Source organism: Rattus norvegicus, chromosome 1 (genome assembly GCF_021556685.1).
Source record: "Rattus norvegicus strain SHRSP/BbbUtx chromosome 1, alternate assembly SHRSP_T2T, whole genome shotgun sequence".
Taxonomy (NCBI): domain Eukaryota; kingdom Metazoa; phylum Chordata; class Mammalia; order Rodentia; family Muridae; genus Rattus; species Rattus norvegicus.
The window spans coordinates 56,350,540-56,422,628 of record NC_141534.1 but is presented as its reverse complement, the minus strand read 5'-3'; the positions used below and the strand labels follow the sequence as shown (position 1 = coordinate 56,422,628).

Below are 72,089 nucleotides of genomic sequence, written 5' to 3'. Positions count from 1 at the left end.
TCCACAGTTAACTGAGCTCTCCTGGATACACAGGTTTGACTAACCTTCTCTGAACTTCTCCCAACCATGTACAGATGGACCTCCCTCTGCACATGAGGCCTGTTCCTCTCAGGCCTGCTGTTCTCCTTCCCAGATTAGAATTGGACACCTTTCAAACCTACATTCTTAAGTCATCTATCAACATTGGGTACATGATAGGCACAAGTTGACATTGAGTGCAAAATGACACTTTCCTACTGGACAATGAATAGGGTCCAGGGGTTCCAAACATGAAAACTGTCCAGGTAAGGTCAGGTAAACCTCATACTGTCTCTATGTAGAGATAAAAATTGACACACCTTCCCAAAGCAGACTTGCTCAGCTGTCTCAGTCCACACAGCAGTCCTTTCTTCAGCTTCCTTACTTCCAGTGACTGATGAGAGTACATGAGAAGATGCTTGATTTCTACAAAGACCTGGGCCCCATGAACCACAGTAGCAGCAGCTTCTGATCAAAAGTTATACCAGGAACTGAAAATACCTAATGTTCATGCGGTGATTTAAATATGCTCAGCCCAGGGAGTGGGGCTATTTAAAGATGTGCCCTCATTGGATAGGTGTAGCCTTGATGGAAGAAGTGTGTCACTGTAGATGTGACCCTTATGTTTCTTGTCCTAGCTGCATGAAAATCAGTTTTCTAGTAGCAACCTTCAGATGATGATGTAGAACTCCCAGATCCTCCTGCAACATGTCTGCCTAGATGCTACCATGCCCCTACCTTGATGATAATGAACCAAACTGCTGAACTTGAAGGCAAACCCAAATAAATGTTCTTCTTATAAGAGTTGCTTTGGTCATGGTGTCTGTTAATAGCAGGAAAACTCTAAGTAAGTCATTTTCTACCACAGATTACTAAGTTAGTTGAGTGATGTCTTCACCTGAGGAGACATGGCCTCTTATTAAGGTGCTAATCTCCAAGCAATTTCAGGCTCTCTTCTGGTATAGGCATTGGCTATAATATTAATCTTCCCAGTGTCTTTTTCTTTCCAAACTCTACATTTTGTATTTCTTTTTGCCCCATTTGTTCTTTTTCATTGAAGACTTATAACCACAGTAAGACCGAGGCCATACTGGGCCCTCTTCAAATTTTCATCAAAGAAATTTGTTTATTACTTTTAAATTTAGCCTCAGATAAGTTTTTAGGATGTGGGCAGAAAGGAAGCCACATTTTTGTAAAAGCTTTGTAGGAATTATCCTAGACCAGTTACAAACATTTTTTCCTCCTGAATCCCCTTCTCCTGGGCTTCCACAGTCTGAATACCTCTTGGCACTCCTGACTCCCAAGTGCCTGCCAGTATAGCCCATTAAACTCTTCTTAGAGCACTGGAATTCTTACATATTTCCCAAAACAAGAAACAACCTGGCATCGTGAGGTGTCACACAGCAAGAGTCCACTCCATTATGTCACCTTCTGCATTTGTTACCTTTGTATTTCTGTGACAGAAATGCCATGAGCACAGCAAACTATAAAACAAGTAGGACATTAGTGATTCTATTTCAGAGAACATGTGTTAGCAGAGGTTAAGTTCCATGACTACAGGGCATGGCAGAAGGAGGAGGAGGCTGAGGTATGACATCTAGAATCACAAGTACAAAGCAGAGAGTGCACAGGGAGTGGTGCACAGCACTGAAACCTCGAAGCCCAGCCCCGCTGACATTCTTTCTCCAGCAAGGGCACACCTCCTGGATCTTCCCAAACAGAGTCACCAAGTGGGAAAGGAGTACTCAAATGCCCGAGACAGTGGAGGATAGCTCATGCAAAATGTTATGGTGATTCAGGAATTCGAATCAGTAACAGAGAGAACCTTCACTCTGGGTCACTGTGTGCTGATGCAGAGCCAGCAAGCTGCTCTCCCTCCTCTTGCACATAAGATGTGGATTAAGTAAAAATGTAAACAAGCATCTCCATGGAAAATCAACAGCCCTGTTAATCTGGTCACACTTACAGTATAGGTCTAGAGGTATTGGACACTGAAATCGCAGAAGGAGCCAACACAAACTAAAACCCTTTAGTCTATAGGAATAAAAATACCACAGAAGGCAAAAGGGGCAAGGACATGAAGCAAACACTCACTCACTCAGCAGATAAAATTACAGCTAATCCTAACCCACAGACCTACTTCTTAAACAGCGTACATTCTGCTGGTACCTATTCAACATGATCCTAAATACTGCAGTCAGAACAAATGGTTTCTTACTTTGTTGAGTATGACTTAAAAACACTAAAGTCGTCTGAAGGAAGCGAATGGAATCTTCTCAGGGCCTAGGGAGGTCGGCTAAGGGAGTACAGAATAACAAAACAACACCACCCAATTTCCCCACCAGGAAGCAGAAACTGGTCTGCTGTCAGTTGCCAATTGGTGCAGGTTTAACAGAAGCCTCCACACTGGAAGGACTGAGGAAGTTGAGGTTAAAATACAATTACACTGAAAGGTCACTTTAGGAATGAGAAGGGTAGCAACTGGACAGTGCTCTCTCTGTCTCTCTCTCTCTTTCTCTCTCTCTCTCTCTCTCTCTCTCTCTCTCTCTCTCTCTCTCTCTGTGTGTGTGTGTGTGTGTGTGTGTTCCATGCATGTGTTTGTGTGTGAGTGTGGTTGGGTTGTTGTTGTTTGGTTAATTTGAGACAGAGTGTCACCACAAACTGAAGCTGTCCTAAAACTCACCCTGTAGACAAGGGAAGTTTGGACAGTATAGAGACCTTCTCTCTCCTGAAAGGTGGGATTAATGATGTGTAGCACAAGCTATGAGTGAATGTAAATTTCAAATTCTGAAGGTTTTATAAATCTCTTTTTGCTTGCCTTAACAATGCTGGTGCTTACAGCAATACATGGTACACTGAGGACAGAAAAGAATATACTGTGTGAGTTTGTGAGATGGATAGAAGTGAAAGGAACTAGCTGATTGAGTTTAGTTCCAGAGGCACTGTCAATATTCAAAAACAAATATAGTCAATTTTTATCATTTGTAAAAATCATTAAGGGCATCCAGTAAGAGATTAAACTATTTTTGGTGTTGTGATGCTACACAATCATAAGACTGGTTCCTGTGGAACAGGCTGGTGGAGCAGACAGTAATCAACAGGACATCAGAAAACCTTCAGAGCAAGAACTAGAGAAATCGCTCAGGGTTTGAGAGCACTGGTTGCCTTTGCAGAGGACTTTCACTTGTTTTCCAACAACTCTAAGTCAGCTCACAGTCATCTGCAACTCAACATCTAGAATATCTTACCCTCTTCCGGTTTTGTGGGCACATACTGCAGAGACAAGACAAGTCAGCCTCAGCAAGGCCTGGCCGGCTAATCACACACCCCATGGCTCTGAGCCCATCAGCACCAGACCTGAGGACTACCAGGGGTGCAAGCTTTACACTCTGGACTCTTTAACCTTTGGTCAGGAAGGTACCATGGAAAGTAGCTGGGAAGCAGAGTTTACAGAGAAAGCCATAGAAACAGTTCAGCCTTAAAAAACATAATCTGATCCCTTCAAAGCCAGGTGTATGTGTCTGTGTGTGTGTGTGTGTGTGTGTGTGTGTGTGTGTGTGTGTGTGTGTGTGTGTAGGTGATTATAAGACATAGGTGGTTTGGAAAATCAAGGAGAGGAAGGATTTATTGAGAAGCTGAGATGGTGGGGAATGAAGGGTGGATGTTGGAAGGAAGCTAGAGCATGGTGGGATTTTAATAGCCAAAGAAGTGAAATTCGTATTTAATTCCCTTAGACAACTGGTCCAGGTGCAGTGTTCCTGGTGGTGGCTCAGTGTTCCAGCTGTGGATTCAGGGAACTCAGAACATCATGATGAAAATAATCTCTCAGACTACAGAGTCAAATTCCTGCTGGTGCTCCAGTCTCATCAGAGAAGAAATTAAGTCCCTCCTCCTATGGATCCTCTCATTTTTGTCATTCTCGCCTGCAGGAGATTCAGTCCTTCCTCTGAGGGGGCTACTCATACCTGCAGGTGATTTAGACCCTCTTGAAGGGAATTCTGTCTCCAGATTGGGATGCGGACCCTCCTGTTAGGGAATTAACTCTCTAAATCTTCTCACAGAGTATGTGTGACTACCTGGAGACAGCATTATCTGCACTTCTAAACTCTGATTGGTAAAGAGAATCCACGATATGAGTTTGAAAACCTCTGAGTTATATACTGAGTAATGAAAACCTATGAGTTATAAACTGTTAATTTCTAAATGTATTCTGTTGAGTATGAAAATCTCTGTAATGTTTTGATGAAATTTACTTACTTCCTAGATTTCAAACAATAATAGAAGCTATAGTTAAATTTTAGTATATGCTTGCTCAAAGTAATTTGAAAATATTTTTGATTTTTATTAAAGATGGTGTATGACATAGAAATTTTCCCAACTATTGTTTTGTTTACTGCTAAGATATAGAAATGCTTTATTTCTGCTGACAGAGCTCATATTCATTGGTCTGGTATGACTCACTGTTCAATGCTAAACTTTAGCAGATTCCTTAGGGTCTCTGCCATTTATAATAGGATTCCATCTACAAGTTGACTGCCTTGTTCTTCCTTTCTCATGGGATGCCTTTTGTGCAATTTCTCCCCATAAATGACAAAGTCATATCATGAGAACAATGCTGGATAGCAGTGCCAAAAAGACCTGGGACACATTTACAAAGTCTGGTCCAATTAGAATGGGGCTCTGTGAGAAATTTCTGTCAGGTTTGCCCTGACCCTACGATTCTCTCTTGAGTGCCTTAGCTTGGACAAGATACACCCCACTTCATATGGTGAAGGATGAAGTCCCTGACACTCAGCAGGTGACACTTAAAGACAGTGCCTTCAAGGTGATTGATTCAAGGAAGCCTGAAAGGTGGGCTCTGTTGTAATGTCTTTGGGGTCCTATGAAGGGAACCCTAGAGCCACAGACACTTAAAGGGTGCAGGGAGAAAGCACAGAACACCAAGAGGAATCAGCTACCTACAAACTGAGGAGAACTGGAACCAACTCTTGGACCTAAGACTTCCAATCTCAAGCCCACAGAAACCTCTGCTCAGTTCTGCAGGCAGCCCAAAAATATTACAGTGTGCGTTCTTGGTGTGTCCTGGAGCCTGAAATTCACTGCTGTAAGCTCAGGTCGATCTTGGGGTAGATGGGACTAAGTATTAAGTCCTAAGATTTGTCTCTCGAGGTGAGATAAAGTGGTCCTGAGTTGGGTGCTAAGGTACAGTCCCAGGGTGAAGCTTCTGGATAGCTGGGTTGGGTCTTGAAACAGACAGAGCTGTGCGGTCCCCAGGGAACTTAACACTTGTTGCTGGAACAAAGGTTTCTTCTTTCAATGTCCACTTAGGCAAATTTGCAAAGATCAAAAATGCTGATTGTGGCTCTCACCACTTTCCCTTGGGGCATGCCCACAGAGTGCCTTGTTTTCTACTGGGAAGTCAAGCCTTCTCTTATAAGGAGCTGCTCATGCAGTCATCTCACCTCTCTGGTCAGGAAGAAAACCTGCTACAAACTCACCTTTAAGAGGCAGAACAGATCGTCTTCTCTCAGGTTAAGGTCACAGCATAGTCTTTAGATATTGGCTAGGACGGTGGGGCTTGAGCTCCCATTCCCTCAGCCTCTGTCATGTTTCCAGTATACCACAAGCCCTGGCTGGTCACATATCACTTTCCACAGAGACCTCTGTCTTCTAATCCCTCAGTCTCCCCTGTTGAACAGGAGCTTTCTGTCCCTGCAGCCCAGACATGAACTCTAATTTTAGGGTGGGGCTGAGTTTAGATCATGTAATGTTCAGACTCTCTGCTTGGCAGCCATTATCAGGCATAGTGTTTATATTTTTGTTCACTTTATCGGTCTATTTTTTCTACTGTGTGCTCTAAGAAGGGAACGCGTAGGGTTACATAATTTTTGGTGTTAGTAGCTGTACTCCCAAATCCTGCTCAGTATGTAGTCTGTGGATGTTCAGCATAGCTGAGGGAGGTGCCAAGTCAGGAGACCTTGATGTGCTGATGCAGCAAATGAGAGGTCAGAGAGGACCCAAGTGGCAGTTGGAGAAAGGAGCCATAAAGACAGTGGGGAGTAAACAGGTCAACTTCCCTAAGATTCCTGAAAAGAAGCAGACCTAATTGGTCTCCATCCCAAGGGAACTCAAGATAAGACTCACAAAAGAGCGCTAACAAGCCAATCCCAATTCTCTTATTTTTCCCACATTCCTGAGAGCAGATATGGGCGGTTTCAAACTCCCTGGGCTCCCTTCATACTCACAGGTATTTGATGCTGAAACTGCCACAACCTCTGTTCCGAAAATCCCCACAGTAACGAATGAAGGGCGTGGCTAAATCCGAGAGAGGGGGGCGGGTATTGTTCATTGGCCACTCATGCACATGCGCACTATGCCTACCCACAGAAATTTTCCAGTCTAGCTTACTGGTTCATTGAACACAGGATTTTGCTCCTGTCCTCTCAAGAAATACAAGGTCGCCACAGTACTTGAGAAATACAAATCAATTTACTGTGGCATTGTGTACCCATCTCACCTGGAGGCATCTCTTTCCCAGCCCACTCGCGATCCTGCCTCAGACTTCCCAGAGAGCAGGCCCTTCCCCTTCCGCTCTACCATCTTGCGAGCCTACCTTACAGATAATGTTTTGTTGGGTCCTTCAGTCAACCACACAGGTTCTATGTTCATTTCTCACACCGTTAATTAAATTAAAATTAAATAACTGTTAGGCTGAGAAAGAGATGCAGACTCAACTGCGACAAGTGTTCTTATAGCACTTAAGTCACAGGAGGCACAGCAACACGCTTCTTCCTTTCCTGACAGTGTATCTACATCTCCTTATTAAATGTTCAATGTCTGAGATAGCTGTGTTTGCCTGCCACCCACGAGCTCCCATTCTTCTCAGACGCCTTTGCTCCTACCAGCAAGAAAGCTCTGTAATGCTTTGAGAGCTCTAGATCCTTTGGAGCCTCTGAAATATTAGTTAACTTTAGAACAGAACTGTCATCTTTAATTTCCACCAGTGATTAGTCTAATGATGATTTGTATTTTTAAAATTAAATCCCTAGGATCAAATCCAAAATCTTTCTTTAGAATTTTTGAAATTAAATTATGAATTAGATATTCAATCTCAAATATTTACAATAGATAGGGAGGCTCACATTTTTGAAGAATGATGTGTTGTGCACCTTACATTAAAAACCTCCTTCTAGCCACCTCATGCAAATTAAAGCACATACAGGCAACATTTCACCTGCACTGAGAGACTTTCTCCTGCAGACAGGGTCCACTATAACACAGTAGTTGTCTGAAATTCTCGGATATCAATCTCCGGTAGGCAAATGGAGTTTGGAGAAAGAAGGGAAAGATAATTTCTAGGCCTACTGTCCTTGGAATGACAATGGAGAAGAGAGGGTAGAGGAAACACCCTGTCATCTTTACAGCCCTTCATTCTGCCCTCTGAGTCCAAGAACCCCACAGCTAACAAGAACAGGAAACTTCACCTTAGTCAGATCACTAAGAACTAGGCAGGATTTTTCTTGGTAAAGTAAAACAAAGTTTCTTGGATTTGGAACATCTCTCAATTGCAACCATTTCAGAAAAAGAAATTAAACATCACTTAGAAGTACATTTGTTCCTTCTTCTTCAGGCCCACTCCCACAAATCCACTGCCTAGGTCAGACCTGCTTGAGTACAGGTGACCTCTCTCTTCTCACTTACTGTTCAGTTCATTCTCAAGCTCTGTTAACTTAGGAGAGGCTTTCATTTTGTCAGACACATCAGGACCTTGTGAAAAGTGGGGCAGATGCTCTTTAAATATCAGGTTTTCAGGGGCTCCAGAACTGCCAGGTAAGTCTGCATCTTGGCTGGACAAGAAGAAAACACAAACGATCATGCATAAAAATACAACTAACTTGCCTAACTAAATTTTCATCAGAATTTTCATGTTTCAGTGAAACTTATTCTTTGTTGCATATTATTTCAGTAATTTTCTGTATTGCTGCTGAGACAAGCTACACCTACGCTGTGGTCTGAGCAGAACTTTAAAACCCAATCTGTGCTCATCAACTAAATGTAAGTTCAAGGAAAAGGGCAGGGTTTGTGACATAGGCCTATAACCAGTCTCCCAAAAAGTTATGAGTAGAACTTAAAATATAACAAAAGTCTAATAAACCAAGAAACAATTCCATGTAGAAAAGGGACAATATATTCTCTTGACAGTAACTTTCAAAAATAAATATGCACACTACAGATGGCCCAGTGGTCAACTGAAGATTACATAAATGCTAGAAAGACAAGGCAAACAGCTTAGCCATTGAGAGACCCTCTCTCAATGAGTAACAGACAGTAATCTGAGGATAATTTCTGTCAACCTCAGGGCAAGCCTCCACATGCACCTACGTACACAGATATATATGGTAATGCAACAAACCCACACTAAAAATGGAGAAAGAAAATAACAAAGACAGTGTGCTCAATTTCAGTAAGCAGGCAATTTGCGCCACCTAAGCAAGCATAACTACGGGGGTAGTTTAAAAGTACAGCGTTTCCACAAACTTTCCCCAATCTAATATGGAGAGTCAGACCAGCCCTGATTAATGTAATTCAGTGTTACAAAGGCAGAGGACATCTAACCTGAATGGATGTTTAACTATATACATATATACTTATGTAGATATATAACCTTATACAACAAACAGACAATATCAAACAAAATGGAGAGAAATTTGAAGCAATCCTACTAAAATCAGGGACAAGGCAAGCCTTCTCATTCTCCCAGTATCTATTCAGTATTTTATGGGAGGTTCTAGCCAGAACAATTAGATAACAAAAATAGATCAAAGGAATACAAATTGGGAAGGAGGAAGTTAAGATATCACTATTGGTGGATGATATGATAGTATCAACCGGTGACCACAAAATATTCTACCATAGAACTCCTTCAGCTGATAAACAATGTAAGCAAAGTGGCTAGTTAGAAAAATTCACTCTATCAAATCAGCAATCTTCCCCTACTCAAAGGAAAAATGGGCTGAAAAAAATTAGGGAAACAGCACCCTTAAAATTAGTCGCATATAATATAAAATACCTCAGGGTGACTCTAACAAAGCAAGTGAAAGATCTGAACAATAAGAACAAGACTCTGATAAAAGAAATTGCGGAAGACCTCAGAAGATGGAAAGATCTCCCATGTTCTTGGATCAGCAGGATAAACATAGTAAATTGGCCATCTTACCTAAACCAATCTATAGAGTCAAAGCAATCCCCATGAAAATTCCAACTCAATTCTTCATAGAGTTAGAGCAATTCTCAAATTCATCTAGAATGACAAAAAACACAGGATAAAGAAAAATATTCTCAACAATAAAAGAAACTCTGGGAGAATCAGTATTCCTGACCTCAACCTGTACTACAGAGAAATAATTAAAAAAAAACACAGTTATTGATACAGGGACAGGCAGGTAGATCAAGGTAATACAATGTACAACCCAGAAAATAACCCCATACACCTATGTGCACTTAACCTGTGACAAAGTAACCAAATCTATCCAGTGTAAAATAGACAGCAGTTTCAACAAAAGGTTCAGGTTCAAATGTCAGTGAGCATGTAGAAGAATTCACATGATCCCTTATGTTTATAGAAGTCTTATTTATAATACCCAGAACTTGTAACCAATCCAGATGTCCTAAAATGGAAGAATGGATATAGAAATCGTGATACATTTGCACAATGGAGTACTACCTAGCTATTATAAACAGTGACTTCATGACTTCATCAAATTTGGAAGGAAATGGATAGAACTAGAATATATTAACCCGACTGAGTAAACAAGACGCAAAAGGACACACATGCTATGTACTCACTTATAAGTTGATATCAGCCCAAAAGCTCAAAATGCCCACAATAACCCTCAAAAACCATGTGGAGCTTAAGAACAAGGAAGACCAAAGTGTGGATGCTTCAGTCCCACATAGTAGGGGGAACAAAATAATAACAGGTGGTAGAGCAAGGCAGGGACCAGGGAGCGAGAGAGGAGGGGAAGAGAAATATGCAAGGGTTGGGGAGGACAGGATCAGATTTTAGAAGGGAAATGGGCAAATTAGATTTTCAGGAAATTGATTAAAACCTGGGTGTAGCCACTACAAAGTCCCAGGTGTTAGGGCAGTGAGAGTCTCCCAGGATGCAAAAAGGATGAATTTATCTGAAGTATGCAACAAAGGGGACATACAACCTGTAGAGACCACCTCAACTAGATAGACACGGCCCCAAGTTGACGGATTGGGACACACGACCATCTCAAAAAATTTTACTTAGATATGTTCCTGTCCAAAGTAAACACAAAATAAAAACTGGAACAGACACTGAAGGAAAGGCCATACAGAAACTACCCCACCTAGGATTCCATCCCATCAGCAGATACCAATTCTATACACTATTCCTAATGCCAAGATGTGTTTACTGACAGTAGCTTGGTATTGCTGATCCCTGTTATATCAGCACCTGACCAATACAGCTGCAGATACTCACAGCCAACCATCAACCTGAGCCTGGGGACCCCAAAGGAAGAGCTAGGTGAAAAACTGAAGTAGCTGAGGGAATTGAACCCCATAGGAAGAACATTATCAGCTAACTGGACCACCCAGAGCTCTGATAGACAAAACAGAAACTAAAGAGTATACATGGAAGAAACCATGATTCCAGATACATGGCCTTTGCTGACATCAGTGGGAGAGGAGGACCCTGGTCCTGTGGAGGTTTGATGTGCCAGCATAGGGGGATGTTAGAGTGGTCAGGTGGGAGTAGGGGAGAGAATGGAGGAGCTCCCTCATAGACGCCAAGCTGAGGGGCATGGGGAGGATGGAATGGGTGGTTGTGGAGGGGCAACAAGGAAAGGGGATATAATTTGAAATTAAATGAATAAATTGATTAATTTAAAAAAATCTCATGATCATCTCAGTAGACTCTGAAAAGGCCTTTGACCAAATGTGACAGTCCCTCATGTTAAAAGTCATGGAGAGAGAGGGTTACAGAAGAATACATGAACACAATTAAGGTAACATGTCGTGCCCACCTCGGCCGGCAAGGAAGCACAACACGGTTGGATTCTTCTCAACAGCCTTTACTGCAGGACACCTTCATTGTTGACACGGGGACTCAAGCATCAAAGGTGCTCGCCTTATATACACAACAGTATGCTAATATTCTTTCAGGGATTGGGGGTACGAGTCACCCCACTGTCATCCCAGCCAGGGCAGTTGTCTTCAAAGATATTCCTAGCATGGACCACATCTTCACCTCACCAGACATTAAGCACAATAAACACCAGGGGGGCAGAGAACCCTCAGGGGCTGGAACTGGCATGTTCATACACTCTGGCTTGACCTTGGCCAACACAGGTTCAGAGAACAGCCTCTATGTAGAAAGATCTCCTTCCTCGTCTCAGAGTTTACAACATGTAGACTTAAACTAAGGTGGTGGCACACATGTGAGCAGAGGCACCAGCCTAGGCTTGTTCAATATCAAAGCCTACCTGCCACCCCTGTATCACAGTCACAGCAGCCCATCTCATGAGAATTCTAGGGGTGGTGATATTCTGGGTGAATAGTCTGTGTTCTGCTGCCAGTTTCTTTGCTTCCACATGTCCAACTGTGAGAAGGGATTGAGAAAGGGAAGGTGATGAAGCCCTGCTAATATCTACTTGGTGCCACCAAAGACAATGGAGTCTGACTGGCAAGATCTTTGAGTTAGATTTTATAAAACACAACCTCAGGACAGTTAGTAGGTACTCTCAGGAAAGTGTAGAATGGTAGGTACAATGGGACAGTATCCCTGAGGCTGGTGCAGTGGGCCAGGAACCCTGAGGCAGGTAAAACTGGGTAGGGAGACTGGAACAGGTATAACAGTGCAGGGACCCTGGTGCAGGTGCAGTGGAGCAGAGACCCTGGGGGAGGTGCAATGGGGAAGTTGTCCTGGGGAGGGGACCTTGTATTAGTGATCCTGTGGCATGTATAACTGGCATGGACCCTGGGGCAGGTGCACTGTGACGTGCTCCCAAGCTAGAATGTTCAGACAGGTGTGTGTTTGCTTCACGCAGCTGCTGTCTGAAGTAGAGAACACTGGCAACAGCCCCAGAGGGGATTTTGGGAGCTCCTTTCAAGAACGCCATAGCTCCTAACTGAGAAACTATACATTGCACAGATGGGCCTTTATTGAGATGAGCAGATTCTAAGGGGGCTGCCTTGAATAAACAGCCAAAGAAAGCAGAAATGAATAAGAAGCAATTGCACCAGCCATGTCCAAGGTGTTTTTGCTCAGATAATAGCCCCTGATGAAATCGGTTAAGTCAAATCGTCTGTCTGTCTGACTGTCTGTCTGTCATCTATCTATCTCTATCTATCTATCTATCTATCTATCTATCTATCTATCTATCTATCTATCATCTATCTATCTATCTATCTATCTATCTATCTATCTATCTATCTATCTATCTATCTATCTATCTATCTATCTATCTAATCTCCCTGAGGGAAGTCAGCTTTTATTTGTAGGAAGAAGGTCACATCCGCACCCTCTTGTGGTGAAAACGAAGATCGCATGTCGTGAGATGGGTTATTTCTTCCTTTGTATCTTTGTATCTTTCTTTGTTTCTCACTCTCTCTCTCTCTCTCTCTCTCTCTCTCTCTCTCTCTCTCTCTCTCCTTCCTTCTTTCCTTCTTTTTTTCTTTCTGTACTTCTTTATTGCTTGATGTCCCTATCAGTATTGGCTGTACCACAGACCCAGTCACAGTGTGACCCAGAAGAAGCCTACCAGGAAAGTTTGTCCTATCTCTAAGATACACTGTATAATACCATAATCTGGACTGCCGGTCAGACAAGACCTGTGTTTAGGAGACTTGTGGACAGAATGAATGTCTGTGAGTCTGGATGTAGACTCTGTGGAAGGCTCAAGTCTCCTGACTGTCCTGAAGCTTCCCACTGTGATTTATTTCCCTCCTACAGAGACAGCCACCTCAGCAACTGCATTTCCTGGTTATCCCCTAATCCTCTTACACTGTGTAGAGTGTTCAATCTCAGGGAGGGCCTGGGAATCTGAGAGACACCACTGAGACCCCTGGGCCTGGCTGACTCAACTTGAGGTTGATGTGGGCTTCCTCATTTTGCTCACCCACTGAGGACCTCAAAAGTCAGCAGTAAAGTTGCTGAGAGGCCAGGAACCTCCATATTGTCCCAAGAGCAATTGTCCTCTTTTACAGGTTCATCCACAGAGCACGTAATTCTGATTGGTGCAACAGTCTGGAAGAGTGAAAGACGTCATCTCCCAAGGGCAAGTGCTGTGCTAGTGGACACTGAGGAGCTGCAGGGATCAGACCCCTCCGCATCCTTCTCCAGCCTCTTTTGTTCTTCCTTGATATGTTTCCTGCAGATCTGAAAGATCCATGCAATTCATGACATGGGTTTGAACTTAATCTCAGGACATTTTATTCATTGCCATAAAACTAAGACCAGGTAATTCATTTGTTTGTTTGTTTGTTATATATAAGTACACCGTAGCTGTCTTCAGAAACACCAGAGAGGGCATCAGATGTCATTAGAGATTTTGTGAGCCACCATGTGGTTGCTGGGATTTGAACTCAGTACCTCTGGAAGTACATTCAGTGCTCTTAACCACTGAGCAATCTTTCTAATTTCCAAGCTAACTTTATTAATTCCAATAATGGTTTCTTTATTCAGGTTACATCCTGATCCCAGCCACTTCCCGTCTTCCTTTCTCAGTCCCACCTTACAAATCCTTTCCACCGTAATGCTCTCCCTTCTCTTTGGTACTCCCTTGGGTACCACCCCATCCTGGGGCATCTAGTCCCAGCAGGATCAGGCACCTCCTGTCCCACAGATTTACAATCAGGTAGTCCAGAATGCATAGGGTTCTAGTGGCAGCAACAGAGACTGAGACAGCCCTAAATCTACTTGTCAAATGACCCACATGGAGACCAGCTCCAGATAGCTACAGCAGGCTCTGGGGTTGGTTGCCCAGGCTCTAGCATTCTCCATGGTCCAAGGCTAATTGACTCTGCGGGTCTTCTTGTAGGGTCTTTGACCCCTCTGGTTTGCTTATCCCCCACTCTTCCTCAAGACTTACTGAGCTCCACCTGACATTTGGCTGTGGGTTTCAGCTGCTGGATGAAGCCTCTCCAGAGACAGGTGTGCTACTTTTCTCTCTGCAAGTAAATCAGAGTAACATAAATACTGTCAGAGGTTGTGTCTGTCACATGAGATGGATCTCATTTTGGGGCAGTCACTGTTTGGTTCTTCCCTCAATCTCTGCTCTGTCTTTATCCCTGCACATTTATTGGCAAGACAGATTTTGAGTTGAACATTTCGCGAGTGTATTGATGTTGCCTTCCTTTTCTAGAAATTCTTTCTTGCTACAGGAGGTGGCCATTTCACTCTCTTGCTCTGGTTGTAATCTAAGGTAGAGTCACCCTCATAGACTCCCCCTATCCTCTACTTTACCAGGCATCTGGCAAGTCACCATAGATCCCTGCCCCTTCCTGCCAAGACAGTTTGCATTATCAATTCCTTTCCTCTCCCAACTCCTTCTCCCTAGACCTAATCACCGTTTCTATCTCCTTTCCTGTCCCTTCTCTTGTCCTGTTCCATCACTTCATCCTTCTGAGGACTGGGACTATTTTTTTTTCACTTTCTGAGTAAGATTCACAACTCCTCACATAGGACCTCCTTCTTTCTTCATTCCTAATAATCTGTTATCTTCAACTTTATGGTAATGTCCACTTGCAAGTGAGTACACACCATAAATTTCTCTGTGGTTCTGGGTTACCTCCCTAAGGATGACATTGTCAACTTCATCCATTTGCCTACAAAATTCATAATGTATTTATTTTTAATAGCTGAAGAATATTCCCTTGTGTAGATATTCCATATTTTCTGTATCTTATATTCAGTTGAGGGACATCTAGGTTGCTTTTAGTTCTTGGCTATTGCAGATAAAACCACTATGAACATAGTTCATCAAGCGTCTTTGTGGGATGGTGGGGCATCTTTGGGTTTCTGTCCAGGGATTATTTAGCTAAGTCCTGAGGTAAAACGATTCCCAGTTTTCTGAGGAACTGCCAAATGACTTAGAAAGTGGATGCACAATTTGCAATCCAAGCAGCAATGGAGGAGTGTTCCCTTTTTTCCACATCCTCATCAGCACGTGCTGGATGTCACTTGAGATTTTTATTTTAGCCATTCTGATGCACATAAGTTGGAATCTCAGGGTGCTTTTGATTTGGATATACCTGATGACCATGGATGGTGAACAGTTCTTTAAGTGGCTCCTGGCACTTGGAAGTTCCTCTGAAGAATTTAGCTCTGCACCCCTTGTGTCACCATAGGCCCAGAGGAAAGACAGAAATAGAATCTTTATGGGACCCACGTGGCTTCTCAGGGTCAGTCAAAGGTCTTGGCTCCTTTATTCTCTGTAGACACAGGGCACAGGTCCTGACCTCCATGCACATGCTGCACACACTAAGGATGAGTTATGCTGGCCTCTGCTGCTTCTGGGAGTACTGAAAAACATAATCCCTGGGCCAGGGGAATAATGGGGGACAAGTGAGCTCAAGGCTCCTGCCACCTGCCTGAGGATAGAAGCCCCAGCAGGGTTCTCACTGCTGTGTTCCCCAAGATAATGACAAGCAGCTGTTACAGCAGGCCATGCTCTGGTTGAAAGGGCAGACAGGCACATCCAGGCCCAGAGGTGTGTACTGTTGCCGTGCTTGTTCTGTCTGCTCTTTACCGGCATACTCAACCATGCCACCCAGGATTTCCCAAGTTCTGTCTGCAGTGCTTTGGTTCCACAGAAGCTCTGTGGTCATGGAGAGAATGACAAACCAAGGACCAAGACCCTGCCAAGTACCTGTCCACACTTGACTCCTGCTAGAAGCCAGCAGTATGGGCAACCATGTAAAAGTGGAGATATGGACTACTTTTTTCCTCGGGAGCACTTGTGAACCCCAGGGTCAGGTGAAAAGCTTGATGCCAGGCAAGGACAAGAAGGAGCAGAGTGACCTCACCTGAGCTTGAGGGATAGGGAACCCTTTGACTCACAAACTTCAGGGACATATGTGGTGGAAGGCGAGGCAGGCTGTACACACCCCCATGGTAGCAGGTGGTGTGTGTGTGTGTGTGTGTCTGTGTGTGTGTGTGTGTGTGTGTGTGTGTACCTCTATGTGTGTCCATGTATGTGTGTGGGTGGGCCTGTCTTGACACTTGTCCTGACTGATGCCAGATACCCACAGTTGGCACAGACTCCACTTAACACTAGGGTTTTTGTTCCCAAAGGTTTTCTAATGGAAGGTAATATGCTTCTCGTCAGGGCTAGTTCACCACATTTTGTATGAATGGGGGACACTTATCTATTGGGATTGCATCCTGAGCTAGCCTTGTGGGCCCTCCTCTTCCCACTGTTCACAGTCTGTTCCGTGTCACAATGTCCAGGGAATAGAACCCTCAGATCTGTCAGCACCTCTGTGTGGGTCATTGCATCAGCTGACATGCTCAATGGTTGTGCCAAACTCACATGTTCTGGATGAGCTCAAGATGCGCACAAGAAGGCCTAGATGAGGAGGTGCCGTACTACCCAGCCAGTCAGACTTAAGTTCCACTCTGACAAACGTTAGGAAGAGGTGCAGATGTGACTCACAAAAATGCATCCACTATTGGGCTCAACTAGCAAGAACCTGTGAGCAGCAGTGACATTCAGTTTCCTCTTATCCAAGTAAAGGGACATCAAATACTTCTTTGGACCTTGGGCAGTCAAGAAATCTTGAAGACTCCATGGGTAAATAATGGACCATGCACCATCCCAGAACCCCAGGACTGAACCTGCTTGAAGCCCCTGGAGCTCCTTGGCTAAGGTGAGGAGAGCAGACCCCAAACAGCCCTTTACCAGTGCGTCAGTAACACTGTCACACCAGATGGAGCAGACTCCATAGCCTGAGGTGTGCAGTGAGGGCTTTTTTCCATTTCATGCAGTGGTGTCTTGTATGTATGATCTCGTATGGAACTGAGACATACTGCAAGGGAGGCTTTGTTTTGGGTAGAGTTAAAAGCAAGACATGAGAAGAGGAACTGCAGAGTTGTGATCTAGGAGACCCTGCAGTAACCAGCTCTGGGTCCTTGGAGCCTAGGCAGGCTTTGCAGTCACAGAGCTCCATCTACTGCCCAAGTCCCATTCTGACACCTTCTCTAGCAGATAAGACAAGAGCCCAAGCTGCTTCAGGGCTAACAAACACTTGTTTCTCTCAGACATTTTTGCTCCAGAGAATCCTAGGAGCTTGGAGACAGAACCAAGAAAAATAGGGTCAATCCCAAGCCCTAGGCTCATGTCAGAGCAGGGTCCTCTCCCGCCCCCGCCGTCTCCTACAAGTGGGCAGGGAAAGGACTGAAGTGGTGGGCAGAAGTGCTGAGGGCCAACAACTGACTTGCATGGAAATGGCTGGAGGCTGATCATGCTGGAATGCTCCCAAACCACCTTCAAGGCTGGCTGGCACAGACAGGGCTGCTATATGGCTCTTGCCCAGACCACAATGTCCTCAAGGGTAGGGTCTTCCCCAGGCAAGTATAGTTCCTGAACTTCATGCCATTGAGAGAGCTAACCTCTTGAGGACCCAGCTGGTCCACCAGTGTGCAGTCTCAGGTTGCTTTGGGTGAGAGAGTCGTGAGCCATCTGTATGATTGAGCAGACACTTGTTGTCCAGGCTGAGGACATACTGGTCACCTCTGCGGTCATTCTCTGCCTCTTCCACCTGCAGAGAGATACAACAATATGGTGGTAGTCTTCACCCTGACTTTTGGTTCTTTCTATGCTTCTACAATTCCAGGATACCAGGTCTACACAGACCACCTCATTCTGGCTATTCGATCTGTCCTGGGCCCGATAGGCCATCCTGTTGGTTGCTCTGTCTCACAACACATTTCCCTCTATGTTGCCTCGGGCTGTCTCCTCTAAGCATCCCAGCATGCATCAGCTCCATATCCTGCCCAACCTACCTTCGGGTCACTGAGAATTCCAGATACTTTAATGTTCTCCAGGATGGACTGTGGGCTCTTGTCTTTGTCACATTGATCTTAGAAGTTCTTGGGAGCCTCCATGCCATGGCATAGGATGTCTTTGTGTCCTCAATGGGCCGAGTGATTCCCTGCAGTGCAGGACTCTCTCCTTATTGTTGAATTTTGGCACTTATGTTTTTCAGGAATGGCTCTAGATGTGTTCACCACACACTACCCTGGAAGACTGGAGAGTTCAAGGATGGCCAACTTTCACTTAATCAAACTTTTCCATAGACTGTGTGGGTCCCATCAGCTGAGAGTAGCCTCCACTTTGCAATGATGTGCAAACTTCTGCCTTTCAGCCATGATGGACTTTAGGATCTGCCCTGAGGATCCTACACAAGCCACAGGTAGGAGATGTGTAAATGGCACATGTTACTGGGTCAGGTTAACAGTACAGTGAGGCTGTTCCAGACGCTGCCAGTTATCTTCCCACGCAATCATGCAGTCACTGTGGGCTCATCCACAGACACCTCCCACTCTCCCTGCTGGGAGTTAGGCTGGATGCCTGCTATGTGGGAACTGCCTTGGCTTGTGGAGCAGAGTCAGAAGCAGTGGAGGAGATGTTGTCTGCTGCTTTTATGGTCCTCAGTGCCCAGGGCATCCCTGTGGTCTGGGTTCAGGTCCAGCTCCAGTGAATCATTGATGTAATTTCAGGCCATAGATGCTCCGGACACGATGAGGTACAGGGTAGACCAGGAATGAGGGGGAACCAAGCAATCCAGGACCCTGTGGGGACCAGTGAAGCCATTATTCCATGTCATGTCTCAGGCATGATGCAAGGCTAGGAGCTCTGTGTTCCCTGACAGAGGGGGATGGGACCCTGACTCCCACAAAATGCTCTTCAGACCTATTACACCATCAGGTTTGAGGAGGTCTTCCTCATTAAGAACATTCCACACATCTTGCCTCTGCCATCAGACTCTATCTTCCATGGGTGAACCCCCTCAGGAATATTGACATGTCTTCTATGAATGGTTAATATTCTGTTAAGTAGTTTTCATAAACAGTGCTCAGCAGAGTATGTGTATCCACAAGAAGTCATTTTCAATTCTCTCAGGGAAAAGGAAGCAAAATCCTCCTCCTCCTCCTCCTCCTCCTCCTCCTCCTCTTCCTTCTCCTCCTCCTCCTCCTCCTCCTCCTCTTCCTCCTCCTCCTCCTCCTCCTCCTCCTCTTCCTCCTCCTCCTCTTCCTCCTCTTCTTCCTCCTCTTCCTTCTCCTCCTCCTCTTCCTCCTCCTCTTCCTTCTCCTCGTCCTCCTTCTCCTTCTCCTCCTCCTCCTCCTCCTCCACATTTTTCTCCTTTTCCTCCTCCTCTTCCTTCTCCTCCTCCTCCTTCTCCTCCTCCTCTTCCTCCCTCTCTTCCTTCTCCTCCTCCTCCTCTTCCTTCTCTTCTTCCTCCTCCTCCTCTTCCTTCTCTTCTTCCTTCTCCTCCTCCTCTTCCTTCTCCTCTTTTTTCTCCCCCTCCTCTTCCTCCTCCTCTTCCTCTTCGTCCTCCTCTTCCTTCTCCTCCTCCTCCTCTTCTTCCTCCTCTTCCTCCTCCTCCTCTTCCTCCTCCTCCTTCTCCTCCACATTTTTCTCCTTTTCCTCCTCCTCTTCCTTCTCCTCCTCCTCCTTCTCCTCCACATTTTTCTCCTTTTCCTCCTCCTCTTCCTTCTCCTCCTCCTCCTTCTCCTCCTCCTCTTCCTCCCTCTCTTCCTTCTCCTCCTCCTCTTCCTTCTCCTCTTCCTCCTCCTCCTCCTCTTCCTTCTCCTCTTCCTCCTCCTCCTCTTCTTCCTTCTCCTCTTCCTTCTCCTCCTCCTCTTCCTTCTCCTCTTCCTTCTCCCCCTCCTCTTCCTCCTCCTCTTCCTCTTCCTCCTCCTCTTCCTTCTCCTCCTCCTCTTCTCTTCCTCCTCCTCTTCCTACTCCTCCTCCTCTTCCTTCTCCTCATCATCCTTCTCCTTCTCCTCCTCCTCCTCCTCCTTCTCCTCCACATTTTTCTCCTCCTCCTCCTTCTCCTCCTCCTCTTCTCTTCCTCCTCCTCTTCTCCTCCTCCTCCTCCTCCACTTCCCCCCTCTTCTCCTCCTCATCTTCCTCCTACTCTTCCTCCTTCTGCTACTGCTACTGCTGCTGGTGCTATTGCTTCTACTCCTGTTGCTGCTGTAGCTTCAGCTGGTGTCTTTTCCTTGGCCATGTCTCTGATGTCATCTCCTGTTTATACTCCGGAGATGACAGAATTTCCAGATGGCACTGTGAAAGCGACAAGACAATTTATTCCAATCCAAAAAATAAAAAAATAATGAGTTAGAATTCTTAGATTACTATTTGGGGCTTTGATTGCCTTACTATTTTATTATTTCTTCTTTTCTACTTCCCAGTTGAGATCTTTGAAAGAAATTATTTAGAAATGTTACCTATAAAATCCTATATATCACTAGGTCTTAGGAACAAAAAATCAGTATGCAAAAAACTATGCATGCATGCACGATTCTGACCATCAACAATAACCAGCAAACTAGACTGTTGATACTTATTCAATGACAAACTTTGTTATTAGTTTTGAGACTTACTGAAATGTGATGTTACTTTTGAAAAGATAAGAATCTGTTCTGAGGCACTTGTAATTAATGACCACATGTGCTAGGACCAGTAGCCCAAGGATGAGGCTATGAGCCCATGACCCTCTAGTCATCACCCTGTGGGAGTTATTGTCCTAAGGGGGAGATAGAGTCCATGTAAAGGGATTGGGCAGCAAGACAATTCTGTAGAGTGGCATACACATCATTCATATTGAGTCCCTGCTTGGGAAGAGGAGAAATCAAGAAGAGAGAGAAGGCTTTTTGTTAGGGAAACATCATAAAGAACTTAGAGAAGGTACAAGGTAAGAATTGTGGGGAAAATGGAAACCAGAGACAGAGGAAGGACCAGCATAAAGCAAACTGGAAAGGACAAAGCACAAAGGTACCTGGGCTGTGCCTGCTGCTTGTACTCTGGACTCTCCTGTGGCTCATTTCCAGGGCTAGTTGCTGTTCTCCCCCAGGCGAGGTTTCTTTCTCCTTGACAAGCAGCAACACAGCTTCCTCGGGGCATTTCCTTTATTCCTGGTCCACCCCTTAAATCCTCTGGGCCAGACGTGCTCAGGATGGGCTCATCCTCTGCTGGGGCTCTGTGGGAGAGTAGATTGTCCTATTTTCTTACTGCTACTTTTCTCAGTGAAGATGCTTGTTGGTTGAAGGCATGGGATACTCATGGCACATTTGTGATAGTGGTCCTGTGTAGGTGTCTTAGGAGTGGCCTGAGAAGACCAGGGACATTGGATCTTCTGCCTCCTCTTGGACTAGCCTTCTGGCCATAGCCAGACCTTGACCATGGGAGGATGACAGTAGCAAGGTGACAAGAACTAGCGCCCTTCCACTCCTCTTTAGTTGTAATCTGAAAGCAGCAGCAGGATCAAGGCTAGGGAATGGGGCTGCAACGGGACTCACTTGCTGTGCCTGGGCTATGCAGCCATCCCCCTGGAGGTCCTGTTCTTGTAGGAAGCAATAAGTTGCCATTGCCTCATTATATTTTCTTTTCATTAAAGAGTATTTTATTACAGAGGCTTGGAATCTAATACATTCCATCGCATCCAAAATTGCAGGGTCTGGTGTGAGGGGGAGTAGTTCTCCATAAGGACTTGGGAACCCCTTCCAGTGTTCTTTCAATCAGGAGTGTTTCATCACCTCTGTGGCTGTTGATCTATAGCTGGGATTTACTGTCAGTAACAGACTAAGGAGGTCCTACAGGTTTTCTGAAACCCCACAGGAGGAAGGATACACCCTTGCCACAGCTTGTCTTTGAAGCTCTTGGATGATCAGTGAATCTAATTCGAACTTTCCCACCACCATATAACACAAGACCACTCCTATGGTCCACATGTCATTCTTTGGCCTGTCTTATAGATGGCCAAGGAAGAGTTCAGGGGCACAAAAAGAGTATGCACCGCAGTGCTGGGTTAGCATTTGTCCTGGTTGAAATTGGGTGCTAAGACCAAAGTCGAGGACTTTGACCTTTTTGTTTTTATCGATCATAATATCATCCAGTGTGAGGTCCCTGTGAACTATACCAGGCCCATGGCAGTAGCTCACTGCTGATAATACCTGTTCAAATATTTCCCGGGCCTGGTCCTGCTCTATGTGCCCTGACTCTCTGTTGGCCTTCCACCAACTCCATTATGAGGTATATTCTAGGTTTGCTCTCAATGATTTGGAGGAGCGAGATGATGTTCGGGTGGTTGGTCTTTATATGTTTGCTTCCGTCATAGCTTGCTGGAACCACTGCTTGTACTTTAGGAGAACTTTGACAGCCACTGGGGTGCCTGAAGCCAGTGGTGGGCCAGGAGGACCTGGGCGTGGCTCCCTTGCCCAATTGTCCCCAATACTTTGTATTGGGAGTGAACGTTTCCCTCCTCAGAGATATTGGGCTTGGGGATGGAGTGGTAACTCCTCCTCACTCTGTGTAGACATTTTATCAGTACTGATGCTGTCTAAAAATAACATTAAAAAGTAGGAATCAAATAGTGAAAAAGATGTGGCAATACAGGAGCTAAAATTACACATGTAAATAATCAAAACAATAACATACCACGTAAGAACATAAAAACTACCACAATAAATAAAACCAGACATCCTAATAAAGCATAAAAAAATCAAAACCTCAGTAAGGAAATAGCCAGTGGTCTTGCAAATATATGGCCTAAATCTATCTCTTGTATTCATACAAAAAATCAGTCAATCTATAAATAAGAAGCCAGCCATCTACATAGGCCTTTAATCTGATATTATGGGGTTGGCATATCAAATGCCTGGGAGCCACTGGTCATCCAGCCCAGATACTTGGACAGCTGCAGGCCAGTGAGAGAGCCTGTCTTGAAAATAAGATTGATGACCTACCTCAGGAACAGCAGCCAGGCTGACTTCTGGCCTCTACATGCTCTTACACTGAGGTGCAGACAATATAGATACAAAGGGCAAAAGGGGATGGAGACACACATACACACACACACACACTCACACACACACACACACACACACACACACACACACACACACACACACACACACACATCTCCCTGACATACAGGCCACCACGTAGATGTAAGAGGATACTGCACTGCACCCAAACACTTTCCATATAAAGTCAATCCTCATGCTCAGGTACTAATCCGTTGTATTTAAACCTTTCACCGTTTTTGCTATTCCCTGTATTGTGAAGTGTGAATTTTTATTTTATTTTTCTTCTGCAAAAAGAAGAGACAGAATTTAGCCCTGGAGACTCCCTAGGACCTGGCTGGAAGTGAGGCCTGGAGAGTCATGTGTGCTTCTGGAAACAAATCTCATTCATATGATGCTTCCCTGAGTCAAAGGATGTATGGAGGGCTCTATGCCCTATCTAGGATTGACCTCAGTATATTAATGGGAGCTGAGACTTCTGTCTGATAGAACAGTGCCACCCTCCTGCAAGATGTCTGTGATGGTTTGTATATGCTTAGCTCAGGGAGTGGCACTATTAGGAGGCATGGCCTTGTTAAAGTAGGTAAGTCACATTGGTCATGGGCTTTAAGACCCTTTTCCTATCCACATGCAAGCCAATCTCCCCCAACCAGCCTTCAGATGAAGATGTAGAACTCTGAGTTCCTCTGGCACCATGCCTGCCTGGTTGCTGCCATGCTACCAGCTTGATGATACTGGACTGAGTCTCTGAACCTGCAATCCTGTGTTCATTAATGTTGTCCTCATAAGAGCTGCATTGGTTGTGTTGTGTCCCTTCACAGTAGTAAACCCCTAAGTGAGACAATGTCCATCTTCCCTTCCCCAGCTTCCAGACTTTAGAAGCTTCACACATGAGCGGCATTCTCTTGGAACTATGAGGCTAAGAGGCTGTAGGTTGTCTGCTTGATCTGAGAGTGCTAGGATATCCTGCTCCTAAGGGAATTGTTACTGCTCCATTGCAATACTGTGAATAGCATCAGCAGGCTTCTGCTTTGTACTCCCTGAAACAATACTGTCTTCTCCAGGAGTGGATCCAACAGCTCTCAGAACCTCCTCCGGAACTATGTGTTTCCCAAGGATTACCTGCACTTGCTTACACACCCATATTCTGAGTTCTGAAAACTTTTCAAAGTCCATTCATCTGAGACTGGTGAGTTCAGAACAGTAGTCCCAAGTGTCTTGTCCTAACCTGACATTTCACTCTCATGAGGCATCACCTGCCCTTGACAGATGATTTTCCCACAGGACGTTGGATGTATGGGGAATTGTGTGTACTGACTCCTGTCAGATCTGCACAAGATGGCATCAAGGCCCCATTTGCTCTTCTTTATGGAATTCACATTCCTGGCACTGTTGTTGGTATTTAGGTCCATGTCAGTCCATAGTTATATGTTAGCATGGAAACCCAGGGCAGTTCCCTTCAAAGATATTCCTAGTATGGGCCACATCTTCACCGTGCCTGACGTAAAGCACAGCAAAACACCAGGCAGGCAGAGAACCCTCAGGGGCTGGAACTGGCATGTTCAAACACTCTGGCTTGACCTTGGCCAGCACAGATTCAGAGGACAGCCTCTATGTAGGAAGATCTCCTTTCTCCTCTCAGAGTTTAGGACATCTAGAGTTAGGCTAAGGTGCTGGCACACATGTGAGCAGAGGCGGCAGCCTGGGCTTCTTCAATGTCAAAGCCTACCTGCCACCCCTGTATCACATGTCAGAGAAGCCCATCTCATGAAAATTCTAGGGGTGCTGATATCCTGGGTCAATAGTTCATGTTCTGCTGCCATTTTCTTTGCTTCCATGTGTCCAACTGGAGAAGGGATTGAGAAAGGGAAGGTGATGAATCCTTCCAAGTATCTACTTTGTGCCACCAAAGACAATGGGTTCTGAGTGGCAAGATCTTTGAGTTAGATTTTATAAAAAGGCACCTCAGGACAGTTAGTAGGTTCTCTCAGGAAGGTGCAGTAGGGTGGGTACAATGGGGGAGGATCCCTGAGGCTGGTACAGTGAGCCAGGGACCCTGAGGCAGGGAAAACTGAGTAGGAACACTGGGCCAGATACAACAGGGCAGGGACCCTGGTGTAGTTGCAGTGGAGCAGAGACCTTGGGGGAGATGCAATGGGGAAGGAGTCCTGGGGAAGGGATCTTGTAGTAGTGACCCTGTGGAATGTGCAACTGTCAGAGACCCTGGGGGAAGAGCACTGAGTCATGCACTCAAGGTAGAATGTTCGGACAAGTGTGTGTTTGATTCATGCAGCTGCTTTCAGAAGTAGAGGACACTGGCAACTGCCCCAAAGCGGAGGTGGGAGCTCCTTGCAAGAACGCCACAGCTCCTAAGTGAGAAGCTTTACATTCCACGGATGGGCCTTTATTGAGATGAGCAGATTCTAAGGGGGTTGCCTTGAATGAACAGCCAAAGAAATCAGAAATGAAGAACAAGCAATTGCATCAGCTGTGTCCAAGGTGTTTTGCTCAGTAAAATAGGACTGGAAGAAACTGATTGAGTCAAATCACTTCTCTCTCTCTCTCTCTCTCTCTCTCTCTCTCTCTCTCTCTCTCTCTCCCCCCCCCCCCCTCCCTCTCCCTCTCCCTCTCCCTCTCCCTCTCCCTCTCCCTCCCCCTCCTCCTCTCCCTGAAGGAAGCCAGCTTTTATGTTTAAGAAAAACGTGTGGGTTTGGTCCCCAGCTCCGAAAAAAAGAAAAAAAAAAAAAAAAGAAAAGAAAAAAGAAAAAAGAAAAAGGTGACAGCAGCACTGCCTTGTGGTGACAATGAGGATTGCAGGGAGGGAGATAGATGGGTCGTTTATTTATTTACTGCATGGGGTGGGATAGAATGCCACTTTTGGCCAGTCCCCATCAGCATCCACTATACTACAGACCCAGTCTCAGTGTGAAACAGAAGAGGCCTAACTGGAAAGTTTGTCCTATCTCTAAGGGACACTGTATAATACAATACTCTGGATTGCAGATCTTTCGAGGCCTGTGTTTAGGAGACTTGTGGATAGAATGAATGTCTGTGAGTCTGGACTTAGACTCTGTGGAGGGCTCAGGTCACCTGACTGTCCTGAAGCTTCCCACTGTGATTTATTTCCCTCCTACAGAGCCAGCCACCTCAGCAACTGCATTTCCTGGTTATCCCCTAATCCTCTTACACTGTGTAGAGTGTTCAATCTCAGGGAGGGCCTGGGAATCTGAGAGACACCACTGAGCCCCCTGGGCCTGGCTGACTTAACTTGAGGTTGATGTGAGTCTCCTCTTTTGCTCACTCACCAGACACCTCAAAAGTCAGCAGTCAGCTTGCTGAGAGGTCAGGAAACTCCATATTGGCCAAAGAGCAACTGTCCTCTTTTACAGGTTCATCCACAGAGCATGTAATTCTGATTGGTGCAACAGACTGGAAGAGTGAAAGATGTCATCTCCCAAGGACAAGTGCTGTGCTAGTGGACACTGAGGAGCTGCAGGGATCAGATCGCTCCCTGTCCTCCTCCAGCCTATTTTATTCTTCCTTGTGATGTTTCCTGCAGATCTGAAAGATCCAGGCAGTCCATGTAATGGGTTTGAATTTAATCTCAAGACATTTTATTCATTGCTCTAAAACTAAGACCAGGTAAAATTTCTTCCTTCCTTCCTTCCTTCCTTCCTTCCTTCCTTCCTTCCTTCCTTCCTTCCTTTCTTTCTTTCTTTTTCTTTTCTTTCTTTCTTTCTTTCTTTCTTTTTTTCTTTTTTTCTTTCTTTCTTCCTTCCTTCCTTCCTTTCTTTCTTTCTTTCTTTCTTTCTTTCTTTCTTTCTTTCTTTCTTTCTTTCTTATTTGTTATATATAGGTACACTGTACCTGTCTTCAGAAACTCCAGAGCGGGCATCAGAACACATTAGAGATATTTGTGAGCCACCATGTGGTTGCTGGGACTTGAACTCAGGACCTGTGGAAGAGCATTCAGTGCCCGTAACCACTGAGCAATCTTTCCAATTTCCAGTCTCCTTAAGGAGAGCACAGCTCTGCTTAGCTATCCAGAAACTTTACCCTGGGACTGTACCTTAGCACCTCACTCAGGACCACTTTATCTCACCTTTAGAGACTAATCTTAGGAATTAATATTTAGTCCCATCCACCGCAAGATAGAGCTGGGCTTACATCAGAGTGTTTCAGGCTCCAGGGCACACCACGAATGCGCAGTTTAATCTTTGTGGGCTGCCCCCAGAACTGAGCAGAGGTTTCTGTGGGCTTGTGTCCAAGTCTTGAATCCAAGAATTGACTCCAATTCTCCTCAGTTTGTAGGTAGCTGCTTCCTTTTGGTATCCTGTGGTCTCTGTTTGCACCCTTCAAGTGTCTGTGACTCTAGGGTTCCCTTCACAAGGACACCAATGACATTACATCAGAGCCCACCTTTCAGGCTTCCTTGAATCGATCACCTTGAAGGCACTGTCTTTAAGTGTCACCTACTGAGTGTCAGGGATTTCATCCTTCACCATATGAATTGGGGTATATCTTGTCCAAGCTAAGGCACTCAAGAGAGACTCGTAGGGTCAGAGCAAACTTGACTAAATTTCTCACAGAGCCCCATTCTAACTGGTTCAGACTTTGTAAATGTTTCTGTCCCAGGCCTTTCTGGCACTACTATTCAGCACTGTTCTCATGGTATAAATCCATCATTTAAGGGGAAAACTGAACAAAAGGCATCCCATCAGAAAGGAAGAACAAGGCAGTTGACTTGTAGATGGAATCCTATTATAAATGGTAGAGACCCTACAGAATCTGCTAAAGTTTAGCACTGAAGAGTTAGTTATACAAGACCAATGAATATAACCTCTGTCAGCAGAAATAAAGCATTTCTATATCCTAGCAGTAAACAAAACAAAAGTAGGAGAAAATTTCTATGTCTTACGCCATCTTTAATTAAAATCAAAAATATTTTGTCCTTAATTTGACCAAACACATACTAAACTTTTAACTATAGCTTCCATTATTGTTTAAAATCTAGGAACTAAGTAAATCTCATCAAAATATTAGAAGTTTTGATAATCAATTGAATACATTTAGAAATTAACAGTATATAACTCATAGGTTTCCATTACTTAATATATATCTCAGAGGTTTTCAAATTCATATCATGGGTTCTCTTTACCAATTAGAGTTTAAAAGTGCAGATAATGCTGTCTCCAGGTGATCACAGATACTCTGTTAGAAGATTTAGAGAGTAAATTCCCTAAGAGGAGGGTCCACATCCCAATGTGGAGACAGAATTTCCTTCAAGAGCGTCTAAATCACTTGCAGGTATGAGTAGCCCCCTAAAAGGAAGGACTGAATCTCCTGCAGGAGAGATGACAAAAATTAGAGGAACCCTAGAAGGACGGACTTAATTTTTTCTTGTTTCTTATTTACTTGTTTACACTAATTCTCATTTTCCCAGATTCATTAATTTAGTATTAATTTATTTGACTAGTATAATAAAAATATAACTTAATTGAACAAAATTCAGGAATGATAGTTAATGTAATTTGTTGGGAACTTTATCTGACAACTCAGATATTTCACAAGTAAGAAAGTGTTCCAGCTCATCTCAGACCTCAGTGCAGAGGTTTCCAGTGGAGAGAGATGTTATTTTAGCTGCTGTTCCAGAGGTATATGGACTTGTCCCTCCAGTACTAGGAAGCTGATCTATTAGAAATAGTGTTAAAAACCCAAGTGTCACATTAAATAACAAGTAAAATAAACATAACATTCCTTTGAATGCAGGAGCCATGGCACACCCATCATACACTGATGGCAGGATGTTTAGCACTGAGCCAGAGACAAAGATGTACCAGAAGTCGGCTTCACGCACCTCTACAAGTCTCCTGACACCACAGCCCAGGAGAAGGACTTTCTCCAGGACCAGATGAGATCTGTGCTAGAGACATGGGAGTAAATGCGTGAAGCCTTTTGGAGGTTGAAGCCTTTTGGAGGTTGGGGTCTCTATTCAGTAAACTCCATCCTCACTACTTTGTTAGCCAGCCTTTTAAGTGTAAAAATGATCTCCACTACCTTGGAAACCTGACACTTTTTTGAAGACACATTTACAGTGCATTTTGATCTATAAGGTCAAGGGTTTTCCTAATAAAGTCCTAATTTTGGACTAATTTGAGACCTCTCTGAAAATGGTACTCCAGCAGGCCAAGATCACAAACAACACAAACAACAATGATCAAAGTGCAAAGTGCCTTACTGGCTTCTGGGTGACAAGGTGACTTAGAGAGTGCCTGCTCTTGTCACATTGGGGCTGAAAAGGTGATCTGCTCTGTTTTTCATCAGCCTGTCTTTACCAGGCAGCTTCGTTGGATCACTGTGCTCTGTCCAAGGCTTTTGAGGACTCTCTGGGGAGCCGTTTTGAGCTGAATTATTATAGAGCTCAAAACCTTTACTCTTCCAACCTATCGATGCTGGACAATGCCATCCTCTGCTACATATTGGGCTGGAGCCATTGATCCCTCCATGTGTACTTATTGGTTATTGGTTTACTATCTGGTATCTCTGGTGGGGTCTGGTTGGTTGATATTGTTCCTCTTCCTTTGGGGTTGCAAACCCCTTCAGCACCTTCAGTCCTTTCTCTAACTCCTCCATTGGGGTCCCCATGTCCACTGCAATGGTCAGCTGCAAGCATCCTTATGCCAGGGCACTGAGATGGGAATGGGTGGGTGGGAGTGGGAACGTCCTAACAGAAGCAGTGGGAGGAAGTTGGAGGAGCATGAGAAGGGAATAACATTTGAAAGGAAAATACATAAAATATCCAAGAAAAATAAATTTTACAAAAAGTTTGCTTTTTGCTCTGGGTTTTCCTGAGCCATAATGATCTGAAACTGAAACCAAAGCCAATTCATTCATTCTCTCCCTCTCACTGGTTCTAAGAGTTGAAGAGCAACCAAAACTTCTTATATTTACTAATTGCTCTTAGCATAATAGGGTGATCTTTTATATACATTTCTTTGCCTATCCTTAAAAAAGAAAAACCAACCAAGCAATCAGAACAAAACAGAGCCCAGGGTCTCACAATATAGTTGAGGCTGGTCTGGAATTCACTACACAGGCAGGGGGACTACAAACTCACAGAAATCTGACTTCTTCTGCATCCTTAGGGCTGGCATTAAAGGCACATGCCACCACAAATAGCTTTATAAGAACATTTTCACAAGCTTTTACATATATTGTGTCTAGAAAAACATTTCATTCACTTCGTATGTATCTATGGGGGAAATTGACCTTATTTATTTTCTCAACACCTGAATTGTAATTTGTAAATAACAAAGTAACCTTTTTTAGAGTAATTTTTAAAAAGCACTCAACTACTCTTCTCTCACTTGATAACACACATATTATTATCCATCAGAATGACAGCATCACATGGTGCTGTCACCTGGTGTGATTATCCACACCTGTTCACAGTTTAGTCTTCCTGTCTGCTCACCTGGGACTCATTTGTTACCCACTTCCCTCTTTGAGTTTGTAAATGGTGTTCTGCTTTAACATGCCAACACATGGCCTAGCCAGGGTTGTTCCTATTCTACGCTTTAGTAAACAGGATTCTAGGCTGTCAGACACTGATATTGCTGTTGATACTCTAGCTACAAAGGTCAGGCACTAGGGTGTGCAGGTTCCAAAGCCGAGGCAGGGTCAGAAGAGGATTTGCAATACTGTACTTAACAGACTGTGACTATATCTAGGAAACTGTACCATTAGATCTGATCTGAATCATGACCCAGAAGTATTTCTCAGCATCATGCACTCATTCTCAACTAACTTCTTCCTTGAAGAGCTGAGCAAGAGCTGTGGTAGGAGCTACTACATGGGACTTTTAGAGACTCTCTTTATAAAAATAATTTATGTGTATGAGTGTTTGCTCAGCATGTGTGCACATGAATGCAAAGAACTTAGAAGAAGGCTTCAAATCCCCTGAAATTAGAGTTTTAGGCAGTTTTGGGCTAACACTGGTGTTGTAAAATACTGAACCATCTTTCCAGCCCCAGATTTTGATAACTTTTAGGAGCAGACATATCTCAATACAGGATCACTATATGTTGGCTAACCTGCTTGAGTCACTAGCTCTAACCTCTCTGCACCATGGAGGACTATGGCTGGGTAAGAAATGTGGACAGGCATCCCTGGCCTAAGAGGAAACTGTATAAGGCCTCTGGGCTCCCGTGGGGGAGGGCCCAGGAGCGGCAGGACCCCTGCCTGAGACACCGCCGAAACCTGAAAGAAACAGACCGGATAAACAGTTTTCTGCACCCAAATCCCGTGGGAGGGAGAGCTAAACCTTCAGAGAGGCAGACAAGCCTGGGAAACCAGAAGAGACTGCTCCCTGCACACACATCTCGGACGCCAGAGGAAAAAGCCAAAGACCATCTGGAACCCTGGTGCACTGAAGCTCCCGGAAGGGGCGGCACAGGTCTTCCTGGTTGCTGCCGCTGCAGAGAGCCCCTGGGCAGCACCCCACGAGCGAACCTGAGCCTCGGGACCACAGGTAAGAACAAATTTTCTGCTGCAAGAAAGCTGCCTGGTGAACTCAAGACACAGGCCCACAGGAACAGCTGAAGACCTGTAGAGAGGAAAAACTACACGCCCGAAGGCAGAACACTCTGTCCCCATAACTGACTGAAAGAGAGGAAAACAGGTCTACAGCACTCCTGACACACAGGCTTATAGGACAGTCTAGCCACTGTCAGAAATAGCAGACCAAAGTAACACTAGAGATAATCTGATGGCGAGAGGCAAGCACAGGACCCCAAGCAACAGAAACCAAGACTACATGGCATCATCGGAGCCCAATTCTCCCACCAAAGCAAACACGGAATATCCAAACACACCAGAAAAGCAAGATCTAGTTTCAAAATCATATTTGATCATGATGCTGGAGGACTTCAAGAAAGACATGAAGAACTCCCTTAGAGAACAAGTAGAAGCCTACAGAGAGGAATTGCAAAAATGCCTGAAAGAATCGCAAAAATCCCTGAAAGAATTCCAGGAAAACATAAATAAACAAGTAGAAGCCCATAGAGAGGAGACACAAAAATCCCTGAAAGAATTCCAGGAAAACACAATCAAACAGTTGAAGGAATTAAAAATGGAAATAGAAGCAATCAAGAAAGAACACATGGAAACAACCCTGGATATAGAAAACCAAAAGAAGAGAGAAGGAGCTATAGATACAAGCTTCACCAACAGAATACAAGAGATGGAAGAGAGAATCTCAGGAGCAGAAGATTCCATAGAAATCATTGACTCAACTGTCAAAGATAATGTAAAGCGGAAAAAGCTACTGGTCCAAAACATACAGGAAATCCAGGACTCAATGAGAAGATCAAACCTAAGGATAATAGGTATAGAAGAGAGTGAAGACTCCTAGCTCAAAGGACCAGTAAATATCTTCAACAAAATCATAGAAGAAAACTTCCCTAACCTAAAAAAAGAGATACCCATAGACATACAAGAAGCCTACAGAACTCCAAATAGATTGGACCAGAAAAGAAACACCTCCCGTCACATAATTGTCAAAACACCAAATGCACAAAATAAAGAAAGAATATTAAAAGCAGTAAGGGAAAAAGGTCAAGTAACATATAAAGGCAGACCTATCAGAATCACACCAGACTTCTCGCCAGAAACTATGAAGGCCAGAAGATCCTGGACTGATGTCCTACAGACCATAAGAGAACACAAATGCCAGCCCAGGTTACTGTATCCAGCAAAACTCTCAATTAACATTGATGGAGAAACCAAGATATTCCATGACAAAACCAAATTTACACAATATCTTTCCACAAATCCAGCACTACAAAGGATAATAAATGGTAAAGCCCAACATAAGGAGGCAAGCTATACCCTAGAAGAAGCAAGAAACTAATCGTCTTGGCAACAAAACAAAGAGAATGAAAGCACACAAACATAACCTCACATCCAAATATGAATATAAAGGGAAACAATAATCACTATTCCTTAATATCTCTCAATATCAATGGCCTCAACTCCCCAATAAAAAGACATAGATTAACAAACTGGATACACAACGAGGACCCTGCATTCTGCTGCCTACAGGAAACACACCTCAGAGACAAAGACAGACACTACCTCAGAGTGAAAGGCTGGAAAACAACTTTCCAAGCAAATGGTCAGAAGAAGCAAGCTGGAGTAGCCATTCTAATATCAAATAAAATCAATTTCCAACTAAAAGTCATCAAAAAAGATAAGGAAGGACACTTCATATTCATCAAATGAAAAATCCACCAAGATGAACTCTCAATCCTAAATATCTATGCCCCAAATACAAGGGCACCTACATACGTAAAAGAAACCTTACTAAAGCTCAAAACACACATTGCACCTCACACAATAATAGTGGGAGATTTCAACACCCCACTCTCATCAATGGACAGACAGATCATGGAAACAGAAATTAAACAGTGATGTCGACAGACTAAGAGAAGTCATGAGCCAAATGGACTTAACGGATATTTATAGAACATTCTATCCTAAAGCAAAAGGATATACCTACTTCTCAGCTCCTCATGGTACTTTCTCCAAAATTGACCATATAATTGGTCAAAAAACAGGCCACAATAGGTACAGGAAGATAGAAATAATCCGATGCGTGCTATCGGACCACCACGGCCTAAAACTGGTCTTCAATAACAATAAGGGAAGAATGCCCACATATACGTGGAAATTGAACAATGCTCTACTCAATGATAACCTGGTCAAGGAAGAAATAAAGAAAGAAATTAAAAACTTTTTAGAATTTAATGAAAATGAAGGTACAACATACCCAAACTTATGGGACACAATGAAAGCTGTGCTAAGAGGAAAACTCATAGCGCTGAGTGCCTGCAGAAAAAACAGGAAAGAGCATATGTCAGCAGCTTGACAGCACACCTAAAAGCTCTAGAACAAAAAGAAGCAAATACACCCAGGAGGAGTAGAAGGCAAGAAATAATCAAACTCAGAGCTGAAATCAACCAAGTAGAAACAAAAAGGACCATAGAAAGAATCAACAGAACCAAAAGTTGGTTCTTTGAGAAAATCAACAAGATAGATAAACCCTTAGCCAGACTAATGAGAGGACACAGAGAGTGCGTCCAAATTAACAAAATCAGAAATGAAAAGGGAGACATAACTACAGATTCAGAGGAAATTCAAAAAATCATCAGATCTTACTATAAAAACCTATATTCAACAAAACTTGAAAATCTTCAGGAAATGGACAATTTCCTAGACAGATACCAGGTATCGAAGTTAAATCAGGAACAGATAAACCAGTTAAACAACCCCATAACTCCTAAGGAAATAGAAGCAGTCATTAAAGGTCTCCCAACCAAAAAGAGCCCAGGTCCAGACGGGTTTAGTGCAGAATTCTATCAAACCTTCATAGAAGACCTCATACCAATATTATCCAAACTATTCCACAAAATTGAAACAGATGGAGCACTACCGAATTCCTTCTACGAAGCCACAATTACTCTTATACCTAAACCACACAAAGACACAACAAAGAAAGAGAACTTCAGACCAATTTCCCTTATGAATATCGACGCAAAAATACTCAATAAAATTCTGGCAAACCGAATTCAAGAGCACATCAAAACAATCATCCACCATGATCAAGTAGGCTTCATCCCAGGCATGCAGGGATGGTTTAATATACGGAAAACCATCAACGTGATCCATTATATAAACAAACTGAAAGAACAGAACCACATGATCATTTCATTAGATGCTGAGAAAGCATTTGAGAAAATTTAACACCCCTTCATGATAAAAGTCCTGGAAAGAATAGGAATTCAAGGTCCATACCTAAACATAGTAAAAGCCATATACAGCAAACCAGTTGCTAACATTAAACTAAATGGAGAGAAACTTGAAGCAATCCCACTAAAATCAGGGACTAGACAAGGCTGCCCACTCTCTCCCTACTTATTCAATATAGTTCTTGAAGTTCTAGCCAGAGCAATCAGACAACAAAAGGAGATCAAGGGGATACAGATCGGAAAAGAAGAGGTCAAAATATCACTATTTGCAGATGACATGATAGTATATTTAAGTGATCCCAAAAGTTCCACCAGAGAACTACTAAAGCTGATAAACAACTTCAGCAACGTGGCTGGGTATAAAATTAACTCAAATAAATCAGTTGCCTTCCTCTATACAAAAGAGAAACAAGCCGAGAAAGAAATTAGGGAAACGACACCCTTCATAATAGACCCAAATAATATAAAGTACCTCGGTGTGACTTTAACCAAGCAAGTAAAAGATCTGTACAATAAGAACTTCAAGACTCTGAAGAAAGAAATTGAAGAAGACCTCAGAAGATGGAAACATCTCCTATGCTCATGGATTGGCAGGATTAATATAGTAAAAATGGCCATTTTACCAAAAGCAATCTACAGATTCAATGCAATCCCCATCAAAATACCAATCCAATTCTTCAAAGAGTTAGACAGAACAATTTGCAAATTCATCTGGAATAACAAAAAACCCAGGATAGCTAAAGCTATCCTCAACAATAAAAGGACTTCAGGGGGAATCACTATCCCTGAACTCAAGCAGTATTACAGAGCAATAGTGATAAAAACTGCATGGTATTGGTACAGAGACAGACAGATAGACCAATGGAATAGAATTGAAGACCCAGAAATGAACCCACACACCTATCGTCACTTTATTTTTGACAAAGGAGCCAAAACCATCCAATGGAAAAAAGATAGCATTTTCAGCAAATGGTGCTGGTTCAACTGGAGGGCAACATGTAGAAGAATGCAGATCGATCCATGCTTATCACCCTGTACAAAGCTTAAGTCCAAGTGGATCAAGGACCTCCACATCAAACCAGACACACTCAAACTAATAGAAGAAAAACTAGGGAAGCATCTGGAACACATGGGCACTGGAAAAAATTTCTTGAACAAAACACCAATGGCTTATGCTCTAAGATCAAGAATCGACAAATGGGATCTCATAAAACTGCAAAGCTTCTGTAAGGCAAAGGACACTGTGGTTAGGACAAAACGGCAACCAACAGATTGGGAAAAGATCTTTACCAATCCTACAACAGATAGAGGCCTTATATCCAAAATATACAAAGAACTCAAGAAGTTAGACCGCAGGGAAACAAATAACCCTATTAAAAAATGGGGTTCAGAGCTAAACAAAGAATTCACAGCTGAGGAATGCCGAATGGCTGAGAAACACCTAAAGAAATGTTCAACATCTTTAGTCATAAGGGAAATGCAAATCAAAACAACCCTGAGATTTCACCTCACACCAGTGCGATTGGCTAAGATCAAAAACTCAGGTGACAGCAGATGCTGGCGAGGATGTGGAGAAAGAGGAACACTCCTCCATTGTTGGTGGGATTGCAGACTGGTAAAACCATTCTGGAAATCAGACTGGAGGTTCCTCAGAAAATTGGACATTGAACTGCCTGAGGATCCAGCTATACCTCTCTTGGGCATTTACCCAAAAGATGCCTCAACATATAAAAGAGACACGTGCTCCACTATGTTCATCGGAGCCTTATTTATAATAGCCAGAAACTGGAAAGAACCCAGATGCCCTTCAACAGAGGAATGGATACAGAAAATGTGGTACATCTACACAATGGAATATTACTCAGCTATCAAAAACAACGAGTTTATGAAATTCGTAGGCAAATGGTTGGAACTGGAAAATATCATCCTGAGTGAGCTAACCCAATCACAGAAAGACATACATGGTATGCACTCATTGATAAGTGGCTATTAGCCCAAATGCTTGAATTACCCTAGATCCCTAGAACAAACGAAACTCAAGACGGATGATCAAAATGTGAATGCTTCACTCCTTCTTTAAATGAGGAAAAAGAATACCCTTGGCAGGGAAGGGAGAGGCAAAGATTAAAACAGAGACTGAAGGAACACCCATTCAGAGCCTGCCCCACATGTGGCCCATACACATACAGCCACCCAATTAGACAAGATGGATGAAGCAAAGAAGTGCAGACCGACAGGAGCCGGATGTAGATCGCTCCTGAGAGACACAGCCAGAATACAGCAAATACAGAGGCGAATGCCAGCAGCAAACCACTGAACTGAGAATAGGTCCCCTATTGAAGGAATCAGAGAAAGAACTGAAAAAGCTTGAAGGGGCTCGAGACCCCAAAAGTACAACAATGCCAAGCAACCAGAGCTTCCAGGGACTAAGCCACTACCTAAAGACTATACATGGACTGACCCTGGACTCTGACCCCATAGGTAGCAATGAATATCCTAGTGAGAGCACCAGTGGTAGGGGAAGCCCTGGGTCCTGCTAAGACTGAACCCCCAGTAAACTAGTCTATGGGGGGAGGGCGGCAATGGGGGGAGGGTTGGGAGGGGAACACCCATAAGGAAGGGGAGGGGGGAGGGGGATGTTTGCCCGGAAACCGGGAAAGGGAATAACACTCGAAATGTATATAAGAAATACTCAAGTTAATAAAAAAAAAAGTTTATCGAGTCCCATGGAGGAGATAGAGGGAGCCAATGTTCCAGCGGAGTAAAATAAATATTCATTTCTTAGCCATGCTTCTTGGTAGAAGCCAGATGTATTTGAAATGGGAGTGGGAACTGCCTCTGCAGGTCAGAACAGGGCTCCTGTGACCACAGTAGACACTGAGCTATGGGGTGGATGCCACCCAAACAAGGATAATTACCTCAACAAGAATACCACTTGGCTGGCTGCTTTTGCAGTAGGCTTAGGGGCAACACTTTCTGATGCCTGTCCTTCCTGATGTCCTCTGTTGGCTCCCTGACAGCTAAATAGGAACATAGCAAGTGCTCTATGCAGCAGTAGGCATTCTTCTTCATCCCAAAGGCATGTAGCTTTTCTCAGGGTATTTCATCACAACAAAAGTACAACTGGAACAAGGTGCTGCTGGGAGGGTAAAGTCGAGTGGTAAGGGGCATGCACAGTCCTTACACAGAGGATGGAGGCACTGGTGTCAAGACAAGACATCATCACTGGAAAAGAACCAGCTATGTCACAGATAGCTACACAGAGCCTCCAGGAGACATGTTGTGCTAGGCTCTGGCGTGGGAGTTGTTAGAATTAAGGGCAGGCCTCACAGGTCTGAGTTCCCTGCCCTGTGGTTCTTATTTATAGTTAGTTGCTGGGTAACAAGCTGTAAGACACTGAAAGGCAAAACTCCAAGCAGGCTGACTGGTGTTACTATCTCCAGAAGAATGCTTACTTTAAAGGGATTAAGTTCACTACAGTAGCATCTATCCATCTACTCTCTCTCTCTCTCTCTCTGTATCTCTCTGTCTCTCTGTCTCTCTCTGTCTCTCTCTCTCTGTGTCTCTCTCTGTATCTCTCTGTCCGTCTCTCTGTCTCTCTCTCTCTCTGTCCCTCTCTCTCCCTCTCCCCATCCCTGTCCTTCCACTCTTCCACCTCCCCCTCTTTCTCTGTGTGCTTGTTTCCTTTTCTTTCTTTCCTTCTTTCTTTCTTTCTTTCTTTCTTTCTTTCTTTCTTTCTTTCTTTCTTTCTTCCTCTTTCTTTCTTTCTTTCTTTCTTTCTTTCTTTCTTTCTTTCTTTCTTTCTTTCAGAAAGCTCAAGGGAGTCTATGAGAGTGATGAGACTACTAGCAGTTTGGGTTGGAGAGACTGAAGTGGACATCTCCTGTAGGCAGGCTGGATTTCCAGTAGGGAAGGGGACAGTAACCAATCCATAAAAGCTTCAACCCCAAATTTGTCCCAAGTGCAAGAAGTTCAGGGATAAAGATGGAGCAGAGATTGAGGGAAAGTCCAAGCAGTGACGTTGAGATGCACCCCATGGGAGAGAGCACTATTAAAGATAGTCTAGGAATTGCAGACTGTACCTGATGTAAGTGTCTTCTGCCAGGCTTCCTCCAGCACCTGATGGTAACAGATGTAGAGACCTAGAGTTAAACCTTAGGGGGAGCTTGAGGAGTCTTGTGGACAAGGAAGTAGAATTGAGAAAGTCAGAGGGACAAGGACACCACAAGAACAACCACAGAGTCAACCAACTTGGGCGCATGAGGGCTCACAGAGATTGAACCACCAACCAAAGAGCATGCAGGGGCTAAACCTAGGCCTCCTACATATTTGTGGCAGATGTGCACCTCCTCTTCAGGTAGGTTTCTCAACAATTAGAGCAGAGGCTCTCTTGCAATGTTGCCTGCCTTTGATCCCTTTCCCCTAGATGGGCAGCATTTTCTGACCTCAGTGGGTGCGGATATGCTTATTCCTGGTAGGACTAGATGCCCCAGGGCAGGGTGATACCCAAGAAGCTGGGTTCTCCTTTTCTGAGAAAAGAAGGGACTTATGGAAAGAGAGGCATGTGACTTGGGTCTAGGAGGAGAGGAGAGAGGGAGGGCCTATGATTTGGATGTAAAGTGAATAAACAAATAAATAAACTTAAAAAACATAAGGGAGACGCTTACCTTAGAAACAATGGCCAAGGTGACTGATGGCCTTAACACTTTCCCTCACACAGGTGTTCTCACACCAACAACTACTACACGTACAAGGCACAGACACTCACATACACACTTGCACACACACACACACACACACATGTACTCACAGTCACCCACAGGAATACCTACACAAACACACATACACACACGCATACACACACAAACAGGTACTCACACATTCAAGTAAAGGTAAAAGAAAACACACACACATATACACACATGAGTGCCCCCCCACATACACAAGCCACCCTCCTCCCAAACACACACCGATCTAAACACACATACAGAAGCTCACACACAAACCAATCAAAAGCAAAATCCATACACTGCTCGCTAGATACAACAAAATCACCGAGGTCTCCACTCTACCACCCTTCTCAACTCAAAGATCCAGGCCTAGCCGCAGTTTAACATCCGTTGACTGGACTGCCTCACAGTCACTCCTCATGAGTTAATAGCAGGACCTATCCTGACACAGCTCAGGTGGGCTATAAAGACTGCCATTAGGCTTTTAGAAATCAAAGCATGTAGAATACGATGCTGTCCTTAGATTTGAGCTTCTACACTTCCTACACTTTCCCCATTCAGGTACATTAGAGCTTGGTCCCTTCCAAGGCACTTTTAATTTGATGGTTTGAGGCACGAAGTTATTCTTCCTGGGGCCTTGGAATGCCACAGGGCCAATTTTCCTATGTGAAGAAGATGCAGAAAAACCTACGAGGTCATCTTTCACAAACAGCTATTTTATTCTCAGAGTCGGATAAACACATTGAGAAGACGTATATCCTCCACTAAGAGTGAGGCGAGAACTTGTGCCAAGAGGAGGTGTGTGATGTGACCCTGGTCGGCAAAAGGGCTCTGGTCTTTACCAGCTTTGGACTGGTTTTCAACCTCCACCAGGAAGAGTGATGCCTTTGAGGTACTCTCTTGCCACCTGGCATCTCTTCATTTGCTTTCATCCTTCCACAGCTGACCTGGAAGGTGACAGCTCTCACAGCGCTCCCTTCTGCAGGTCCGTGTCCACACGTGGGTCCTCTTCAACACTGGGACTGCAGAGATGCAGCATCCGGCATCCTCTAGTGATCTTCTAAAAGGCAATGACACATGTGAGAGGGACTCTGGGACCTCTGCTGGACAGGGCATCTCTCCAGCTGTGGTCACCCTGTTCCAAACTGCTCTCCAAGCTTCTCGGAACCTCTTCCCCTCATCTCCTAGCCCCCACCCCATACCACCCTCTCCTCCCTCAGCATCTCCTTCTCTTCCTTCTCCAACTTCATCCTCCTACATTGGTTAGTATCCTGCTGTCTCTTTCTAGTTGAATGTATTTTAGTATTCCCATGAGCAGGATGAACATGGGAGTTACAGTCGGCAATGACAGATGTGCTGGTAGCTTAGACTTAACCATCGTCCCACGGTGTTTTAGACCTAGCTTCTCCGTGCATCGTCCCATAGACATACACACTATGATAACCTGCCAGTTGACTCAGACACGAGCAAAATAGATACAAATTCAGCAATGTACCTGGGCAGTGTTGGATGCTTGCTCTCTGGATTCCTTCCATGTTCTTCATTTCTGGGGAACAACTCTGTTGTGCCCCAGGGGAGGTTTTTTTCTGGACGGAATGCAGCAACACAGGTTCATCAGGCCATTTCGGATGTTCTTGAGCCACCCCCTAAATCTTTTGGGCCAGGGCCTGCTTGCGACAGGCTTAACCTCTGCTGAGTCACTGGATTTGTCTTCTGTGCTTTCAGTGTTGATGGTCTTCTTGCCTCTGCTGTGCACTGAAGAAAAGCAGGGGTCACTAATAGAAATTCTGTGGGTTAGCTCCACTGTGGGTGCTATCTGACGTGGCCTGCAGAGAAGACCGCCAGGCCAACTGGCCCTCTTGACTAATCGATGACTAGGAGTCTGGCCGAGGTCAGAACCTTGACTATCGGAGGATGACCCGAGCCATCTAGGCTCGCTTCCTCGACTTCTGAGCCCTCGCACTGAAGTAGCAGGGTAATCAAGGGTCGGGAATGGGGTCATGCATGGATGAGGCCGGGTTGGGTTGTCACACTCCTGAAGAGCCTGCTTTTCCAATAGGTAATAACAAGCCATACTTTGGTTGAATTTCTTCTGATCGAGGGAGTCTTTAACCTCTTGGGCTTCAAATCCAATGTCCTGCATTGCTCTAAGAATGGCTGGGTCTGGCCTGAGGGGGATGAGTTCCTTACAAGGTTGTGGGAACCCCTCTGAGTCTATCTTAAGCCAGGGATGAGTCAAAAGATCAGGAATTGTGGGCCTCTGCTGGGAGTTCACTTTCAATAAAAGACTCAGCAGGTCTTGTAGCTCTTCTGACAGGCCAGGTGGGACAACGTACGTCCCTAACACAATTTGCCTTCGGAGTAGCGGTATGCTGGCAGCCTCAAATGGGACCTTTCCAACTGTCATATAATAAAGAATTACTCCTAGGGCCCACACGTCGACCTTGGGGCCCTCATAAAATTTCCCGAGTAACAGCTCAGGAGCAGAAAATGCATAAGTCCCATAGGGCGTTCTCAACTTTTGCCCAGGCCGCACTTGAGTGGCAGAACCAAAATCAATGATTTTAATTCTTCCCTTGGTATCGACTAACAGATTATCGGGTTTAAGGTCCCGGTGTATAATGCCTTCTTCATGGCAGTATCCCACAGCACTTAATAATTGTCTGAATATGCCCCGTGCTTCATCCTCCTGCAGATGGCCAGCCTCTTTGATGTGAGAATAAAGCTGGTTCCCCCTGGCCAACTCCATGATGAGGTATGTTATCTTTTCAGTGTCAATGACTTGTATGAGAGATACAATATTTGGGTGGTTGATCCTCATCATGATTTCTACCTCAGATGTGACCTGCTGGCACCACTGTTGTCTCTTGAGGAGCATTTTGACAGCCACGGGGGTACCTGTGAGGCGGTGCACGGCCAACTTCACGGCCGCGTGGAAACCATGGCCGATGGTATTCAAAACCAAATATTGAGAGCAGAAACTCTCTGTGCAAGAGCTGCCCTGAGATCGGAGCCTTTCTGACGCCCGTTTGCTCCCGAAGCTCATTGGAGGTAACAGAGTATAAATGCTACCTAAGAGGAAGGAAAAAGAAATAAAGGGAAGAAAGAAAGCTAAGATGGAAAGTAAAATAGTGAAAAATAAGAAAAACAGAAAACTAAAACCAACCAAAACAACAACAGAAACCCTCAAAAGTAAAACAACGCACAAAGCCAAGGAAATCCTAAGTAAAAAACTACATACTAGTCACTAGGAGGGAGGAGCACAGCTCAGCCACACTAAGATCAACATCACTGATTGTGTAAGAAAAAGAATGTACAATGAAATGAACGATCAAAGAAATTAAAACTATTAACAGTTAGAAAACCCAAGCTACAGAAAATGAAATGAAACAAAATCAACTTCCAAACAAGCAAAACTACATAAAAGCTAAAAACCTAGAGATTAAAACAAAATAGAACGCACTCATCAAAACTCCTAGAATATAGAAAGTATTAAAGAGACAACTCTAAGGAAACGTCCCAGTGAACAATTGGGATTAATTGAGATAGGGGTCTTCAAAGGGTTTTTCTCACAAGTCATGCATGGCTAAGGAATGTATGGCTAAGAAATATATATGTATATGTTCACCATCTTGGGCCATTAGGGAGATGAAAACTAAAACTAGTTTGAGACTTCATCTTATTCTAATCAGAATGGCAAAGGCAACAATGCTGGGGTGGATGTGGGGGATGGAGACCCTCATGCACAGTGTCCGTGGGAGGATATAAACTGAGGTGGCCACTGTAGAGTGTGGGGGTTCCTCAGAAAACTAGAAATAGGTGTGCCACCTGATACAGCTACGCCATTCCTGGGATATACTCAAGGAACAATATTTCCTGCTGCAAAGACACTTGTTCATCCATGTTCACTACTGTTTCATTTGTTCACGGTGCAGGGAATGTAGACAGCCTAGGTATCCGTCCAGCTGATGAATGACTAATGCGAGTGTGGTACCTACACACAGTGGAATGTCATTCAGATGTAAAAGAAACTGAAATTATCAAGTTTCCAACTAAATGCTTGGAGCTAGACAAGGTTACACTAAGTGAGCTCACCCAGACTCAAGATAACAAACACAGCATGTTCTTACTCATATGCACATCCTTGCAAGAAGTCTTCAGATTTAATAGTACAACTCTCATATCTCAGAGAAATTTCTTGGTGCAATTGCACAGAAACTCATAGCTGCTAAAAGACTGGAGAATACCTGTTGACAAAGTGCTCAGGCAAAACAGGTGTGGGGGTGTGTCCACATTCCCTCCCTCCCTCCCTCCATGGCTCAGGGACTATAATGGAAAACAAGGGCAGAGACATTGTAAGATTCTGGGGTTGGGAAGAGACGTATCAAAATATCTTCTCAACACAAGACCACCTCATTCATAAACTCCCAACAGCTGTGACTGCCTGCATCAGATCTCCACAAAATCAAGCAGTCCTGCATGACTAACCCAGAGTGGGAACATTGACAGTTGATGACACATAGGGAAGAGAGTCATTCCCCACAGTCAGGAACACAGGACACCAGGTTATTAAAAAAACCATGAATTTGTGGGTTGTGGCAGGTGACTGTGAAGATGGATGTGGGAGGAGTTGGTGAAGGATGCAGGGAGTGAAGAGGATCCAAATACATTCAATGGAAGATGAAATTCTCCAAGAATTTATATAACATTTACAAACCACAAATAATCACAAACTCAAATCCCCAGTTAGAGTAAAAACAGCAATAACCAAAACTCCCATGCATAAAGAGTCCTATGAGAGGTACCCAAATCCCATGGGGGAGACAGCTGGACTCTCAGAAGTGAGGAGAATTCTGAGAGAATGGGGGAGGCCACCAATTCTCCTCACGTTCCTGGCAGAAGAGGAACCTGCCTAGAGCCCCGTGCACCCAGGATCCTAGGAGCAGTCAGGCAGTCTCTCCCTGTGCAAGAATTGAAAGCCATTCACAAGGGGCGAAGACACACTAGAGAGCAGTTCTAAGACCATCAGTTCTGCTCCAAGGGTCCTGCCTGAAGCCCTCAGGACACACCAACCCAGGAGCAGTCTGGGATAGAACCCTTTCAGTTCCTGCCTCCAACCAGAGCTGAGCCAGTCCCAAAGCTCTCTGTACCCAGAAATGACCGTGTGAAAGCCGGTCTCCAGGATTGCTGATACACAGGCTTACAGGAGGGTCAAGCCACTGTTATCGTCAGCAAGACCAGATAACACCAGAGACAACCAGATGGCAATTGAAAATTGCAGCAACCTAAGGATAATAGGGATGGAAGAGAGAAAGATTCCCAACTTAAAGGGCCAGTAAATATCTTCAAAAAATTATTGAAGGTAACATCCCTAACCTAAAATAAAAGATGCCCATAAACATCCAGGAAGCCTAGAGAACTCCAAATAGATTGGACCACAAAAGAAACACCAAATGCACAAAACAAAGACAGAATATTAAAAGCAGTAAGGGTAAAAGGTCACGTAACATATAAAGGCAGACCTATCAGAATTGCCGCAGACTCCTCACCAGAGACCTTGAAAGCCAGAAGATCCTGGGCAGATGTCAAACAGACCCTAAGAGAACACAAATGCCAGACCAGGTTACTGTATCCAGCAAAATTCTCAACCAGCATAGCTGGATAAAAGAAGATATTACATGGCAAAACCAAATTTACACAATATCTTTCCACAAATCCATCCCTAAAAAGGATAACAGATGGAAAACTCCAACACAAGGAGCGAAACTACCCCTTAGAAAAAGGAAGAACGTAATCCCCTTGCAACACACACAAAAGAGAGCCACACAAACATAATTCCACCTCTAGCAACGAAAAACAACAGGGGACAGCAATCACTATTCCTTAATATCTCATACTAGCAATGGACTCAATTCCCCAATAAAAAGACATAGTCCAACAGTCTGGACATGTAAAAGACGACCCAGAATTTTGCTGCATAGAGGAAACATACCTCAGTGTCAAAGACAGCCTCTACCTCAGAGTAAAAGTCTGGAAAACAATTTTCCAAGCACATGGTCCCAAGGAACAAGCTGGAGTCGCCATTCTAACGTCTAACAAAATTGACTTTCAACCAAAAGTTATCAAAAAACTTTCATATTCATCAATGGAAAAATCCACCAAGATGAACTCTCAATCCTGAATATCTCTGCTTCAAATGCAAGGGCACCTATATTCATAAAAGTATACTTAGTCAAGCTCAAAGCACACATTGCACCTCACACAATAATCATGGGAGACTTCAACACCCCACTCTCATCAATGGACAGATCATGGAAACAGAAACTAAACAGAGACATAGCTAATCTGACAGAAGTTTAGGAACCAAATGGATTTAACAGATATTTATAGAATATTTCATCGTAAAACAAAAGAATATACCTTCTTCTCAGTACCTCAAGATACCTTCCCCCAAACTGACCATATAATTAGTCACAAAACAGGTCTCAACAGATACAAGATTGAAACCAACATTAGCACAAAATTCTCCAAATTGTAAACATAAGAAAAACAAAAGAGAATTAAAAAATAACAACCTCAACAACTCTGAAAGCCAAAAACAATCCAAGCAAAGAAAACCAAAAAATAAAATCAGAAGCATAAAAGGTTAAAACTCAGATAATCCCTGGGTCGTGATGGTCCATACCTTTCCTCCCAGCACTCAGGAGGCAGAGGCAGGAAGATCTCTGAGTTTGAGGCCTGCCTGGTCTATAGAGAAAGTTCCAGGGTACTCAGGGCTAAGCAGAAAAACCTATCCTTAGGAAAATAAACAAAGAAAAAACCCAAACCCAAACCCAAACCCAAACCCAAACCCAAACTCAAACCCAAACCCAAACCCAAACCCAAACCCAAACACCCTCCAATATCCCCAGGCTAGGGAGATAGTTCAGTAGTTAATTAGCAAAACTCAAGGGAAAATGTTCTGATCTTTAAAACTAATATAAAAACTGTCAACCGTATAATTTTAATTTTGGATTATGAAGTAGATCAAAGATCTCAACATAAAATCAGACACACTAAATGTAATACAAACAGTGTTGAACTCATTGGTTCAGGAGACAACTTCCTGAACACAACACCAATGGCTCAGATACTAAGATCAACAATGGGACCTCATGAAACTGAAATCTTCTGAAGTGCAGAGGACACTGTCTTTAGGACAAAACAACAGCCTAAAGAGTGTGGAAAGATCTGCATGATCCTACATCTGACAGAGGGCTAATATCCAAAATACATAAAGAAGCCAAGAAGTTAGACATTGTGAATGCAAACAACCCAATTGAAAAGGGGCACAGAGCCAGAGAATTCTCAAGTGAGGAATCTCTAAAGGCTGAGAAGCACTTAAAGAAAAGTTCAACGTACTTAGTCATCAACAAAATACAAATCAAAATGACTCTGAAATTCCATTTTACACCCATCAGAATGTGTAAGATCTAAAACTCAAGTGACATCACATGCTGTTGAGGATATGGAGCAAGAAGAACACTCTTCCATTGTTGCTGGGAGTACCAACTTGCACAACCACTCTGGAAATCAATTTGGCCGTTTCTTAGAAAATCGGGAATAGTTCTAACTCAAGACCCACCTATACCACTCCCAGGCATATATCCAAAAGATGTTTCACCATACCACAGGCAACTTCCTCAACTGTATTCATAACAGCCTTATTCATAACAGCCAGAAACTTGAAACCACCCAGATGTCCCTCAATGAAGAATGGATAAGAAAATGTGGTTCATTTACACAATAGAATATTACTCAGCTATTAAAAGGAGGACACCGTGAAACTTGAACGCCAATGATTAGAAACTGAACATGTCATCCGGAGTGACGTAACCCAGACCCAGAAGGACAAACCTAGTATGTATACACTTATAAATGGATATTAGCTACAAAGTACAGGATAACCATGCTATAATCAACAGACCCCAAAAAAGCTAAATAAGGATGACTCAAGGCAGGATGCTTGAATCTCATTCAAAAGGGAAATTCAAAAAGTTGAGTGGAGGGAGGCAACTGATGGGGAGAGGATTGGGGACAAGAACAGGGCAGGGCACAGAGGGAGGGGAAAGGAGAAGGCTGGGTTTGGGCAATGCATCTCTGGCATGAAGGAGACTGGGGGTGGGAGGCTCCAGGGAGTCTCTTAGAGTGATGCTAGCTGAGCCTACTAGCAGCTGGGGTTGGAGAGACTGACATACCCATGTCCTGTAGGTAGAAAGGATTTTCACTAGGGGAAGGGGGACACTAACCAACCCACAAAACCTTCAACCCAACATTTGTCTTACTTACAAGATGTTCAGGGATAAAGGTAGAGCAGAGATTGAAGGAAAGTCCAACTAATGACCGGCTGAACTTGAGACCCAGCACATGGGACAGAGCATTGTTAATTATATTCTATGACTTGCAGACATGACTTAATGTAAGTGTCTTCTTCTGACAATTGGAGCAGAGGCTATCTCTTACTCTGTTGCCTGACTTTGGATCCCTTTCCCCCACATGGGCTGGTTTTTCTAGCCTTAGTGGGTGAGGATAAACTTAGTCCTGCTATTTCAGGGCAGAGTGATACCCAAGGGGTTGGCTACTTCTTCTCTAAGAAGGGAAGGGAATTATAGGAAGAGGGGCAGTGAGGTGGCACTAGGAGGAGAGGAGAGAGGGAGGGGCTGTGATTGGGATGTAAAGTGAATAAACAAATAAACTTAAACCAAAATATGGTAGATGCTTACCTTAGGAACAATGGCCAAGCTGACTGCCAGCCTCAATACTTTTCCTCACACAGGTGTTCTCACACTTACAACTAGTGCACGTACGTCACAACAGACACTCACACACAAGTTGGGCACACACACACCCACACACACAGATGCACTCACAGTCACCCCCAAGTATACCAACACACACACACACACACACACACACACACACACACACACAAAGGTACTCACACACTCAAGTAAACTTAAAACACAACATACATGCACACGCAAACATGCAAACACACACACACACACAACACACACACACAAAAGCGACCCTCCACACAAACACTGACCTAGACACACATACACAAGCTACTCACAAATCAATCAAATGCAAAATCCACACACTGCTCACTAGATCCACCAAAATCACCAAAGTCTCCACTCCACCACTCCTCTAAACACACTCAAGGAAATCCAGGCCTGGCTACAGCTTAACATCTGTTGGCTGGACCGCCTCACAATCACTCCTCATGAGGTCACAATAGGACCTGTCCTTGCATGGTTGGGAAGGACTCCAAGGCTCTGGCTTAGGTTGGCTATGGGGAGCCTTTAGGCTTTTATAAATCAAAGCCTGCAGGATGGTTTGCTGTCCTTAGTTCTCTGAACTTTTGCTGTGCCTCCTCCTTTAAATTCCTTATGTCTACCTTCCATGGGTCCCTTTTGCATTCCAACTGAAGGGTTTAAGAAGATGCTACAGATATATATATATATATATATATATATATATATATATATGTGTGTGTGTGTGTGTGTGTGTGTGTGTGTGTGTGTGTGTGTGTGTGTGTGTGTGTGTGTAATCTTCTCTTTAAGAACTAGGTGGCTGCTGCCTTTCTGACATTACTGTAGCCACTTTGTTTTAATACCAGTCACCAACTATCTTACATTATTACAGAAGACCTTTCTCATGCCCAGCTAATCATTAACTACATATCGCACTAAGTTGTGTGGTCTGTTGTTCCTGGAAATTACCCTAACCTGTGCCCTCCTTTAGGGCCAATCATAGTTAAGTTCAGTTAGAATTGCTTTGTATGCTAGTAACAATAACCTTGGACCCGAACCAACTACCCAACTGCCTGGGAAGACTTTCGGCACCTGTGTATGAGCTCTTAGTTGCTAAGAGCTTCTGTGGTTTTGCCTTTCATACTGCAGTCCTTGGAAATAGGGTTGCAGTCTCTACTCCCCTGTGTGACATGTGTCCCTAACCAATCAGTCCCAGGATATATGTTCCATAAACTGTCCCTGCTTGACTGAAATGGCTGTCTGGTTTGTGGAGTGATTCCTGCACCCCAACACTGCTCATGAGACATAATAAAGAAGCTTATTACCACCTGTAGGGTGACAGGAAGATGCCTTCCTCACAGCTTCCAAGGCTTTTGATTCTCATCTGCCCTGCAAAGTGTGAAGACCTGATTTTGAACCCATGCCAAAGTTGAGTCCACACCTGTAATACCAGAGCTTTTAGGAAGCAGGAAAAGCAGGAGAGACAGAAATTTGCCTGGGAGCTTGTCGTTCAGGCAGCCTGCCATGTGCAACATCAAACCACACACCTAGTTCCAAACAAGGTAAGATAAGGTCTGACAAAAATGTCCTCTAACCTCCACACACATGGTGGGACACATCCATAACAGTGTACATACAAGATTGCTTCATTCTTTTCTCTTCTCTTCTCTCTCTCTCTCTCTCTCTCTCTCTCTCTCTCTCTCTCTCTCTCTCACACACACACACACACACACACACACACACACAAGCACACACATACCACACCACACACATTCCCACCCTTTATTACAAACACACAAACTTACACTCACACGGACACACAGAATGGGTGAGTATACACAACACTATACAAAAACAACAACACAAACACTCTTTAGGAACAATAATTTTCTAGTAAAATTTTCCTTCAAAATTGAGGAAGAAAACTAAGAAACTCCCACAGATGAAGACCGATTTAAAGGATTTCAGAATCTCAAGAAGAAATAAAGAACAGGTGATCCCCGGACAATCCCCAAAGGCAAGGTGAACTTCTGCTTCCTCCAAGATGTGAGAGATGCCATGTTACATGACCCCAAACAGCAGTGCCACCGAGGCTCATGTACACAGACATCTCCTTCATTGACATCAGAAACTGAAGAAGTTGTTCAGGGCTGTCAAAATAGCAGTAATACAGTTCACATAGGACTGGTAGTATTTTAGCATTTTCAGTATGATCTCCATGGTAACAAAGAAAAAAAAGAACCAAACCCCAGATCAACAGAAAGGAAGAGAAAGTCAAGCATTTCTTTACAAAAAAACCCAACACAGCAGAAAAGGCAATAATCAGGGAAGAGAGACAAAGCTGTAAGGCTAATGAAGAATACAGGAATGCTTTTTGGTGGCTAGTGCATGTTCTCTCTCTCTCTCTCTCTCTCTCTCTCTCTCTCTCTGTCTCTCTCTCTCTCTTTCTCGCTTACTCTTGCTCTCACTCTTGCTCTCTCTCTTGTTCTGTCTTTCCCTCCATCCATCCCTCTCTCTCTCTCTCGCCATCCTTCCATCCCTCCCCTCCCCCTCTTTACACACAGAGGTTGGCAGGATTTTATAGAAAACCAAGTCCATCCTGAGTGTAGGGCTTACTTTAAGACACTAAGGTCCAATAGTGGAACAGGTGTGTATGAGGACAAGGAGCTCTGTGCTCCCTCAGACCAGAAGGAACAGAGTTCTGTGCTGACACAGTTAAAATAAACTCTCAATCACAGTCTGTGACAGCCAGGTCACAGGACCCAGGCTGCTGTGTTATTTGTGAGCACCCAGTGCAGCCAGAAGTTAACTATTGAGCACTGACTGGCCCAAATCCCAAAAGGGTCTCTGTTTTTCAGAGTGCTGGGGGAAGTGCAGTGTGTAGCACTTTCCTTCTGAAGACTCTTCTGGGGTTTTCAATCCCCTGTAGAGGACCCTCATGGCTGCAGACACTAAGCCTTGGAGGAAAGATTCTCATCTGTAGTGTTCATTGAAAGGCCTGAGAGCAGAAAAGGAAAGAAACAGCAAAATGTGCCCCTTCTGCTCACTGTGGTTCAGTTTCTGCCTTTGCAGCTGAGCTCAGGTGCCCTGGAGTCCTCCCTAGCCTGAGTCAGTGATCTCAAGTTCAAGTCCCAGCCTCCTGGTTTGTAGTATCAAACCCAGCACAGTGTCAAGCCATGGGAGATGTGGACACTATCTAGGCCTTGCTGTTTGCATCTGAGTGGTGCTGTTGAGCACCAGAAGAAGCAAGGCCAACAAGGTCATGTAGAGTACTGACAGGCACTGGGCTACTAGTGACTATGAAGTCACCCTTCACCCCCACCAAGGTGTTCAGGGACATGCAGCCTTGAGCTAACCTTCCTCCCAACCTCGATTTTATGATCCCTCTAGCTCTATATTTTGGTTCTGCAACACCTCCTAGCCTCTCCTCAGACAGTTGTATCTCTGAAAGAGAAGGTAAATTGCCCTTCACCAACCCCTCCTTTGAAAGATGTCCTTTCTAATACACAGTGGCACCGCAGAGACTGGAACAGAAAGAGACCGCCCTTCACGGTGGCATGGTCAGAGCAACAGGGTTTGCTGGTTCCCTGAGCAGCAGCCCTGAGTCCGTGTGAGCACTGGATCCTGGAGACCTGCATTCAGAAGGAAGATGGAACAGAACGAGTTAGACTCTTTGGCATGCTCTCCATCATGTCCTTAATTCACCCAGTGCCACAGGACAATCAGAGACACATTACTGACTTGTATTAGACCTTTATATGTTGTTTCCAGTTAGAAAGGAGACATTTGTGTTGTCTCAAGCATTCTGCAAGCACTGGTTGACTTAATGTACCATTGGTCAGGAAGGTGGTGTGGTGCACAGCCAAAAGCCTAAGTACCCAGTCCCCAAGCCTGCAGTATCCTATGGAACTGGGAATGTCCCCATTCTGCTGTGCTGGCACAGGCCACTTACAGGTCTAGAAGGGCAGAAAAACATCCACTAGGTTCACAACATAGAGGGTAGGTGCTCAAGTCTCCACTCTACCCCACACCTCCTGATTCCTTGTCCACAGCATGGACTGAAAACAAGAAACACCCTAAGTTGCTAACATGGCATCCAGAGGGTTCTTCCCACGGATACGACATCTACTGGCCTCGTGCTTACTATCGTGCCTATTGGAGTGGACAAGCCAGAGTGCCTTACAGCATTTACATCTGCATACCATGCTCTGCCTTTCCATACTCCAGGGCCTGTGCCTCTTCTGAGTCCTCAGTTCACTTCCCTGAGATGTGGCCTTGGTGTTCCTTCTACACAGGCACTGGCCCAGTTGTGAAAGTAGCTAAAAGACCAGACCGCAGTTGACTGTAACACAGAGGGTAGTCATGCCCAAGCCTATCATACCCTGACTGCACAAGCCTCCTTTAAAATCTCTTCACTCATTTTGGTGTTCCTATATACATGTGTGCATGGCAGGCATGTGTGTAGAGTGAGGTGTGCATGCATGTGTGCATATAAGTACAAATGGCACGTGTGATGTGCACAGTGTATATATGTCTGTGATATATGTAATGTGCATGCACATCTGACACGTGATGTGTATGATGTGTGGGTTTAGGAATATGGAAGATATATATATATATATATATATATATATATATATTTGTATAGTGTGTGTGTGTGTGCATGCGTGAGTTTGTGTATGTGTGTTGTGCACTGTGAACATCTGATCGGGTCCTTTTCTTCTCATACTAGCTGGCCTGCTGCAGAAAGGAAACAGGTCTCCCCAGGAGAGTCTAAGCATCCAGCCGTCCAGGGATGGGCCTGCACATGAACATAGTCTGGCCAGAAACGCCCTCTAAGCTCTTAATAAAGAACATTCTCATTCCAGAAGAAGCAAGAGAAAACTGAAAAGAAGCCAGACAGCAAACTGAGCTTCCACCACAGAAAATTCTTATATGGGAAAGCTCCCAATTCCCTGAGAGTGAGATGTTTACGACCCCACTGCCTGCTCTGGAAGCAAACCCACTCCCCTGCTGAAAATTGGGGCCTTCCTGTAATCTCCTACCCTGAAGACAGGCAGAGGGAGAGTGGCTGGGATCAGGATGTAACCTGAATAAAGAATACATTATGGGAATTTAAAAAGTTAGTCTGGAAGTTGGAAAAATTGCTCAGTGGTTAGGAGCACTGAATGCTCTATCAGAGGTCCAGAGTTCAAATCCCAGCAACTATATGGTGGCTCACAAATATCTCAAATGAGACCTGATGCTGTATCTGGTGTTTCTAAAGACAGCTACATTGTACTTACATATAACAAATAAATAAACAAACAAACAAATGAATTACCTGGTCTTAATTTTAGAGCAAGGAGTAAAATGTCCTGAGATTAAATTCAAATGCATGTCATGGACTGCCTGGATCTTTCAGATCTGTAGGAAACATCTCAAGGAAGAACAAGAGAGGCTGGAGAAGGATGGGGAAGGGTCTGATCCGTGCAGCTCCTCAGTGTCCACTAACACAGCACTTGCCCTTGGGAGATGACGTCTTTCACTCTTCCAGACTGTTGCACCAATCAGAATTACATGCTCTGTGGATGAACCTGTAAAAGAGGACAGTTGCTCTTGGGCCAATATGGAGGTTCCTGGCCTCTCAGCAAGCTCACTGCTGACTTTCGAGGTCTCTGGTGGGTGAGCAAAATGAAGACACACAGAGTAGCCTCAGGTTGAATCAGCCAGGCCCAGGGGGCTCAGTGGTGTCTCTCAGATTCCCAGGCCCTCCCTGAGATTGAACACTCTACACAGTGTAAGAGGATTAGGGGATAACCAGGAAATGCAGTTGCTCAGGTGGCTGACTCTGTAGGAGGGAAATAATTCACAGTGGGAAGCTTCAGGACAGTCAGGTGACCTGAGCCCTCCACGGAGTCTAAGTCCAGACTCACAGACATTCTTCTGTCCACAAGTCTCCTAAACGCAGGCCTTGTCTGACCTGCAGTCCAGAGCACTGTATATACAGTATCCCTTACAGAGAGGACAAACTTTCCAATTAGGCCTCTTTTGTGTCACACTGAGACTGGGTCTGTAGCACAGTGGATGCTGATGGGGACTGGCCACAACTGGCATTCTATCCTACCAAAAGCAAAAAAGAAGTAAGAAAGAAAGAAGGAGAGAGAGAGAGAGAGGGGGGGGGGAAGGAAGGAAGGAAGAAAGAAAGATACAAAGAAAGAAAGATACAAAGATATACGAAGATACAAGGAAGGAAGGAAGAAATAACCCATCTATCTCACTCCCTGCAATCCTGGTTTTCACCATAATGGGGCGCGGATGTGACCTTCTTCCTACAAATGAAAGCTGACTTCCCTCAGGGAGATAGATAGATAGATAGATAGATAGATAGATAGATAGATAGATAGATAGATAGATAGATAGATAGGTAGGTAGGTAGGTAGGTAGGTAGGTAGGTAGGTAGATAGATAGATAGATAGATAGATAGATAGATAGATAGATAGATAGATAGATGGATGGATGGTTGATGGATGGATGGGTGGATAGAGAGATAGAGATAGAGATAGAGATACAGAGATAGAGAAGTGATTTGACTTAATCAGTTTCTTCCAGTCCTATTCTTCAGAGCAAAGTCACCTTCGACATGGCTGGTGCAATTGCTTGTTCTTCATTTCTGCTTTCTTTGGCTGTTCATTCAAGGCAGCCCCCTTAGAATCTGCTCATCTCAATAAAGCCCCATCTGTGGAATGTATATCTTCTCAGTAAGGAGCTGAGGCATTCTTGGAAGGAGCTCCCAAAATCCCCTCTGGGGCAGTTGACAGTGTTCTCTACTTCAGACAGCAGCTGCATGAAGCAAACACACACCTGTCTGAACATTCCAGCTTGGGTGCACATCACAGTGCACCTGCCCCAGGGTCCCTGTCAGTTGCCCATTCCACAGGGTCACTACTACAAGATCCCATCCCAAGGGCTCTTGCCCCATTGCTCCTCCCCCAGGGACCCTGGCCCACTGAACCAACCTCAGGGATCCTGTTCCATTGTACCCACCATGCTGCACCTTCCTGAGAGTACCTACTGTCCTGAGGTCACTTTTTATAAAATCTAATGCAAATATCTTGCCAGCAAGACCACATTGTCTTTGGTGGCACCAAGTAGATATTAGCAGGACTTCATCACCTTCCCTTTCTCAATCCCTTCTCACAGTTGGACATGTGGAAGCAAAGAAACTGGCAGCAGAATACAGAATATTCACCCAGAATATCACCACCCCTAGAATTCTCATGAGATGTGCTGCTATGACTATGATACAGGGGTGGCAGGTAGGCTTTGATATTGAACAAGCCTAGGCTGGTGCCTCTGCTCACATGTGTGCCAGCAGCTTAGCTTAAGTCTACATGTCGTAAACTCTGAGAGGAGGAAGGAGATCTTCCTACATAGAGGCTGTTCTCTGAACCTGTGTTGGCCAAGGTCAAGCCAGAGTGTTTGAACATGCCAGTTCCAGCCTCTGAGGGTTTTCTGCCTGCCTGGTGTTTGTCCTGCTTTATGTCTGTTGAGGTGAAGATGTGGTCCATGCTAGGAAAAAGTTTGAAGACAACTGCCCTGGGTTCCCATGCTAAAATTCAATTCAGGACTGACAGGGACCTAAATACCAACAAGACCGTGCCAGGCCCATGAGTTCAAAAACCAAAAGCAAATGGGACCTTGATGTCCTCCTGTGCTGCTCTGAAAAGACTCAGGACACACAATTCTCCTGCACATCCAATGCCCCTTGGGAAAATCCTCTGTCAAGGGCAGGTGATGCCTCATGAGAGTGAACTGTCAGGGTAGGAAAAGACACTTGGGACTACTGTCCTGAACTCACCAGTCACAGATGAATGGGCTTTGAAAAGTTTTCAGAACACAGGATAGGGGTGTGTAAGCAAGTGCAGGTAATCCTTGGGAAACACATAGTTCCTGAGGAGGTTCTGAGAGCTTTTGGATCCACTCCTGGAGAAGACAGCATTGTGTTCAGGGGGTAACAGAGCAGGAGCCTGCTGATGCTATAAACAGTATTGCATTGGGAGTATTGGCAGCGGTAACGATGCCCTTAGGAGCAGGATGTCCTAGCACTCTCAGATCAAGCAGACAGCCTAGCGCCTATTAGGGCCATATCCCAAGAGTATGCCGCTCATGTAGGAAGCTTCTAATGTCTGGAGGCAGAAGAAGGGAACATGGACATTGTTTGAGTTAGGGGTTTACTGCTGAGAAGAGACACACCACAACAAATGCAGCTCTTATAAGGACAACATTAATGAACACAGGATTGCAGGTTCAGAAACTCAGTCCATTATCTTCAAGCTGGGGAGCATGGCAGCATCCAGGCAGGCATGGTGCCAGAGAGACTGAGAGTTCTACATCTTCATCTGAAGGCTGCTTGGGGAAGATTGGCTTGCATGTGGATAGGAAAAGGGTCTTAAAGCCCAGGCCAATGTGACACACCTACTTTAACAAGGCAAAGTCTCCTAATAATGATACTCTAGAGCTAAGCATATACAATCACAGACATCTCCAAGGAGGGTGGCACTGTTCTATTAGAGAGAAGCATCAGCTCCCATTAATATATTGAGGTCAACCCTGGATAGGGCACGGAGCCCTCCACACATCCTGGAACTTATGGAGGCATCCTATGAAAGAGCTTTTTCCCAGAAGCACACGTGTGTCAAGGCGTCCTTTCCAGCCAGTCCCTAGGGAATCTCCAGTGTTAAACTCTGTCTCTTCTTTTGCAGAAGTAAAATATAATAAAAATTCACAGTACAATGAATAGCAATAATGGCGAAAGGTGTAAATAGAGTGGATTAGTACCTGACCAGTAGGATTGATTTTATATGAAATGTGTTTGGGTGCAGTGCAGTATCCTCTTCCATGTTCCTACATACTGATCAATGACCCTGTACAATTTCTCTCTAGACAGAACCATCTGGAATTCACTCACTGAGGGACTTATGCCCTGGAGTGGCAGCTACTGGTAGGACTTGTGCATCCATGTCACGAAGCGAAGAGACAGAGATGCATGGATTAAATGGAGAGAAGCAGACTGGAATGGTGGAGAGGCTAACCTGCCAACAACCCCAAACCCCCAGCAGGATGACAATGGAGAACAGCGAGCAGTTTCCCAGCCAGCCTCACTCTCCATAGACAGACTTTTTCCAGTCCTTCCATTTTCCCAAGGAAAGAAAAACTCAAAAAGCAGGGACAGGGAAAGAAAAACTGCTCTACTCCCAGGAGCCAAAAACAAGCTCCCTAGCACCTCCCTGTCTGAGCCCATAACCAGCCACAGCCCAGTCCTCTGCTCATCTCTAGAGGCTCAGGGACCCAGGCAGATGAGCCCTTGAATCACAAACGGCTCCTCTACAGCATTCTATGGGTGTCAGTCCTGAGTCCCTGAGCCTGAGGTGCTCTGCACTGCTATTCAGATAAGACTTCTCTTGATCTCTGTACAAAGATCTCTGTGTTGGATGTCAGAGGAGTGTGTCCACCCAGCATTGGTCCTGGGGCTCTGGCCCTCTAATCTATTGGTCCATGTTAACTTCACCACAGAGCCACCATGTGTCCTTGTACAACCCCTCCTTGATCACCTTTTGTAGGAAGATATTTAGAGTCCCTTGCAGGTGGCACAGAAAATGGCACACGGCTGAGGGTGGTAGACAAACCTGGGGACACATCAAATGCTAGGATGTTGTGAGGATCCCTAAGCCATGCTTGGGCAGGCCTGTGCCAGGGCTCCCATAGGACCCTTTCTTTCTGTCCCCTATACACACCAAGAACCAATTACCAGGCAGGGGAGAAGGGAACTTGGATTCCAGGCCTAGCCCAGTCCTATGATTCCTTACCTTGTAGCCCTTGCGTCCTTTGGGGCTCAACAGTTCCCCTACAATGCAGACAGCAAGGCATACCTGGTATTCACAGCTTACCTGGGCTGAAACTGGGCTGCTTTTGATACTAAAAACCAGGAGGATGTGACTTGGCCTTGAAATTACTCACTCAGGCTAGGGAGGACTCCAGGGTACCTGAGCTCAACTGCAAAGGCAGAAGCCGAACAACAGTGAGCAGAGGTGGCACATTTTGCTGCTTCTTTGCTTTTCTGCTCTCAGGCCTTTCAATGAACTCTACAGATGAGGATCTTTCCTCCCAGGCTTAGTGTCTGTAGCCATGAGGGTCCTCTACAGGGAACTCAAAACCCCAGAAGAGTCTTCAAGAGGAAACTGCTACACACTGCACTGTCCCCCAGCACTCTGAAAAACAGAGACCCTTTATGGGCTTGTGCCAGTCAGTGCTCAGTACTTAGCTTCTGGCTGCACTGGGTGCTCACACATAACACAGCAGCCTGGGTCCTGTGACCTGGCTGTCACAGACTGTGATTGAGAGTTTATTTCATCTGAGTCAGCACAGCCACTCTGTTCCTTCTGGTCCCAGGGAACACAGAGCTCCTTGTCTTCACACATTCCTGTTTTAACGTTGGACCTTAATATCTAAAGTGAAGCCCACACACAGGATGGACTTGTTTTTCTATACATCATGCCAACTTCTGTGTGAGAGGGAGTTTTTTCGTGTATATGCATACCCCGTTATGTGCCTAGGTGTCCATGTATACCCATGGTACCCATGGACCAACTGTCTCCCGTCCCCAACCCCACCCCGCCCCTGGGATGCCCAGCACAGCCACAGTACAGCCTTCTGTGGGTCTGGATGTGCCTGTCTGCCCTACCCACCAGAGCATGGCCTGCTATGACAGGAGCTCTTCATTATTTTGGGAAACATAGCAGTGAACCCAGGTGGGGCTTCTGGTCGTCAGGGAGCTCACTTGTCCCCCACTAGTTCCCTTGGTTGAGGGATTGTGGTTTTCAGGACTCCCAGAAGCAGCAGAAGCCAATGGACTCATCCTTAGTGTGTGCAGCAGCTAAAGGTGCATGGAGGTCAGGACTTGTGCCCTGTGTCTTCAGAGACAAGAAGGAGCCAAGACCATTGGCTGACCCTGAGAAGCCACTTGGGTCCCATAAAGATTCTATTTATGTCCTTCCTCTGAGCCTGTGGAGACATTGTGGGGAACTATGCCAATTTTCTCTGGACACCAGGCTGTGCAGAGCTCCAGACTGTGGTCACAATCAATAGGGAATGAACAGGACAATTAAAGGCCAGGCTCTGCCATGTCTCTGCCAAAGAGAGTTCAGTGGGGTCAAGGTGTGGGCATAAGGAGGAGCCCAGGCAGATTCCAGAGTCTCTTTCCTATATTCATCTGAAGGCTGGGGAAAGAAAGTCACCACAAAATCATAGTGACTTTACATGACTGCCTATTAAAAGAAACATCAAAGATGACAGGCGTAAATCATGAAAATGGCATCTGTGTGTGCGGAGACAGCTGTCTGCATGGACAGAGTGTACCCACACTCCAAGCACAGACTACAGGCATGGGGAGTGTCTGTCTACACTTGCAGCAGGGCATACATGCTACCAAACACACAATAAAAGCCATCATGCGGGGCTGGGGATTTAGCTCAGTGGTAGAGCGCTTACCTAGGAAGCGCAAGGCCCTGGGTTCTGTTCCCAGCTCCGAAAAAAAGAACCAAAAAAAAAAAAAAGCCATCATGCCCAAGCCTTGGGTCTATAAGCCACTGAAAGCCTCTCACCCCTCAGTGGGGTCCGATCTCCAACACCTTAGAGACATCCACAGACTGTGCCTGTCAGAATATGGAGAGCCATGATGAGAGTCTCCCCCGGGAACTCTGTAGTCTTGCTGGAAAATCAAGAGGAAAGCCCAGCCTCTAGGCCAACGTGCAGCACAGTTAATACACAGTGTAAACTGCATTGACACACAAAGATGCTGAAGACAGAACATGGGAGGGCCTGGCAGAACTGTAACTCGGCCAGAGGTGGTGCGGCTTACAAAAAAGAGCAATCATGCCTGTGGTAGCTCCCTAAAGCCCAGCTCTCTGCCCCCTGTATTTTGGGGTCTCTGAGGAAGACAAACTGATGGACTCCTAGAGCATCCTGTTGACTAGCTTGCTGTTCAGATGTGGGATGTGGTCACAGTGCTCTGACAAGGCCATAAGGGCATCTGCTAGGACAGCCAGACTCTAATTGATAAAGAAGGCCTCCTTCAGGGCAAACCCAGTCACCAAGACACAGCTGTAAAGTAAGCAGTCCAGTCGCTTGTGAGCATGCTATCCAGACAGGAACAGGCAAACAGAGGTGGTTCTTGGGAGGGACCATGGGACCCACCCACTTCCCAGACAGGCACCATGGCCTGGTAGTCATTGAGGTCGCTTGTTGGATACCACAGTCCTTTTAACTGCAGGTAACCCTTTTTCTAGACACAGAACAACATAAGGCCCATCATGAGGTATAACATGGCCTTCTGTTGACAGTTCACAAGCTCTCTCTACTGTGTTGCCCTTTGATGACTCTGGCATTCTTGACTGGGCAGATGTCGTCCCCCATTCACCTGCATACACACTGCTGGCCCAGTCCATGTGCTGAAACCTGCCCCCAGGAGCTGCCCAGCATGGTCGGGTGGGTCCACTGGAGATGAAGCCCAGTGCAGTGGTAATCCACAAATACCTGCCCTTGCTTTCTCGTGAAGGTCAGCTTGGCTGGACTTTGGGGCTGTGGTCCGGAGAGTGGAAAACAGAAGGGTCACAAAGGTCTGTCAATCATCAGACAGAGCTGAATGTCTGGGAATCCATTGGCAGACAACTGAGACTCCCTAAGCACCATGAGGCAGGCTTTGCTCAAGCACTGTCCATAGGGGGCAAGTCCTGGAGGTGGATGTGCCTACTAAACAGACAATGCTGCCCTAAGCAGTCTCGTCCCTTACAGAAGTGTCACTGTAGCAAGATGGAGAATGTCCATCTCTACTGGCTTTCCATAGGAGTGAAAACTACCCTGGGTGTGTCCTGCTGTGCCCAGGGCTCTGCACTCTGGCTTATGATGTGGAGGCCCAGAGCAGCTGTCCAGCATAGCATGTGAGACCTTGAACACGCTGCATTTAAGTCCTAGGGTGAGTCTCATGTGGTCAAACTGCATGACTCAGGTGGCTGACATCTAATCTGCTGTGATTGACATCGCTGGCTTTTACAATGTGGGTGTAGCCTTAGGGGCCATGTTCTCTGAGTTGCATACCTCTGTGGATGAGGCCCACAAACTCCAGGGCACTGGTGACAGACCTGGAAAAGGACAGCATGAGTCAGAGGTAACCCCCTGGATGATCTGACAAGGGATAAGCACTCTGCACTCAGGGTAACCTTACCTTACTCATCTGACAGACAATTCTCATGTGAACCAAGTGTGGTAAGTTTAAGAAAATAGGCTGGGGCTGGAGAGCAGGCTCAGTGGTTAAGAGCATGGCTGCTCTTTCAAAGGCCTTGAGTTCGATTCCAGTCACCATATCATAGATACTAACTATGTATTATTAGATCTGATGCCCTCTTTGGACACACAGATGTACATGCAGATAGAGCACTAAAGTAAATGAATCTTAAAAGAAAGGAACAAAGGAATGAAAGAAGGAAGAAAAGAAAGATAAAGAATGAAAGAAAGAATGAATGAAAGGAAAGAAAGAATGAAAGAGACAGAGAGAGAGAGAGGGAGGAGGAGGAGGAGTAAAGAAAGGAGGAAGCAAACAAGCAAGCTGCTCAGCTGTAGAGAAATGGGCTTGTAATCCCAGACACTCAAGACACACAGTAGGGAGGGGGATCAGAAGTTCAAAGCTAGCCTGGTCTACAGCATGAGTTTCAGGTCTGCTTGGACAACTTAGTGACACCCTTTATCTAAAGGTGAGGAGGGCTAAGGCTACTAACTCAGTGGTAGAGCACTCATGGGGGAAGCAGACTGCTGTCCATTGATACCTCTCCTTTCTTGCTCTGAAATAGACAATGGTGTTAGAAGAGTCAAAGGTCCCTGTCTTAGCATCCACAATTCTATTTGCTACAACGTTAAGGGTCCAATTTTTGGTATTTTTTCAGTGATCAAATCTATGAAACAAAACTTAAGCAATACTCTTATTGCTGTCAGAGTGGCAGGTGGATGATAAATGCTTGCCCACCTGCATCAGTAAAAAGCTGGTTCCTTGGACTCCCTGCAAACACATCACTGCTAACTGTATGCCTTGTGTAGGCTTTTCCAGCACTGTACGTAGCTTGAAAACCTTCCCTGCTATGGACCCTTGAGTGGGCATCCTGCCTCTCAGTCTCAGAATGGAGCAAAGATCCCCTGGTCACCTCTAGGCTCACAGGTCAGGGACCTCTTCCATCCCGTGGTGAGGAAGACTGACACGGCTGCACACACCTTGGAAAAAGAACATATTGGCAACCCTTATCGAAAATGATGCTTCTCACTTTCCATTATGGCATTCTATAAAATATGGGTATTTCCAGGTATAATTAGACGTGTTGTTGATTGAGTGTGTGTATGTTTTGGAGGTTGGAGGCGGATAATTCGTTTCTCCAAGCCCCTTCCTCAATTTTGGGTGATAAACACTGACTCTCATATAGTCTTTTAATAATTTACAGTTATTTATATATTTTTAAGTTTTGCTTATTTTTACAAACTTTTTGTTCCTCTCTCTCTCTCTCTCTCTCTCTCTCTCTCTCTCTCTCTCTCCCTGTCTCTGTCCCTCCCTCTACCCCTCCCTTCCTTCCTGTCTCTCTCTCTCTCTCTCTGGGTAATTAGATATAATACTCAGGGTCAGGACATTCTACCCTTGAGCTACCCCAAACAGAAAAAGGTTATAAACAGCTTTATTATGATATCTGTGACATATAAAGCTGAAACGTGTTAGACGTGAGCATCTTGATGTTCCTAAAGACATGTACTTTCTCAGATACAGAATTCCAGCGGGCTAAAATTCCTGCTGTTACTTCAGATTAACCTTTGTCATGAACTGAACCAATGGGGAACATAGTAAGCACAGTCCCTGAGCTGCTTCCTAGGTCGGTAGCACTGGCTCCATCCCAGGCACAGCTGGAGTGGGCAGCTGTAAGGTTGAGGACCTGCACTCAGGACACTGGGCTCCAGGAGCACCTCACCTTCAGGTCATCCTGTGTACCTCTGATCGTCACTCCTGGGTTCTCACTGCCTGGCACTTAACCATAGACATCACTGTAGAATTATCTAAGGCCAGAATGTCAAAAACATAGTTGTTATGAATTTCTACTTTGAAAATGTCAAATGTTGGGCTGCTTGAACAGTTTTCAAGAACAGGTTCAAGAAATGAACCTGGGAGAAACACAAGAAATATAGCCTGAAGTCTCTTCCAAAACAGCCACTCCAGCATAAGCTTCCACAGGCAGTCACTCTCCTCTGCACTACCGTCCCCCTTGTTTTGCAGCTCATGGATCTCCTTGCTTAGCATGTCCACAAGGTGCATTTGCTGTTGCTTCTCCAGCTTCTCCCTGGCATCTTGTTTCCATGGGTCTGGAGACAGACTATCCCCATAGGACAACTCCTCTTTACTGATAGTTTTCTACTGCAGATTCCTGTGCTCAATAGTGGGGGGCTGCTGCTGGGGCTACAGCTCCAGAGTAACTGTTTCTTGGGGCCTCTGCAGTGTGGAAGGTTTTCCTGGTTGGGCCGGTGTGGCCAAAAGAGATAAGGAAGCAGGGATCAGGGAATGAGAGTGCATCTGCCCCAGATTCTACTCCTGCTCCCCGTGCTTCCTCTCTGCTTCCTTATCCAGGCAGGCCTTCTATATCTCAGACCACCACTGCTGCTCCTCCTTCTTTTTTGCTAGCCAGCAGCCACCTGAGCAGACTGGGATCCTGCCTTGTTTGCAGAAGGTGGTGGGAGGGGCAAAGCCACTGAAATGCCATCAAAACCACTGGTGTAGGTGGACATGTGGTGGAGGAGGTGGTGGAGGGAGGTCTGTTCATATGGGCTGGAAGACAGTCACAGGGGTGGGCAGCACCTCTGCTGGGTTTTCCAATGGCCAGGACCACTCTTGGTAGAGTGGAAGCAGGGGTAACTGACTTGGAGGAATATTTCAGGTGCTCCTGGCTGGATGTCATAGAGTCCACTGAGGAGCTCTGGATCCACATATCATTGTCACACTAGAGATCCATGCTGGCCACTACTCAATGCAGCTCAAGTTGGTAAAACTCTTCCTGAAGTTCTTCCATTGAAGGGGTAACACACCGAGAAAAGAAAAGACGAAGATCTAATACTTCAGAGACTCACCAGAGATATTAACAAAATTTCATGCATGTTTCTTTCTCACAGAGGAGGTAAGAAAACTGAGGAATGGGTGTATAACCAGACCTGGCACTGCTTTATGGCTCACTCTCCAAGTAACCAACTGTACCTGTGTGTACAAAGGAATAAAAAGATTTTTCTATACACTGATGCATGCTGTTTGTGGCATTGTCACTCCTGCAATTTAGCTCCTAGCTTCAGGACTACGTAGAGGGGTCTGTTCTTGTGAAATGTAAAGAAATAAACAATGAGATTCATAAAACTGCATAAAAGGTGAACTTTGTCCTCGGGGATCTGTTTTACAATCTTTAAAAAAGCAATCATGGGGGTTGACACCCCAAAAGGAGCTTTGCCATCTCAGGAAGAGGTGATAGACGGGTTTGTATGAGGGGTTATTGGCAAGACAGGAAGGGCTAATATTGGATTATAAAATAAATAAATAAATAAATAAATAAATAAATAAATGGTTTTTTAAAGAATATATTTTAAAAGCCATGATAAAAAATGTAATTTTGACCCTATGCTTTCAATAAAAAAAATCTTTTTTTTTTCTGAGCTTGGTACCGAACCCAGGGCCTTGCGCTTCCAAGGCAAGCACTCTACCACTGAGCTAAATCCCCAACCCCAATAAAAAAAATCTTAAATTTTCTTATTTACTCATTTACACTAATTCTCATGTTCCCCGATTCATTAATTTATTTGACTAGTGTAATAGAAATAAACTTAAATGACCAAAATTCAGGAATGATAGTTAATGTAATTTGTTGGGAACTGTATCAAAGAAGTCAGATATTTCACAAGTAAGAAAGTGTTCCAGCTCATCTTAGACCTCAGTGCAGGGTTCTCCAGTGAAGACAGATGTTAGCTGCTGTTGTAGTGGTATATGCACACTTCTCTCCAGGGATAGGAGGCTGATCTATTAGAAATAGTGTTAAAAACCCAAGTGTCACATTAAATAACAAGTAAAATAAACATAACAACATTCCTTTAAATGCAGGAGCCATGGCATACCCATCATACACTGAGGGCAGGATGTTTAGCACTGAGCCAGAGACAAAGATGTACCAGAAGTCGGCTTCACGCACCCCTACAAGTCTCCTGACGCCACAGACCAGGAGCAGGATTTTCTCCAGGACCAGATGAGATCTGGGCTAGAGACATGAGAGTAAATACGTGAAGCCTTTTGGAGGTTGAAGCCTTTTGGACGTTGGGGTCTCTATTCAGTATACTCCATCCTCACTACTTTGTTAGCAACTCTTTTAAGTGTAAAAATGATCTCCACTAACTTGGAAACCCGATCCATTTTGAAGACACATTTACAGTGCATTTTGATCTATAAGGTCAAGGGTTTTCCAAATAAAATCCTAATTTTGGACTAATATGAGACCTCTATGAAAACTGTATTCTAGCTGGCCAAGGGACACAAAAAACAATGATCAAAGTATAAACAATGATCTGGGTGACAAGGTGACTTAGAGAATGCCTCTTCTTACTTGTCACATTGGGGCTGAAAGGGTGATCTGCTCTGTTTTTCATCAGACTGTCTTTACCAGGCAGCTTCGTTGGATGACTGTGCTCTGTCCAAGGCTTTTGAGGACTCTTTGGGGAGCGGTTTTGAGCTGAATTATTATAGAGCTCAAAACCTTTACTCTTCCACCTATCGATGTTGGATAATGCCATCCTCTGCTACATAAGTGGCTGGAGCCATGGATCCCTCCTTGTGTACTCATGAGTTCATGGTTTCCTACCTGGTAGCTGTGGGGTCTGGTTGGTTGATATTGTTGTTCTTCCTATGGGATTGCAAACCCCTTCAGCTCCTTCAGTTCTTTCTCTAACTCCTCCATTGGGGTCCCCATATTCAGTGTAATATTCAGCTGCAAGCTGAACAGGGCATTGAGATGGGAATGGGTGGGTGGGAGCGGGATCATACTCATAGAAGCAGGGGCAGGGGGTTGGGAGAGCATGGGAAGGGGGTAACATTTGAAATGTAAATACATAAAATATCCAAGAAAAATAAAACTCATAAAAACTTCACTCTGTGCTCTGGGTTTACCTGAGCCATAACGATCTGAAACTGAAACCAAAGCCAATTCACTCATTCTCTCTCCCTCATTCTTTCTAAGATGAAGAGCTTCAAAGGATGCATCTAAAATTCTTATATTTAATAACTGCTCTTGGTATAATAGGGTGATCTTTTATATACATTCTTTGACCAGCCTAAAAATGCAAAAACGAGCAAGCAATCAGAAGAAACCATAGCCCAGGGTCTCACTATATATTTGAGGCTGGTCTGGAATTCAGTACACAGGCAGGAGGACCCCAAAGTCACAGAAATCTGCCTCTTTCTGCATCCTTAGAGCTGGCATTAAAGGTACATGCCACCACAAATAGCTTTATACGAACATTTTGAAAAGCTTTTACATATATTGTCTAGAAAAACTTTTCATTCACTTAGTATGTATGTATGTATGGGAGAAATTGACCTTATTTATTTTCTCAGATCTGACTTATAATTTGTAAATAACAAAGTAACTATTTTTCGAGTAATATTTAAAAGTACTCAACTACTCTTCTCTCACCTGATAACACACATATTATTTTCCATCAATCAGTATGACAGCATCACATGGTGCTGTCCCCTGGTGTGATTATCAATGCCTGTTCACAGTTTAGTCTTCCTGTCTGCTCACCCGGGACTCATTCGTTACCCACTTCCCTCTTTGAGTTTGTAAATGGTGTTCTGCTTTAATATGCCAACACATGGTCTAGCCAGGATTGTTTCCTGTTCCTCGCTTTAGTATACAGGATTCTAGGCTGTCAGACACTGATATTGTTGTTGATACTGTAGCTACAAAGGTTAGGCGCTAAGGTGTGCAGGTTCCAAAGCTGAGGCAGGGTCAGAAGAGAGTTCACAATACTGCACTTAACAGACTGTAACTATATCTAGGAAACTGTACCATTAGATCTGATCTGAATCATGATCCAGAAGTATTTCTCAGCATCATGCACTCAGTCTCAACTAACTTCTTCCTTGAAGAGCTGAGCAAGAGCTGTGGTAGGAGCTACTACATGGGAATTTTAGGGCCTCTCTTTATAAAAATAATTTATGTGTATGGGTGTTTGCCCAGCATGTATACACACGAATGCTTGACTCATGTCCAGAGAACTTAGAAAAGTGCTTTAAATCCCATAAAATTAGAGTTTTGGGATAACACTGGTGTTGTAAAATACTGAATCATCTTTCCAGCCCCAGATTTTGATAACTTTTAGGAGTAGCCATATCTCAATACAGGATCACTATATGTTGGCTAACCTGGCTTGAGTCACTAGCTCTTACCTCTCTGCACCATGGAGGACAATGGCTGGGTAAGAAAGGTGGACAGGCAGTGAAAGAGGATGCCTTGATTTGCAACTTCCAGGGTAACCATGGGACTGGTACTAGTCATGAGTTCTGCTGCCCTAGGAAGAAAATATAAAGAAACAGCGGTCACTGTCACAGTAGAGTCTATGTTCAGAATACTTGTGCTTAGGTTCCTCAGCCTGGTTGCTGTTTGGGGAAATAAACCAGACTTTCAGAAGATTATGTCCTCTCTACATCACTTATGATAATCAATTATAAAACAGGTAAGTATATTCTATTCTATAACATTAACATTAAGATATTTAAACATTTTACAAGCTCTAAGTATATGTGTACATATTTATATAATTATTTAAGGTAATACTCTATACTAATATACATTCTTAAGAGTGAACACAAAATGAGATTCCTGTGCTCTAAGAACTAGGATTATTGGGGAAGGTGAGTAAACACAAAGATCTTTTACATCACTACTTTTTGAATTCAAATTTCAAAATGCAAAATATCACTTCAGTACATTAAAACTAACCAATCAGTTGAGGCTTTAAAGGAACCAATTAGTCATACCTTTCCTGAGAATGTCCAAATAGATTAAATCCATCCACAATGAGGACTTGGTCATGGGCACCTAGTTGTCCAACCTGAACCACCAGAAGGATGCAGGGGTAGGGAGAAAAGAAAAAAGGCAGCGTCAATGCACCACAGCATTCCTCACACCACACAGTCAGTGCACAGCAGCATTCCTCACATCACACAGTCAGTGCACAGCAGCATTCCTCACACCACACAGTCAGTGCACAGCTGCATTCCTCACACCACACAGTCAGTGCACAGCAGCATTCCTCACACCACACAGTCAGTGCACAGCAGCATTCCTCACACCACACAGTCAGTGCACAGCAGCATTCCTCACACCACACAGTCAGTGCACAGCAGCATTCCTCACACCACACAGTCAGTGCACAACAGCATTCCTCACACCACACAGTATCCACAGCCATAAGCATCTGCACAGTATTTCACAAAGCTCGAGTGAAGAATGCCTTTCACTGTTTCCTTTAAAACAAATACTGACCACATCTGCAATACCTCCTTGGACAACGATTTAACATAGATTTCCAGTTTATCCTGGCCAGCAGCCTATGCAAAAAAAAAATGGTCAGAACAGCACAATTAAATCACACAGCAGGAAATGTGCAAAACCCTGCCCACATACACCCTAGTAGCTTGACTAGTTAGGAAAGTTTCTATTTTATGGTTCCAAACTTGTAAGAAAAATACTCCTGTAAAAATGGACAATTTGGTGAGAAAATGCCCATAGACTTGTAATACTCAAAATGATTATTTATAAAGTCTGAAACAGCTACAAATCCAAAGGAATGAGAAACACCTCAAGTGACTAGCCCTTACCCATATCAGGACAGAAAACCAGCTTGGTACTAAATAATCCAGCATCTGCCTTCTCTATCTTCTATTTAAACATAAGGTTTAAATTTCAAGACAAGAAATTAACTTCTTGGAGGAAGCAGTTAACAGCACTTTGTAAGGAAATATTATCCAGAAAGTGCTCTACTGGAATTCATATCCTGGGACCGAACAGTCAAACACACTTAAATAGCATTCTATGGAGAGCTAATGAAGTGTTTTAGAAAAAGTTAGGTATTGTATATAATTTCAGGATCAAAAATATTCTGCTTAGAGATCATAATATAACAACAAAAGAGCTTTGGATCACATAGGGAAGTATTAAACCATACAGTTATGTTCACGAAGCCCTACCCGGATATTACTGGAAGTTGCACAACACTATGTGTATACTTTTGTACCAAGAATAAAATTAACTTACCTTAAAAACTATGAGATAGTATTTGATATAGTAATGTATCATAAAAAGTGACTTCAGGAAATGAAGATAAATTTCTAAAGTAGCAATCAAGAAGATGTAATTTTATGTGTAAACCATCTGTGTTTCCAGCCAATAGTTAACATTTTATTTTACCTTTTTCATTGATGAGAATGGTCCATTTTCTCCCCTGCAGTAGGGAGTAGGGAAAAGACAGCAGTCATCAAGTATGCAGTGTGTTACTGTTTCATAGGCATACAACCTGTGTTTTATTTACATATAAACATAGGGATGAATATAATAATATTATGAATAAAAAAATAAATTACATTATCTATCAATAGAAATTATATATTATAAAAGAGAATTGTCTTATACAGGGTTCTTTAGAGACACAGAACTTATGGGAAATCTCTGTACAGTAAGACAATTGGTTGATGACTTGCAGTCTATAGTCCAACTCCCCAACAATGATCAGCAACAGGTATGAATAGGAGTCCAAGGATCTAGCAGTGGCTCAGTCCTACAAATCAGGCAGGCAGATGAAAGAGAGACTCTTCCTTCTTCCAATGTCCTTATATAAATCTCCAGCAGAAGGTGTGTCCCAGATTAAAGGTGTGTACCACCACAGCTGGAACTGGGACTTGCTTTGTCCTAGGTGACCTTGAACTCAGAGATCTCCTTGTCTTAAACTCCTGAGATTCACAGCCACTTTGCCTCATGATCTCCATGCCAAGATTCAGTTCAGAAATTTGTGTCTCCCAGCCTCAAATCAGGATCAAAGGTGAGCTTTCCAATTCTGGATTGAAGTTCATTCCACATATAGTCAAGTTCACAACCAAGAATAGCCATTACAAGTATATACAATGTGTCATTATACATATACAATACAGATACATATAAATTTGAAAATACCATAACATTTTATTAGTATATGTTAACCGAGTAAAGTGACAGAGGTGGCTGTGTCATTTGTTTGCACATCGTGCATGGGTGGGAGAAGAACTTATAAGCCCTTGCATCAAATGAGGAGCTGCAGTTAACAACAGCTGATAGAAATTCACTCTTCCTTGGGGACAAGCCACTGGTAGGACTCTGATAATCCAGTGAATGTCTGTACACACAGTATGCATGTATGACTAGCACTAATAGGGCTTACTGGGATACAAAAAATGTGTGTATGTGTATTTCCGTACACACACACACACACACACACACACACACACACACACACACACACACACACACACACACAGAGGAATGGTTTAGTGGTGCTGACTTTTAAGCCCAGGATCAGATTCAGGTGGACCTCTGTGAGTTCTAGGCTAATTTGATTTACACAGCAAGTCCCAGACCAACCAGGGCTATAGAGTCAATCGGGTGATTCTGAGAGGAATCTTGTAGAAGTTGGAGGACAGATGTTAGGGTGGATATGACCATATTTTACTGTATACATGTATGGAAATTTAAATAAATGAAAAAATACATAAGTAACTGAGATGAAAAAAGTACACTAAATAATCGCAACTTTTTGAACTGACATTTGTCTAGTTATGTGGCAAAGAAGAAATAAATATGCCTTTTACTGATTTCATCTATGGCAATGCCAGTTTCCTTGAGTCAAAACACTTAACATAGATGATTGGAAATGACCTTGAAATCACAGTTACCTGTGGGGAGCGGGTGTGGCGGTAGTCCCAAGATGGCGCCTGGGACTGCAGCTAAGTCTCGTGACTAGCATCTGACTTCCTCACACACCTGAAACTAGCCACGTCCATTGTGAGAGCTGTGCAGGTGCACCATGATGCAAGATCAGGCCATGTGACGTGGACCTATGAACTGAGATTATGCAGTCTGGACTGAGGAGGCGGAGTTGAGGGAGGATATAAGGGAGTGTGCTCGGGGGCTGGGCTGGGAGGGAGACAGAAGAAAAGAAAAGAAAGATTCCTGTTTGCATGTTGTAAGGTTCCTGAATAAACCGCTTTGAAAAGAACGCTGTGTAGTCGCTCTTTTCTGCGGGTCGGAAACAGAAGCGACAGTTACCATCAGCATCCATGGGCTAGATTGAAATTTTATAGTTCTGATTAATGAAGCTGGAAGATATTTCAAACTTTATATTATCCACTGCAGAGGTTATTTTATAGATCTATAGAATTCCACAACTCAGCTGTTAAATCATTCCATTCTCCCAGTAAACATCCATGATACAATAATGATATTCTAATCTCTTTGAACAGGTGCTCCGGTGCAGAGTTTGCCTGAGATAGCCC

At 44.3% G+C, this 72,089-nt stretch overlaps 1 protein-coding gene and 1 long non-coding RNA gene across 3 annotated transcripts in view; both read right to left on the bottom strand.

Annotated features, from left to right (window-relative positions):
• LOC134485005 (uncharacterized) overlaps positions 1-6,346 on the bottom strand; it is a 9,724-nt gene extending 3,378 nt beyond the window's left edge. The window contains exon 1 of the long non-coding RNA XR_015645900.1: positions 6,264-6,346. This is a non-coding gene — a long non-coding RNA (uncharacterized LOC134485005). The remainder of the gene's footprint in view (positions 1-6,263) is intronic.
• Positions 6,347-12,648: 6,302 nt separating this feature from the next.
• Positions 12,649-48,831, bottom strand: LOC148006999 (sperm motility kinase 3A-like). Of its 2 annotated transcripts, XM_087598709.1 has the most exons (10): positions 48,380-48,831; positions 41,113-42,689; positions 39,555-40,677; positions 38,970-39,006; positions 21,055-21,255; positions 18,053-18,841; positions 17,660-17,808; positions 15,301-15,586; positions 14,139-14,217; positions 12,649-13,426 (listed from the first exon to the last, which is right to left on the bottom strand). In XM_087598709.1, exon 2 carries the CDS (start codon positions 42,661-42,663, stop codon positions 41,158-41,160), a length of 1,506 nt encoding a protein of 501 aa, XP_087454835.1. In that variant the 5' UTR covers positions 42,664-42,689; positions 48,380-48,831; the 3' UTR covers positions 12,649-13,426; positions 14,139-14,217; positions 15,301-15,586; positions 17,660-17,808; positions 18,053-18,841; positions 21,055-21,255; positions 38,970-39,006; positions 39,555-40,677; positions 41,113-41,157. The 2 variants fall into 2 exon arrangements, with proteins under 2 accessions (XP_087454835.1, XP_087454836.1); XM_087598710.1 differs by lacking the exon at positions 15,301-15,586 and having other exon boundaries at positions 12,727-13,426.
• Positions 48,832-72,089: the final 23,258 nt, after the last annotated feature.

What these genes read in the sequence shown, in the direction of transcription:
- LOC148006999 (XM_087598709.1), bottom strand. Translation starts at nt 42,663, where the DNA reads ATGAGCTTCGGGAGCAAACGGGCGTCAGAAAGGCTCCGATCTCAGGGC.